The sequence below is a fragment of the Homarus americanus genome, unplaced genomic scaffold (genome assembly GCF_018991925.1).
Source record: "Homarus americanus isolate GMGI-L3 unplaced genomic scaffold, GMGI_Hamer_2.0 scaffold28204, whole genome shotgun sequence".
Taxonomy (NCBI): domain Eukaryota; kingdom Metazoa; phylum Arthropoda; class Malacostraca; order Decapoda; family Nephropidae; genus Homarus; species Homarus americanus.
In genome coordinates, this window is record NW_024752010.1 from 281,268 (window position 1) to 353,356 (window position 72,089).

A 72,089-nucleotide genomic window follows, 5' to 3' on the forward strand; every position below is an offset into this window, starting at 1 on the left:
TTTCCCTGTATCAAAAGGAAAAAAAATTGCCAGTAAGATATTTTCCCCAGATCACCAAGGAATATATCTGGGTAGTGAGATATCCCAAACTGACCCTCAATATTCCTGGAAATTTAAAGAAGGAAAATATCTTACTTACACCCGAGCCTCCTGATGCAGTCATTAAATTAACACAGGTTTACATTAGTCAACCTTGAAATTATTACATTAACCCACCTCGTTTCTGTCAGGGTACAAGTTATTATTATTATTAGTAGTAGTAGTAGTATTGTTATCATTATTATTGTATTATTATTATTATTATTACTATTATTATTATTAGTTATTTTTAATTAAGTACAGTTTTAAAGTAATGACTCCTTACTTTTTTTTTACACAAAATCTTTTAAAAGTAAATGACAGGATTTCTAAGTTACTGTGACTCCTTTATCTTTAGTTAAAGTACCATAAGTTGTGGATCTTCATTGCAACATGAACTCCAACACTCTCTGCAACACAACACCAACATACTCTCCAACACAACACCAACAGTCACTCCAACACAACACCAACATACTCTGCAACACAACACCAACATAGTCACTCCAACACACTCTGCAACACAACACCAACATACTTTCTCCAACATGATATAATATACCTCGTCTGTTGTTCATGCCATTAATATTTCCCGGTGATTTATTAGGACTTTAACTACCATCGTTTTCCCCTCCCCCTTCATCTGAGTTATTGTCCCCGTAACTGAGGCATTGTTGCTTTGGGTTTAATGGCTGTTGCGCTGAGGATGTCCCTGTTATCACTGTCTCTAAGATGAATGATGGCAAGTTGTTTCGGATTAACTTAACCGGACCTATTTTAACCCTAACCTAACCTAACCTAGACTAGTTTAACTTCAAATAACCTAACCTAACCTAACCTAGACTAGTTTAACTTCAAATAACCTAACCTAACCTATTTTAACCTTACCTAACCTATCCTAACCTAATCTCTCTTCATTAACCTTACCCAACCTAAAGTATTTTAACTTTAATTAACCTAACCTAACAGATTAACTGACTGACTGACACAATAACTGACAGAGAAAATCTTAAAACCATTCCACACTGACACAATCTAATAATAATTCTTACTCACATGTTATTATTTTTTTGTGTTTTATTTATATCAACAATTTTAATTTAAAGTAAATTAATTTGTCTATAACTTCTGTCATTTATATTCAAGGCGGAAACAATGTACAGTGTAACTTGTGACACTATACTATCATCCCCACCGGGCACTGTAACTATGTGGTGTCACATTATTACCACCATCACCCATCATCTTATCACCATCACCAACACCCACTAGTACCATCTCCCCATCACCACCATCATCACACCTAGGTATCCTCTCCACACACACACACACACACAGACACACACACACACACACACCTCAAGTTTTAAATTCTTACAGTGGCCCCAAAAGCCTACTATAGAAAATGGAGCCTGAAGTATCCCCAGCTAGCCAGTCAAAGGGAGCTTTTAAGAGGTAGGTTAGATTAAGGGAGTCACTGGGCAGCCATAAAGTGAATTAAACTGAGACGCGGAGTGATTAATGTTAAGTCTGTCACAATGGCCTGGGCTGTTTAGTGGCTCCCAGTCCCTCTTACTAGCCAGGATTTTATGAATGAGTGTCCGAAATGGGTTGAGAGAGAGAGAGAGAGAGAGAGAGAGAGAGAGAGAGAGAGAGAGAAGTCACACCCCTGGCTTATTATTTAAACACCTGGTAATAATTGAAGACCCGAGACACAAATGTTCCTCCAAGAGAACTTTTAACGGTGTAGAAACAATTCACTCGGGGGCCCTAGCTAGCGGTACTCCTTCCTCTGACGGTGATGTTATTTAGTCTCAACCAGCCAAGTTTAGTAGTAGTAGTAGTAGTAGTAGTAGTAGTAGTAGTAGTAGATAAATAATAAATAGTAGTAGACTTTACAAATGACTAAGCTGGTCCTGTCAGCTAAAAAAAAAGCTTAATTCCTTCACACCCACAACACAAACACTCTTCCTTCTCTACACCAGCTACCGTAAAATACACAAAATGAGGCATAACTCTGACAGCTAAAACACACCCACACCCTACGACCCACCCACACACCCACACCTTACAACCCACCCACACACCCACACCCTACGACCCACCCTAACCCACCCTCACCCACCCACTAGCTGACCTTTACAACCCCACTGTGCCCGAGATCTTCTTTGTGACGTTGTGTGTCGTGTCAGGTGCGGTTGGGATGACACTATGCAACATATAACACACAAGTGACACCAAGTAATACGTAACACAGAAAGTACACAACAAAAGTGAGAAACGGACAAGAAAACAAGGAAGGCATAATGAGAAATAAGGGATAATAAACAGAGTAGAAGTATACGACGATAATAACAACAAGTTATTTACCTTCTATCCAGGTTATGTTCCCAGCAGGTAGGTAGAGCTCACACAACACCTGTAATGAAAGAACAAGAATCACATGAGATCGATAAACTAAACCTGAATTATGATAAAGAGAGAGAGAGAGAGAGATTGACACAGAATAAGGGAGAAACACAGACAGACAGACAGCAGAGACGGAATAGAGAGGAATAACATTAAAGTAGAATAAATTATAATAAACATGATGAAAATAGCAAAATTCCCCCCCCCCAAAAAATAGCAACAAATAAATTAAATAGGAGGTAAAAATAGCCACACAACCTCCACCCTCTACCTGTTATTAATCACACACCTGTGTCCACACCTGTCATTACTCACACCTGCTTGCACACCTTCCTTACACTAAATACCTAACACCACACACACACACACAGCCTCCATACCTTCCTGACAAAACACACCTGTTACCTCATATTTCTGTCATGTCACATACAGGAGGAGGGGGAGACTCATGACGCCACCCCAACCAGCTGTTAAAACCACCACCAGCACTTTATATCACCCGTCTATTACGTCTCACTGTCTTATTACTGTTAAAAACCCCGACTTCTATTACCTGTACACTTAATCTGTCCTCGGTCAATCAATGTCTTACGATAAAAAAAAAACACAGTCACTAAATAAAAGAAACACTCGCGGTAACTCAACAGCGTCTTGCAACACCCTCGACCTCTGCCAGGACACTGAAGCACCGCCGGCTGTTATGATCAAAGTTCCAGTGGTTGAGTTGTTTACGCAGTCACAAACAGCAATTTGCTCTCGATAAATTTACCTATTTTTTTTTAAATGAATACGATTTGAAAACTTTTTTTTTATGAAAATTGGTATATCTTAAATATATTAGTTAGTTAGTAATGAAATAATTGGAGAAAGGCAACGATATATAATGATTATAAATGATTTAGCATTTTACCGTAAACTAGCGAACGACCATTCACACGTAGTGGTTGATACACGAACGATCGCACAAATTTGGTAGAGCGGCGGATGGTTGTCACAGTGTGGCCCGCGTCGTCTGCTAGTTTACACGTTGGTTATGACAAGCGGATTCCGCCCAAAAGCGCAATATACAAATGAGTGGTGTTATCAGCGTGACAAGTAAAGGATACACATCTCGATTTCGTATTTCATCGATTCCCCAAAGATAAAGACAAGTAAGTACTGTAAATATATTGAAAAGAAATAGACTAAGAGTAAGATTGTATTAGTCCTGTTTATTATCGATGTTAAAAGTTAAACAATTTCCATGGAAGATTCTAGTAACTAAATAATTCTGGATAAATTTCTTCAGATGTAGTAGATGGTAGAGGATACTAGAAGAAAAGGGCATATTTTTGAAGGGGAAAACATTTGATGAGTGATGGGGTGTTGTGCCGGCTGACACCAGTGTATCACTCCGCCACCGGACGCCGGACGCCGGGACATAGTTCCGGCCAAGACGCCAACGCTATGTGGGAATGTCTGTCCGCTCCTGTCACCTTCGCTAATAAAGAGACCATGGACGCGGCCTTTAATTATCTCCGGATTGGCACCCTAACAAAGAGCTAAATAGAAGCCGCTGTGTATGCATTATTATTATTATTTAGCACCCCGTTGAGAAAGTGCGCTCAATAGATGGCGCTCTTACGCACTGAGAAATTATTACACCTAGTTGCGTTTTTGCCTGAGCTTTCCTGTTTTTCTTAAAGTCTTTGATGGGAGGCGACATTCCCTGAGACCTCAACGCGCTGGCTATCTTTTATTCTTCTCGCCAAAACAAGACACAACAAAACTAACGTCATCACTGGTTTATAGCATAGTGTGCTTAATGTAATTTAGCTTCGTAACTGCAATCCAGATAACGACCAATTTTAACACCACGTAGTCTTACCACGGACTTAGTGTTCTAATAATAGACGATAATTCTCACGTGTGTAAATGGCATTAACTTTGAGGTGTCAAGGTGTCGCAGGTAATGACAGCCTTATTGCTATGATTTATGAATTCCGAGTTGTTTTATAATTTTGAGGTTGTAAAATGTATGAAAGAGTACAGCAAGGGTGTTTAAGGTGTAAGTATTGAACGTCATTATGGCCACAAGTTGATCCCTTCACACACACACACCACAAGATATTCTCGAATGCAACATATATTAATACGGAATACCGAGTCACTTCAGAATCAGGCACACCAACCATTCTGAGATGACACGAGCCGTAGTGTTTATTTCGACTTCTGTTGTGACCAGCTGACTATTTGTGGTGAGTGTACATGAAGAAAAGTTCAGGATAATATAAGTGTGGATATTATTCATTAAATATCGAGGCTGTAGTGTGAGGTGAGGTGTGGGAGGTGTGGCGAGAAGATGTGGCTACGTGGAGTGAGGGAGGGGCAGTGTGGCTAGGTGATGGAAGCCTCATATGGTGGCCCTTTGTCATTGGCCTTTCACCGCGGACTGGGTTATGGATGAACGCCTTTGTCAACGTCAAGCAGCAGCTGAGGTAATTACTGTGATTCTACTGGTGAATTTCTTTAGAGCGACGCGAAGGTGATTCAACTAGAGATGACAATGACCTTAGTTGATGTATATTCTGGTGGTGGGGAGCGTCACACACACGTCCGCTACGATCATTGCGTAATTAGCGACGATCGTTCAAGGTGTTCGTGGTGGCCAGATTACACTCAATTTTTTTATGGAAGTAATTTTTCGTCGACATCAATTTGTTTAATCTGTGGCTTTAATGAACGGGGACGACTGCTTCAAACTCTTGTTATAAACCATGAGACGAAATCTGCGCTAACACAGTAAATGATTCACAAGATATGGCTCGAATGACCTCGTTCTGTTGTATACAAGTAGCCTCGTACAAACGCGTATCCTGCCTCTGGGGAGTCTACACCGCGTCTAGCAAGCAACGCCATTAACAAGACACCTCCCATCCATAATTCACACTTGTGCACTCCAAGCGTAGGTCAGAGGTCACGCTTCAAAGTTTACACACACGCTACTTAAAGCTCACCCAAGACCATGACACATTCGCATAAAATTTACATGTTACGCTATATTATACCCAAGATTTGTACATAATTTTCTGGACGCTTATGATACATTTACAATATATTTACTAGATTTACAACGTGTTCATGATATTTATAACACGTGTAACTTAATTCCGACACATTTACAACATATTTACAGTGTTTACAGGATATTTATTACACTTGTAACACTGTATATACAACGAGTCGTGTAATATTTTCACAGTACAAAAAATTTAGGAAACACAGTCATCATGGAGTGGAAAGCATTTATTAAATTTTCACATATTTACATCACATTTACAGCTTCACAACACACTTTTAGTTCATTTACAACACAACCTTTACAACGTATAACTGCGTATAATTTAGCCAATTCCCGAATCGCTCTGGGCATTATGGGAATTCCTTTAATGTGCACCATTTTAGGAATTCCCATAATGGCCAGAGGGATTCCATAATTGTCCAGCTTCCGATATCGCGCGGAATATGCCAAGTGTCATCACATAACTATCCTTTTATCTACACATGAGGAAGGTTATTTGGTGAGACGAAACAGACAAATACATCAGGTTATTAGTTAAACAGACCCCCTCCATCCTGATTAGCATAAACCTAAGTCATAATTTGAATGTTCGCTTTCCTCTACGTTATTTACATATCAGTCATGTTGTCTTACCGTGTCAATATTAATCTAGATGAATAAAGGAAAATAGAGAGCAGTCGGAAGTTTGAGGAAAATTAGAAAGTAACAAAGACCGAAAGATAATTATGATTTAGTGTTATTAAAAACAGTTTGATAAAAAGTAAATATATACAAAATAATAGCAGTTTTGATTATTTCTTTTGTGAATTACTAGAAAAAATATGTAGTATAACTTTGGTGTATAGTGAGTGAATAAAAATGAATTGAAATTATGGTTCAAGGTTTTAGTATGATAATTATTTCTAGTAATTGGAGATATAAGAATGCACATAATGGCTACTTTATACCACCAAAATAACCTAACTGAACCTAACCCAAATAACCTAACCTAACCAAATCTACCCAAACCTAACCTAACTTAAACAAACATTAGCATTAAAATCATACTAAAACTACCTTAACAAACTCACCTCTACGCCAGGTAAACTTAAATTACAGGTAAATCTTTAATAATACAGTATACTATTTGGCAGTTTTAAATATAGCTAAATTACATTATATATTTTATCTGTATATCAAATGCTACTATGCAAATTTAATTACATGAAATAAAAGTGATGGGTGTTTTGATGCAGTACTGAAATTTTCCTGAATGGGCAAAGTTAGACTGAGACAAAATTAAAACAAAACAGAACTGCTTGGTCGTAGAGGAAATAGTTAGGTCAAAGATTATTTATACTGTAGTCTATATTGAAACAATTTTAGAGTTTTATTATGTTTATCATAGTTTAAATCTGCTCCGTATATTTTAATCTATATTGTATATTTTAATTGTGTTTGTTGTTGGGTGTTATTGGATATAAAAATATATTGTGTACTTTACTGTGATTTTTTTATGTATCTGCACATTTATAAAAAAAAAATGAAGTGTACATTAAAATCAATGGACAAAGATTTACAATATATGACCTGAGTTATTCACTATACAGTATACAGAACAGTGGTATGAATTGTTCACAAGTTTAGCGGTTGTCACTGTATTGTTCAACAAAAACAAAACAGCCTAATGACCGTGAAATATTCTGTGTTAGTTTTGTTGTTTCGTTATGTCTGTTGTCGTGAATTTCAATTTGTGGGATTTTAACTCTGTATTACATATACCATTATTACAGGGCTGCCGAAACCAAAATCTTCAAACAGTGGACAAGTTGTACTCACAGTATTCCGGTATTCAGATTCTTCACTGTATAAAGGTATGTGTAATATTGTTTCCTGTATATGGTATAGAAATTTAAATATGATATTATTTAACACAAGTATGTATATAAAGTTGAATTTGTTAACAATATTGGCGTTTAAACGAATAGTAAACCTTAACAGAGGCGTATTGAAAGAGGTGTCTAAACAAATTGGAATTTCTTAACTAGATGTGTATAAAGACACTTGAATTCTTAAACAAGAGGGCCATTTAGGTGCTCTCAGAGCTGTAAAAGAGCGGCAGTATTCTCGGCCGCAACAAAAAGGCCTCATCAATCGCGGGTGAACCAGAGGACCGTGCTCTAGGAGTGAGCACCGGAGATTAAAGTTTGGACAGGTGAAAAATTGGCCCCACTCCCTGTGTCAAAACACTGATACCTCCCGCTTGACCACCGCTGAAAAGTGAGAGTCAGAAAGAGGGGGAGAGTGAATGGGAGGGAGAGGGAGGGAATGAGAAAATATTAAAAGAAAAAGGGCAGAATGTGAATTGAAAGAAAGAATGAAATGAATGAAAGGAAAAAGAGATGGTACAGAGGGATTGAGAGTGAGTAAATGAGAAAGGAAAAAAAGGGAGAGAGAAAGAATATAGAAGAAAGAGTGAGAGGAAGGAGGGAAACTGAGGAGTGAGAAAAGGATAGAGAGGAAATGGAATGAGAGATGGATGGAGGGAAGTAGAGAGAAGAGTAAAGGGAGTGAATGAATGCTGGAGATGTAAAAGGGAGAGAGAGAGAGATTGAAGGAGGGAAGAAGAGTATAAATAGTAGGAAATGAAGGAAGGGAGGATGAAGGAAGTAAGTGAGAAAGAAAAAAAAGGAGAATGAAAGGAAAGATAAAGTGTGAGAGGAACAAAGAGACAGAGAATATGATAAAGGATAAAAAAAAAGATTTACTGAGGTAATAGGAGGGGTACAAAGTCTAACCCAACCCAACCTAACCTAACCTAACTTAACCTAACCCAACCTAACTTAACCTAACCCAACCTAACTTAACCTAACCCAACCTAACTTAACCTAACCCAATCTTATCTAAAACCCCTACACAGTGAGGTTGTATACTTTCAGAAAATATCACCGAAAACTGAAGTCAAATAAAGACTCGCAGTTTTTCATCGTAATTTTTGCAGTAATTATGTTAATTAGCTGAATCAGTTAATGAGTTTCTCTTGAATTTGTCTGATTCGGACCAAATTTAATTAGTTCGTTGGTGATCATGACAAGATCCCGTATTTCCTCCCCTCCTCCCCTCCCCAAAAAAAAGTAAATAAAAAATCGGTTCTTTAAGGGTCGACATCCTGAGTTATCAGTTATATACCAAGGGATCAACACACAGACACAACTCGGGTTATCGTCTGTATGTTTAGTCAGTGTTTTATTGAACGTTTGGGATATATTATGTGAAATATGTAAACATTCTGTCCAGTTATATGTATAGTAATGTGTATTTGCCATGTAAAGTGAAGTTGCTATGTAATTTGGCGCCTACGACAACACACTACAAGTTGCTATGTAATTTGGCGACTACAACATACACTACACAAAGGCCATGCAATACTGACACGAAAGGACAGAACTTGTTCCTATATTTACCAACACTAAGACATCCTACGCAGGTCGGTTCATGGGAAGGATATCTCAGGTAGTTATAGGACCCCTACCCCCCTCCGGAACCCCAACCCACAATAAAAGACAAAAATATAGACACAAAACTATAGTGTGTCGACGAACAATCATATCCACTTTAGTTGTCAGAGATTAACTCAGGCCTCACTTAATCTGTTGCAACAAGAGGATGTCAGCGGCCGGCGAGACTGTGTTTGTTTTGGTGTGGATATTTTTTGTGTGTTTTAAAGTGGGTTTCGTTTTACCGTTCATACACACACACACACACACACACACACACACACACACACACACACACACACACACCAACAATTTGTCGTCTGGTGAAAGTTTGTTGAGTAAGCGGGGTGACCGAGTCTTGTTGCCGACGGCGGGTTGGCTTGGCTCCCGACAGGCGGCTGGGTCTGGCTCCCGACTGGTTTGCGTGGCTCCCGAGGACTGAAGTAGCTGTTGATGAGATGGAAATGTAGCCTGAACATCACACAGATATTAAAGTCATTGGGATAAACACGTGTTCTACTTCGTTATTAAAGAATGTATACAGTTTAGATTACAAATTAAACTGTCCGCGTGAGCTAATAGGCCCCAGTTTAATCTAGTCTTATATAACCATTAGGACTGAGAGGGCCTTTAGGCTTAGGACTGATTATGATTAGGGCTAATTTGAATGTTCCGTTGGCTAATGGTTTGGTGAGGTTAGGTTAAGTTACTTTGGGTTAGGTTAGGTTAGGTTAGGTTAGGTTAGGTTAGGTTAGGTTAGGTTAGGTTAGTTTAGGTTAGGTTAGGTTAGGTTAAGTTACTTTGGGTTAGGTTAGGTTAGGTTAGGTTACTTTGGGTTAGGTTAGGTTAGGTTAGGTTAGGTTAGGTTAGGTTACTTTGGGTTAGGTTAAGTTAGTTTAGGTTGAGCTAGATTAAGTTATGTTAAGGGTAATTTAAGGTAGGTTAGGCTAGGTTAAATTAGGCTTTCCCATACCTTTCCCCATAAACTATTCCTTACTCCTCTTTTCCCCACACCACCCACCATTTGTTCTCCCACACCACCACTAACTCCCCTTCCCCCACACCACAACCAGCTCTCCTTCCCCACAACACTACCCTACTTCCCCCACACTCTTCCTCCTCACACACAAAATACCTCTCCTACTCTGAAAGCATTTATTTTTTTTTAACCAGGGCAATAACCTGAGCACTTAGCCCACCTAAATCATAACTAGGAAGTGCCTGCGAACTTACCTCCCTCTCCCCTCTCCCTCTCCCCTCTCCCTTTCCCTCTCTCCCTCCCTCTCCCCTCTCCCTCTTCCCGTTGCTTACCCCTCTCCCCCCTCCCCGCCGCCTCCTTCTCCCCGCTAGCCAGTAAGTTGTGCGCCATAATCAAAGTTGGGCTATTAATGGTGCAGGTTGGTCGAGCAGGAATATATACATTATTGACGTGGGTGTATGACTGTGGGTCGAGCAGGAGGAATACGAGGATACTGTCGACGTGTGTGTGACTGTGGGTCGAGCAGGAGGTATACGAGGATACTGTCGACGTGGGTGTGACTGTGGGTCGAGCAGGAGGTATACGAGGATACTGTCAACGGGTTCAGGACTGTGGGTCGAGCAGAGGTATACGGAGGAGGCTCACCACGTGGGTAAGAAGGACTGTGGGAAGGTCGAGCAGGAGGTATACGAGAGGATACTGTCGACGTGGGTGTGTGACTGTGGGTCGAGCAGGAGGTATACGAGGATACTGTCGACGTGGGTGTGTGACTGTGGGTCGAGCAGGAGGTATACGAGGATACTGTCGACGTGGGTGTGTGACTGTGGGTCGAGCAGGAGGTATACGAGGATACTGTCGACGTGGGTGTGTGACTGTGGGTCGAGCAGGAGGTATACGAGGATACTGTCGACGTGGGTGTACTTTAAAGTGATTTATTTTTTGTTGTGTTGACTCCAGAGAACATGTATGATTATTTATGTTCATTTATGAATTTGCTGTACACTCTGAAGGTTTCTGTACATCTGTAGGTTCTAGAGTACATATTTTGACTAATTCTGTACACTTGTAGGCACTTGTTACCGATTCTGTACACCTGTAGTTCCTAAGATACACTTGTAAACACCTGTGACCTATGACCTATGTAGTCTACGTGACCTGTTTATGTTTTCACTAATATAACAAGACAAAGACTCATCTTAATACGTAACTGTAAAGGTCACATCATGCTCTGTCTCACAAGAATAAACACAATGTAAAAAATACGTTTTGCTCCAGGAATTATTAAAAAGGTCAACTAAAATGAACTGCTGAAATAGATACCCTAGTGTGTGTGTGTGTGTGTGTGTGTGTGTGTGTGTGTGTGTGTGTGTGTGTGTGGTATCAGGGCTGAACAAAAATTATTTACAAAATCTAAAAAAAAAAAAAAAAATATGAAATTAGCTCTGGAAATTCTGGCCATAACTGTATCTTCATGCATATTCAGGGGCATAATTTGCACTAATGGGGAACAATATAATTGAAGGTATTATTTCACGTCGGATACTTTGTCGAGGTGTTGTTATTTTATGACTCTGCCAGATGAGTTCTCACATGAAAACAAAAACTACCCAAAACTGTGGATATTTAGCTGGAAAGTAGAATTAGTAGTGGTGTTTGTGTGTGTGTGTAATATTAAAGTACCATAAAATTTTGAAATACCAACGCTATTATTAAAGTACCGAGAGTAGTAATACCGAGTAGCTACCGAATTACCGTATATGGACGTACCGAACATTCAACCACAAAATATCAAAATACCTAATATTTAACCACCAAAAGACCTCAAAATACCGAGTGTTTAACCACCAAAAGGCCTCAAAATACCGAGTGTCGGATAACCGTGTATCGAAATCCCTAATCCTCAAAGGAAACTGAGAGGACTTAGCTAGACGCGGGAACTGAATACGGAATTAGCCAACACCTCCTCACATTCACACCTTTGATACTAACACCTTGAGGAAGAGCGGCTCAGAGGGAAGTGACTGATAGGGGGGTCATAAATAATGTAAACACCGTGCTGAGACTTGCTGGGATAGGCTAGGGGGTGCTGGGATGTGTTAAAGAGGGTGTTATGGTGGGCTGGGATGTGCTAAGAGGGATTAGAATGTGCTGGGATGGATTTGGTTTGAGTGAAGGTAGATTAAGGTAGATTGAAATGGATTGTGTTATGTTAATTGATTTATGTTATGATGAATGAGAGAGAGGGAGTGAGAGAGAGACCCCTCCTCCTCCTCCTCCACCCCCTTCCTCTCCTCCTCCTCTTCCCCTTCCTCCTCCTCCTCCTCCTCCTCCTCAGTGGGTTAATACACCTGGGTTAGCAGTAATAGAGAGAATGAAGACTAATTTGACAAGCAGGTACCTGAGGGAATAAGGTATTGCTACAGAGTTAGACAGGTGTGTCCTCTGATCAAAGAGACTTAGTCCAGGTACACTTGATTTGTCTTCAACCAAAAAACTTTTTCTTTTTTTTTTTTACTTATTTTTTAAGTCTGGAGTAAATTTTGTCTTTTTGGGGGGTAAGTCAAGTTTGATGAGGTTAGGTTAGGTTAGGTTAGGTCTAGCTGGAGCTAATTGGGAGATGTTCGGTCGTTTGGTCATTTTAGAGTTAATTTGGACAGGCTATTACAGCTGAAGTTTGTTCAGGTCGGAGTTCTTTCTCTCTCTCGCTCTCTCTCTCTCTCTCTCTCATTTCATTTCAACAGCCACCACCTGAAAACTCACCCATCAGTCAGGTCACACGGGGTCATCACGTCATATACACCCTTCCCTATACTCAGCTTCCATCGTTTAATAGCATGCGGTATAACCCTCAACTTGTCACGCCAGTGTTGTGAATATACCGGTAATTTCCATGTTGTTTTTAAGTGGGACATACGGTATCTATATTATATACCGGGATATTCAGGAGACCGCAAAAAATATATATATAGAGTTGTGGTAGTTTATAAAATGCTAAACGAACCTTAGGCATAAACGGTGGTGATATTTTTCTCCTCTTGAAAAATAGGTCAATAGGACAACCTGTTATGTTCAGTAGATAGTTTATTGATTGTCTGTCTGTCTATCGTGTTTCTTTCTATATCTCTCTCATTATTATCAGTAGTAGTAGTAATAGTAGTAGTAGTAACAGTAGTTGTATAGTAGTAGTAGCAAGATTTCATTAGTATACTATTATTAAATTTTATTACTACCACTCTTAATGTAATGATTGGCTTTATTAGTATTGGCACATTACACACCACACTATCGTCAAACACCATTAACATACAGGTATATAAAAAAAAAGGCAATACATATACCATAAATACAGGTTTACATTATGGATAAGACCATAACTACGTGCTCACAACAACACAAGCCGGAAATAATAACCCAGCACCCTCTAACGAAACACTCTGACTTAAGATCCATTATGTCGACATTCACAAGCTGTTTTATGGGATCAAACTATCGACTATTTCCAGTGTGTGTGTGTGTGTGTGTGTGTGTGTGTGTGTGTGTGTGTGTGTGTGTGTGTGTGTGTGTGTGTGTGTGTAAGGTTGATCACACGTAGATATATCACATTTTTCGTAGACATAACCACAATAATTCCATTAATACAACACCTGTACACACCCAACTAATAATTACCTGTTCGTATTACCTGTTCATTTTACCTGTTCGTATTACCTGTTTGTATTACCTATGCGTTCAAAATACGTAAAAAGGAAAAAAAAAAATACAAGTTTAGTCCCTCTCACACATCGACATTGAGTGCCATATTACCCGTGGGAAACACAGAGCTATGAAGGACCATTACTAAAGCTTCGTCTTAGTACAATCCAGCTCCCAGTAGAGCAGTCCACCCCACCCACCCTGGCGCCGCTTCTCTACAGCCCCAGCGGGAACTATCAACACATGCTAACGCGCTCCCTCAAAAAGCACAGGCGTTGATGCTAAAGACATAAATCATAAAAGGAGGGAGGGGGTGAAAGACAGTCCCAGAAGTATAGCTGATGGGTGTGAGGGGTGGGAGAAATGGGGAGAGGAGAGAGAAATAGGCTGCTTCCTTCCTCCTTCTCCTTCTCGCTATCGTGGTGCCTCTCCTCCCTAGGTGAAGAGAGGGTAGGTATAGAAGGTAACGGTGAAGAGATAACGTGTGTGTGTGTGTGTGTGATACGTGTCCCTCCCTCCCTGGCGTGTCATCTCTCACTCAACAGTCAGTAAAATGGATGTTACACGTGTCTTGACTTCCCCCTCCCCTCCTCTCCCCGTGAACTTGACACTATATGATCAGAGTGACGACTTGACATGTGCTAGATATGAACCCTGGAATGACGTCAGGGGCAGGAGAGAGGAGTCACTCACTTAAGAATATATATATATCATCATTCCCAAGTCCATATATTAATGTTTAAATAATAGAATGTGAAAAATACGTAAGAATGACATTTTTGTTCAGTATTTTTAATAAGAATGGATTGTTGAAATGTTATGGAGGGTGAGGTGGTATATGCCTGAGTGTTTGGATGGGTTTCACCTAATAACATAACCTAACCTAACCAAACCAAACCTACATACAGTATATTGACGTATGTCCTGTACAGTCTGTTGGTTGTCCTCGGGGTTCAATGTTCACTTACTGGCCGTCAAATATTCATCAGTGTACCAACAAGAAGGAAGACTCCCTACAAGTGAACACCTGGTACCACATCTAATAGGTACCTGTAGTTCTAATAGGTCATAATCTAATCGATACATCGGGAGTGAGGCCTTTTATGACCCACCTTCTCAGGCCAAGAGGAGAGGTATGCATAATTCACCCAAATCACCGACATACCGTAAAGTAAACAGACTATATTGAGTAAAGGAAGAGAGGCAATGTAGACCTCACCCTAACGAGAGGGACTACCCGAAGGCGCTCACACCGGCAAGAACCTGGTGGAGGGATAGGCTACGCGTGTGTGGTGGTCGTATCTCACAGTGTTGGAGGGCACCTTGCAACACCCAGGCGGGGCTGCGCGGTTAATGCACCTGTGAATCATTTATTCGTGTGGAGGGCGTGGCAGGAGGTTAAGAGCAGGAAACGCTGTAATACCATATCATTAACTGTGAGCTATTACTCCATCACAGATATACTCGATAGTTGCTCCTTTACTCGATGGTGGAGGAGGACAGCTGATACTACGTCACGTCTGTTCAGTTTGGACGAGTCGATGAACAACACCTGACAGACTCAAACTTGAGCTCTAAAAAAAAGAACAAGAGTAAAATGCAAAACGAGATCCTATTGACACGAAATCCGAAGTAATCAGATTCTCGCTTCTCGGAGTAAAAATCATCTTGATACACTTTTGACTGAGTGATACGTTTGTGTTCACGACAGAGAGGACGATGTTTATTTTCTGTAATACTCTGATATATTCACAGTAACGTGACCCACAGGTAAGGTTACAGGTAAACACCACATTACTGTATATAGATGTTAGGTTATCATACCTTCTTTACCTGCCCATGATAAATCCCATCTCTTTACCTGCCCATGATAAATCCCATCCTCTTTACCTGCCCATGATAAATCCCATCCTCTTTACCTGCCCATAAATCCCATCTCTTTACCTGCCCATGATAAATCCCATCCTCTTTACCTGCCCATGATAAATCCCATCCTCTTTACCTGCCCATGATAAATCCCATCCTCTTTACCTGCCCATGATAAATCCCACCCTCTTTACCTGCCCATGATAAATCCACTTCTAAGGTGACACTATAAATATGCACCTCTTTCTGCCTCAGTCTTGTACTTACGGGGGGTGAATACAGTAGCTATGTGAGGGACTTAATCTACAGTAATAACATCATCTACAATATATTCTAATTTTGGTTCTGGATTGCAAAGTTAGTATAATATTTCAGGAGGTCGGTGCTAGAGTGTTAAGCTGGCGAAAAATGGCTGAATTTGCCCCGAGAATTGATATCGCTGTCTACCAGGCTCGAAAACTGTCATTAATTTCACACGTGCTGAAAATATATTGTAGGAATAAATATATAAACGCGCGTGTGTGTCCAATATGTAATGTTATTATTGTGTGTGTGTGTGTGTGTGTGTGGAGCATAGACAATACATGGAGCATAATATATAATACGTCGTAAAATAAACCTCCTGGTACAGACAAGATCAACACACATACGAAGAAATACAAAAATAAATGAAAATAAACTAAAAAAAATTCACCAAAGAAAACGGAATGTAGTCGGAGTAACACTTTTTACACACGATTTCAGAATACCAATAATTAGCTATTTCAAACGTAATCATAATATCAGGTATGAAAAGCACTATTTCTGTTTTCTTCTCCTTAGTATGTCCTCCACTCCAGGTAGGAAGAGGGAGAGAAAAAGAGTGAGAGGTAACATTCGAGATGGAAAAAATAAATAATAAATAAAGTCAGAAGGGAAAAACAGGTGAGAAGAGGAAAGTCAATTTAAACACAGGTAAGTAAAAAAGGAACCAGCTTCTCAAACACTGCTGCGTGGTTGAGTGAGCTATCTCTCCTTTCTCTCTTTCTCTATCTCACCCTCCCTTTCTCACTCCCTCACCCTCTCAACCTTCCTCCCTTCCTTCCCATCTCACTACATTTCCTCCCTCTTTCCCTTGCTCCCTACCTCCCCACACTCTTCTTTGCTCCCTATACCTCCCCCATCTCAATCATTATCTCCCCTATCTCTCCCACACTTCCTTCTTCTGTTCCTCTCTATCTTTCACCAATTTCTCTCCTTCCTCCTTCTTACCCTCTTCCCTCACCTCCCTCTCATAGTAAGCCAACTCAAGATAATTACCACAAAACATCACGCGCGCCATTAACTAAGTATTCAAGGGAAAACTTCATGTTGTGATATAAACAAACTCGTAATTAAAATATTTTCTTCCCCAGTTTACCGTGCCATTAAGTGCTGCCCTTGGAGCCTTTAGTCACCACATCAACACCCCGCCCCCCGCCTTCTCTTTCACCCTCTCTCACCCTCCCCCTCCCTCTCACCCTCCTCCCTCTCACCCCTTCCGCTCAAACAGGTCATGGTATTAATTTTTTTCATTTTTGCTAACATCAACAAAGGGCCATAATAGTTTTAGGAAATATTTTGAGTTTTACGTCTACCATCTTTATATATTTTTGGGGCCTGTATAGATACGACTCTGCTAAAACATAACTTTTTTTAACAACTTTTTTGACAGATGTAGTTGGGTTCAGAATTTTTTTTTATTTTGTTGATATTGCAGGTGCCAAGGTCACGGGTAGGGGGGGGGGGGAAGTGAGAGGTTTTGCTTTCGCTCGTAAAAGTGGACGTTTTTTTTATTACTTTATTGCATATATACAGCAAAGGTGTTTTTTTTTTTACAAGGGTGAATTTTTAATTAAAATCATAGAAAATCCTACAAAGTCATTGAAATAAAAATAGTCATGGAAATATCGTGGACAATTCTGAAAACTTACCAATCATGGAAACGTAGAAAAAAATAATGGTAATTTTCCAACTCATAATGAAGAAGTGGATGTGGGTAGGTTAGGTTTGGGAGCGTATCACATGAAGTATGAGGAACACAGATCAATTCTACACCTAAAATGACTTTGTTTTACATGGTGAGAAGTCATTACCAGTCAAGAATCAATAAGCTGGCAAATTATGAAGAATATAAGGTGTGGTGACCTCTGTGTGCTTACCTATAATTTACCTGTGACCCAAAGACTGACAGGTACTTCCATTGTCCACGATTAATTAAGGTAACGAGAGACAATCATGTTTATTATTACTGTCATTATTATTACTTAAAGCAATTTTAATATGTGTATTTTTCTCAATACTAATGGATCCTACTCATCTCATGGACCCCACACACACACCTCATGGACCCCACACCTCATGGACCCCCACACACACACCTCCTTGGACCCCACACACACCTCATGGACCCCCACACACACCTCATGGACCCCCACACACACACACCTCATGGACCCCCACACACCTCATGGACCCCACACACCTCATGGACCCAACACACACCTCTCATGGACCCCACACACACCTCATGGACCCCACACACACACCTCATGGACCCCACACACACACACCTCATGGACCCCAACACACACCTCATGGACCCCACACACACACCTCATGGACCCCACACACACACCTCATGGACCCCAACAAACACCCCTCATGGACCCCACACACACCTCATGGACCCCACACACACACCTCATGGACCCCACACACACACACCTCATGGACCCCACACACACACACCTCATAGGACCCCACACACACCTCATGGGCCCCCACACACACCTCTGTGGACCCCCACACCTCATGAACCCCAACACACACCTCATGGACCCAACACACACCTCAGGGGAAACACGAGCGAAAACATAATTTGACTCTAAAAGGCAGCTGGCCCCTCTTGGCGTGGCTTAGGACAATCCCACTCTCAGAATATATGCCATTGCTCTGGGAAGCTGGGATTTGGGGGGGGTATATTTGTCCATGTGAGAAAATTCAATCACGGGAAGAAGTTGAGGGAAACGCAAAACCTTGTTGGGATTTTCTGTTTGTTTATGTAATGCTTTGTGTGTGTGTAGAGAGAAGAATGGTGAGGAGGCTGGTGAGGAGGGGCTGGGGGGGAGGGGCTTTGGGTTTTCTGTGGTATTTTATTCTGTTTGGCTGTATTTTGGTGTTCATTCTTGTGTATTTTGTTGTATTCTGGTTGTATTTTGGTGTTCATTCTTGTGTATTTTGTTGTATTCTGGTGTATTTTATTGTATTCTGGTGCATTTTGCTATATTATAATGTCTTATGCAATTTTGTTTTTGTTTGATATATATTTTGAAGAATTTATAGCATTACGGAGAATTCTTAGCTTTTTATAGTATTCTTATGCATTCTCAAGCATTTTATAAAATTTTGCAGCATTTTATAACATTATACATTAGATATTTCACAGAGTTTTGATATATTGTGTCGTATTTTATAGCATTTACTAGTTCCATGCTACCTACCTACCTACCTACCTACCTACCTACCTACCTACCTACCTACCTACCTACCTACCTACCTACCTACCTACCTACCTACCTACCTCCCTCCCTCCTACCTATCCCTCAAACCCTTGTGTAAAGTCATTAGCCATAACCCACGTGAAAGTTTGTCCATATAATTATTGTAAACGGTGAGGAAACATTATCACCTCATTATATGTGGGGTGAAGTCACAGTTCTGGGATAATGACAACACGACAGTTAACCCCTGAGTTGTGGTATTGGTTTACAGGGTGAGCAGTGGTGGTGGTTTGTGTGTGTGTGTGTGTGTGTGTGTGTGTGTGTGTGTGTGTCTTTCTCTCTGTATTCTCGTTCACTAACTTTCTCTCTCCCTTTCTCTTAGATTGTCTCTCTTTGGTCCTTTATCTCTCTCTCTCTCTCTCTCTCTCTCTCTCTCTCTCTCTCTCTCTCTCTCTCTCTCTCTCTCTCTCTCTCTCAGCTATAAATCTTAGATGATACAATCCAGATATGATTTACACGCTGCACTTTCACTAAGAGAGGAGTGCAATATGATGTTAGTATAAGAGAGACAATACAGTGTGTTTATTTCTTTACAAGATTGTGGTGAGTGCAATGTATCATCAAGCAAGGTTACGATATATCATGTAAGGGTGCGATATATCAAGCAGGGGTGCGATATATCAGTGCATAAAAGTGCAATATACCAGTATGTAAGGGTGTAATATACCAGTTTGCAAGGGTTCAATATACCAGTACCCAAGATTGCAATTTACCAGCCTGCAAGAGTGCAATATGCCGCTATGTAAATACCCTGAAAACTTTTTATATCCGTGAAAATGAACTACTGGCAGAGCACATCGCTGTGAGCTCCAGGCCACAACACCCCATCTCAGTGTGGGGGAAAAAATGGGGAGTTTGGGGAAAAATAAGTTGGTTTTCACCGTCCGCCGGCCAATTTATCCCCCAGCCGGGAACATTCATGATAACTAAGAGAGGAAGTAACGTGGATATACATACTGTACAAGAGTTCAAACCCCAAAAAATTCTAAGTTGAAGGGATCTGAAATACCTTCCCAAATATAAAAGTTAGATTTTGTAAACATTTACCTGACCAATTTTCACTAGAAATATATTGTTATATAAGGAACCTTCTTTTAGGGTTAGTTTTTTATGTAGTTTGGCAAGCGATGTAGTGTGTGTGGTGGTGTGTGGTGGTGTGTGGTGGTGTGTGGTGGTGTGTGGTGGTGTGTGGTGGTGTGTGGTGGTGTGTGGTGGATCTAATATGACTTTTTTATAGAGGTGAGTGATGTATGTGTGGCCAGGAGCTGTGTTAGATGTGAGGTGTGTTTTATGTTTTTAGCCTTTGACTATGAGGACGCGTATGTATGTACAGTATTTAGTTCAGACTTAAGAGGGGTCTCTCTCTCTCTCTCTCTCTCTCTCTCTCTCTCTCTCTCTCTCTCTCTCTCTCTCTCTCTCTCTCTCTCTCTCTCTCTCTCTGGGTCTAAATGCTCAGAGCTATATACAGTATATATATATATATATTCTTAAACCAAAGCCACTTGCCTCACATATCTAGTCAGAAAACGATAAGCTTAAATCTATTTTAATGGAAGGACTCAAGTAAATATCGCTAGCTTATGGTAAATTATACTTTTGGTAATTATACACCGTTAAATGTGTGTGTGTGTGTGTGTGTGTGTGTGTGTGTGTGTGTGTGTGTGTGTGTGTGTGTGTGTGTGTGTGTGTGTGTGTGTGTGTGTGTGTGTGTGTGTGTGTGTGTGTGTGTGTGTGTGTGTTTGTGTGTTTGTGTGTGTGTGTGTGTTTGTGTGTTTGTGTGTGTGTGTCTGTGTGTGTGTGTGTCTGTGTGTGTGTGTCTGTGTGTGTGTGTGTCTGTGTGTGTGTGTGTGTGTGTGTGTCTGTGTCTGTGTCTGTGTGTGTGTGTGTGTGTGTGTGTGTTTGTGTGTTTGTGTGTGTGTGTGCCTAAAGGTCAGATGTTACCTAATTAAACTATAAATAATCAAGTCCTATCAGCTTTAGTATTATTATATCGACACTCGTTATAAAACTGTAGTGAATAGTTGAGTGATTAAGTATACATATGTACTGTATTATCCACACGTCTCTCCCACTTGTGTGTGTGTGTGGGTGTGTGTGGGGGAGGGTCTGTGTGTGTGTGTGTGTGTGGGTGGGTGTGGGGGAGGGTCTGTGTGTGTGTGTGTGTGTGGGTGTGTAGCACATGGGGTCCCTATCCAGTTTTCCAGAATCGACTCTCTCTCTCTCTCTCTCTCTCTCTCTCTCTCTCTCTCTCTCTCTCTCTCTCGTGTACTCTGATACAACGTTATCAACTTGCAAAATGAAAACCAAAAACTGCAACAGAAAAAAAATATATATATACAGAGGTTGGGAGATTACACTAAATTATTCTTCCCGTCCTCGTGTAAGTGTTGCAGCTGGCTACCAAATTGCAAAATGAAATCCAGAATTACAGTAGAGTGAGAGAGAGAAAAAAAATACAAATATTCCCTTCGGACACGTGTTTTGGAGCTGTTATCTGTATTACAAAAATTAAATATGAAATTACAGCGAGGAGGAAAATGTTGGAAATGATAAAAAAAAAAACCGAGACTAAAGGAAGTTAGTAAAATCAGAGTTAGAAAATAATAGCCTGATGATAAAATAGAAAATGTGGCAAAAGGCTCAGGGGAGACTAGTCCATTATCTCCTCCGCACCCTATCATGCAATTTTACATACTGCCTTCGCTCTTGCATTTTCAACCTTCCCCTCTCGTCCAATCACGGTGTTTCTCTCTCTCTCTCTCTCTCTCTCTCTCTCTCTCTCTCTCTCTCTCTCTCTCTCTCTCTCTCTCTCTCAATGTCTCTCTATCTATCTGTCTCTCACTTTTTTCTCTCTCTCTTTCTCTCCCCTTCCCTTCACCTCATCAATATATCATCTATGTCTCTTTTAAACAGCTTTCTCCCTCTGCCTCTTATCTCCTCTTATCCCACTTCCTCTCATCTCCCCTCATTTCCCCTTATTCCCCTTCTCCTCTCCCCAAAACCCAGGGTATAAACACGATTTTCCCTGCTCTCTCTCTCCCTCTCTCTCTCTCTCTCTCTCTCTCTCTCTCTCTCTCTCTCTCTCTCTCTCTCTCTCTCTCTCTCTCTCTCTCTCTCTCTCTCTCCCTCTAGCACAGTCACCTATCTCTTTATCTCCCCTCTGTCCCACCATCAGAGTAATCTCTTATCGCTCCTCCAACACTACCGCTATATTCCTCCCCCCTATCTTTACCCCTCACCCCACAATATCTCTCTCCCATCACCCCTCTCACCCCTCTCACCCCTCTCACCCCCTCTCACCCCTCTCCCACCCCATAATGTCCCTCTCTTATTTCCCCTCATTTTACCTCCATCCCATCTCCTCCCCTGTCACCCATTACCTTCTACACTTGACCCCTCACCCCTACCGACACACACACACACACACACACACACACACACACACACACACACACACACACACACACACACACACACACACACACACACACACACACACACACACACACACACACACACCACCACATTCCCATTCCCCTACTTTCTCTCTTTCCTTACCTATCCTATCCTTCTTTTCTCCATTTCCTCCATCTTTCTTCTTCCCCCTTCCTCCTTTTCCCCCACATTCTCGTCATATCTCTCCTTCTCCTACCTCTTCTCCTAACTTCTCCCCTCCCCCTCCCCTCTCCTACAAATTTTTTCTCCTGTCTCTTCCTTCTTCATCGCTTCCCCCACCTACTGTACATCTCTTCCTCTACTCCTCCTCCTCCTCCTCCTCCCTACCTCCAGCTAGATTAGGTCACCTCCAAGGTAAGGTCATCCACCAGCCAGGGGATTTTCTCCGATAATGAGAAATGTGTGTGTCAGGCTTCCTGGGTACTCTCTCTCTCTCTCTCTCTCTCTCTCTCTCTCTCTCTCTCTCTCTCTCTCTCTCTCTCTCTCTCTCTCTCTCTCTCTCTCTCTCTCTCTCTCTCTCTCTCTCTCTCTCTCTCTCTCCCTGCTACGCTAATTCTCTATATTTATCACCTTAACTCTCTATTCTACTTATCCCTTGTTTCTTCTTCTCCTCCTTATGTCTTTGTTTATTAATTATCTTCTCTTCTCCGTTTATTACCGAGTCTTAATCATCAATACTTTATTACTTATCCATTCGCTTTGTTATTCATTCATTCATTCATTTATTTATTCTCATTTACTTATGTTGTACTTATTTATATACTGACTAACTAACGAGCTAACTAACTAACTAACTGACTAACTAACTAACTAACTAACTAACTAACTAACTGACTAACTAACTAACTGACTGACTGACTGACTGACTGACTGACTGTCTGACTGACTAACTAACTAACTAACTAACTAACTGACTGACTGACTGACTGACTGACTGACTGACTGACTGACTAACTAACTAGCGGCCCAATGACGGCTGGCTGACTGACTGACTAACTAACTAACTAACTAACTGACTAACTAACTAACTAACTAACTAACTGACTGACTGACTGACTGACTGACTGACTGGCTATTCTTTAACTAACTTCTTCTTGTGACTGACTAACTGACTGACTGACTGACTGACTGACTGACTGTTGACTTTCTACTTCTTGTTTTCATTACCCTTCCCTCTCCCCTTTCTTTCTCCTCATTACCATACTCTCCCTTAAATTCATTATCTCTCTCTCTCTCTCTCCCTCTTTCTTTCTTTGTATCCTCTCATTCTTGTCCTCCCTCTCTCCCTCCCTCCTTCTTACCCTTCCTTCCCTCACTCCCTCTCTCCCTCCCCTTCTTACCCTTCCTTCCCTCCCTCCTTCTGTCCTTCCATCCCTCCTTCTCTCTTTCCTTCTCTTCCTCTCCATCCTGTCATCATTACCCCTTTCATTTTTTCTCTTCCATAAATCCATTATTCTTGCGTTCCCTCTATCATCTTTCTCTGTTTCTGACATTCTCCCTCTCTCTCTCTCTCTCACCACCTCCTCTTCCTTTATTCCTTCCTTCAACTTCTCGGTAGTTTATGGTTTCCGATAATTATTATTGTGTTTCGCTTTCACTAATTTTCTTCTTCCTTATCTCTTTGTTTCTCTGTTATTGTTGTTGGTTTTATTATTATTATTATTATTATTATTATTATTATTATTATTATTATTATTATTATTATTATTATTATTATTATTATTATTATTATTATTATTATTATTATTATTATTATTATTATTATTATTCGTGTCATCAATATGTCTATAGGTGAACCGTGTAAACTGATCTCTATAGCACACACACACACACACACACACACACACAGTTCTCGTATATACATATAACTCAAGGTGTGTACGGTACATATAGTGTCGTTGTATTGAGGACTTGTGTGACAGCAGCAGACAGTGCGAGTGATGAATTGCTCTCCCGACATAGATGGTCTGCCCGTATGGTCCTCCCAAAGTGTTCTGGGCCATTCGTGTATTATGAGATGGGAGGATGGAGGATGGGGATGTGTGTTAATGGGTTGAGGGGGAGGGAAGAGGTAATGGGGTAGAGGGAAGAGACGGGGTAAATAATGGGGTGAGGGAGGTAGTGCAGGGTTGAGAGGGAAGGGAAGGGGGATTCATATGAGTAGAGGCGTCAAGCAGTCGTCACCTGCCGGAGTGTGTAGATGTTTATCGTAGTTGTAGACGAGTTCACCTCTGGGAGTGTGTGATCAACTTTAGATACTGACCTCTCCCTCATCCCAACTCACACCCTGATACTCTTCCCGCCCCCCCCCAAATAAAAACTGACCCCCATCCACCCTCTGACCCCAATTCACCCCCTGACACCCCCTCTCCCTGACTCCCAACCCACCCCCTCACTCCCACTTACTTGACTCCCTCCCACCCCACCCCATGACCCCCACCTACCCCTGACCCCAAACCACCCCTGACCCCAAACCACCCCTGACCCCAAACCACCCCTGACCCCAAACCACCCCTGACTCACCTACACCCTGACTCCCCCTATATAAACTATCTTTGCGATGTCAGATTATTATAAAATTTTGGATTGTAGATCCAGATTTTGATATATTAACAATTGGATTGTTGAAATTTGCCCTTTAAAGAGGTTATATTTCCCCTATTTCACTTGACTCACCAGATTATGCAACACGACAGGGTGAAATTGATGACCAGACCCACTAAAAGCTGGCTAGTAAATTCAATGGTGACGTTGATTTCGGAGTTAATGAAGCTGGTGCATAGCAAGAACTTCATTATCGTGGCAGCAAGAGAATGGTACCAAGTTACACGTGTCTTGACCCCCTTTTAAGGTTAGGTTAGGCTAGGTTAGGTTAGGTTAGGTTAGGTCATACTGTTACCTGACAACTGTATGTATGTGTGTGTGTCCTGGTAGGTTAGAGCACCACTACCATCACAATAGGCAACAGGAAGAGAGTGTCTACCAGGGTCCGACAAGTGTCCCAGGAAGAGAACATTTAAAACAGTTAGTGTCGCTCGGCCAAAATTATTTAATTCTTGGACGCTTGGAGGGGTAATTCTGGGGGGACTTTTTGTTTTGGTTATATTGCTTGTTGGTGATGGAGGTGATTAGGTTACCCTGGTCCATTACATTCCCTGCCACGTACTATAATGTGTGGTGTTATTAATCTACACTTTAATACTAACCTAACCTGACCTAACCTGACCTAACCTAACCTGACCTGACCTAACCTAACCTAACCTAACCTGACCTAACCTAACCTAACCTAACCTAACCTAACCTGACCTGACCTAACCTAACCTAACCTGACCTGACCTGACCTAACCTAACCTAACCTGACCTGACCTAACCAAACCTAACCTGTATTAAACTGGATATGATTTATTTCTCTCATATTAAATTTAACACAATAGATAAAATTCTTTTTCCACTAGAAGCTTTTTACCCAACAAACTCTTCATCTAATATTAACGAAATAATCCAGGTGAGAGGTTGGTAAAATGACCAGCTTATGACCAGACCCTCTTACCTGTGTGTGTGTGTGTGCTAGTCGTATTGTCCCTGAGGTGTTAAGAGATTCATAAGAAACATTTGTAAAGACTCCCTTGGTAAAAATCGTCTCTGAAAGTTAGTCTAGAATAGCAGGCATTGGGCTGACTAACGCACCCAAAAATATTTACATATGCTAATAAGGTAATGGAAATGTTTGAAGACTGACTTTTATAGAGAGGTAAAATACATATTATTATATATACTTAGCAATATATTAAATATACTCAATATAGTTACCGTAATAATTATTATTTTTTCATTATGGTGAAAAGAGAAATTATATTCCTTATAAATTATAGTGTATTTGTAATTAGAGTAAAACTACTAATAATAATGTTTGATATTATTTATACTCCACATTATGACACTGGACATTATCATATACAGTAGCAGCAACACTCAACACAATTTCAATAGAATAATTTTGTACTGCTATATGAGTCGCCATTACTGATAACCATGACACGACCTGACACACACACACACACACACACACACACACACACACACACACAGGAATCATGTGACATTTTAGAATATTAATAATGATGAAAACATTTATATGATTTTAAAAGCTGTTATTAAGTATGGAACATTTTATATACAGTACAAGATTAAGAGCAATTATTAATGATAGGACAATTATATGACCTAAAATGTTAAATTACTATTATTAAGAATGGAATATTTATATGAATTTTAGAGCCATTATTAACGAGCTGCCCAGAAATAAATTGTGTTCTTACATGACTTAGTACAGACACACTTAGACTAATGAATGATTATTTCAACGTGATTTCTTTCTTTAGACAGACAGACAGACACAGACAGACAAGAAAACACACATAGACATATAAACACCATAGCCAAGAGGTAAAAGCAAAATAAATAAAATGATACTACTAATAAAAAAATAATAACATTTAATTTTATCATATGTAGTTAGTTTTCTCTCGTTTCCCCCAAATAAATATATTCATTCAGTGATACATTGTGTTGTTAGGATATGTAAATTAGGTTCAGTTAATTGCCGTGTTGGTGTTGAGCTTCTGGGGGTGTTATTGGGGTGTTTCTGGGGGTGTTATTGGAGTGTTTCTGGGGGTGTTATTGGGGGTGTTTCTAGGGTGTTTCTGGGGGTGTTATTGGGGAGTTTCTGGGGGTGTTATTGGGATGTGTCTTGAGCCAATCAGATACGAGAATTTCTTATCGTAGGAGCCAATGAGAATCTAGATCCCCAGAAGCATTCGTCTTGTTCCAGCGCTCAGTAGACATCTTGCGCCGCCTTCCCAGCCAGACGGAGGTGATGTGTTCCATGATTTAGTGTATCATTCCTATATTCTATTACCTGGGACGAGACCCCGCATGATGAATAGCAAAATCCACGCGTACGAGGGCCTGGGGTGTCAATATTGTGTGTGTGTGCTGGTGGTGGCGTTGGTGCCCTCCTCCTCCTCCTCCCCGTCTCACGTCTCCCCCCCCTCCCCCGTCTTGCCCCCCTCCTCCCCATCCTTACTGCCCCCCTCCCCGTCAAACTGCCCCTCCTCCTCGTCTTGCTGCTCCCCTCCCCGTCTTACTGCCCCCCCACCCTCCCAGCCACCTCCCTCACCCCGTCCCCCCCCATCTCATACCCACACAGTTGGCTACGTTTACAAACTTAGAAATGTGTAAGAAGTGGATATAAAGGTGTGTGGCTCGTGCTTGCTTGCTACATGTATGCATGTTTGTGTTTTGTGTGCTAGGATATTTGAGTTTTTCTCTCTCACGATGCAGGTGTGAGCAGGAAGGTGGACTCTCTCTCTCTCTCTCTCTCCTCTCTCTCTCTGCCATATATATACTCTCTCTCTCTCTCTCTCTCTGTGAGAAGGTGGCATCGTGAGCCAATTATTCAGGCGTGTGTTCATTACCAATGTAAACCTCTTGCCAACAACAACCTTTTATCGGTATTAAAGCGGCAGCGTCCTCCTCTTTACCCCGGCGACACTACCACCACTACCACCAGTTCCACCACTACCACCAGTTCCACCACTACCACCACTACCACAGTTCACCACTACGCCACCCTACCACCAGTTCCGCACTACCAGTTTACCACTACCCACCACTACCACCGGATTCCACCACTACCACCACTACCACCGATTATACTACCTGCTCCACCGCTACCACCAGTACCACCAGTTCTACCACCAGTTCTACCACTAACATCACTTCCACTACTACCACCACTACCACTACTACCACCACTACCACCACCACAGCCACCATCATTACTATTACCGTCTGCACTTGAGGCGCCAACCACCACCACCACCTTGTTATGCATTCAAGTCCATATACTTTATCAAGAACTAAACCACAAAAACCACCACTACTACCACAACCACCACGACCACTATACTACCACTACCACAGCTACCACCACTACCACCACCACCAGTATAACCCAGACTAAAGTGAGTCATTATTCAAGCAGACCGTCTCGTGATTACGTCTTTCAGAAAATTTTTACCTTCTGTGTGTGTGTGTGTGTATGTGTGTGTGTGTGTGTGTGTGTGTGTGTGTGTGTGTGTGTGTGTGTGTGTGTGTGTGTGTGTGTGTTCCTGTTCCTGTTCATTTCCGTTGTTTCCAAGCATCCATTAATTTTAACGATAGTGTGTGTGTGTGTGTGTGGCCAATATTCTTGTGTATGTGTGTGTGTGTATATATGTATGTGTGTGTATGTGTGTGTGTGTCTGTGTGTGTATGTGTGTGTGTGTGTGTGTGTGTGTGTGTGTGTGTGTCCACCGCCATTATGACAGTACCCAAGTTGTGTTTTATTTGTTTGTTTCTCTGTCTTGTGTAGTGCGGTGAATTGATGTTTCACAGCGGACTCGATATAACGGAATTTCTTCTTTATATCGTCCGTTAAATGGAGGTTTTACTGTATATAGCGTCTTCCTCATTACTGGACTAACCTAACCTAACCTAACCTAACCTAACTACGCATATCTTTCTCACTTTCCTGTTTACCACTTTATTGTCTCTCTCTCTTGTCACCTACTTCATTCCCTCTTTTATTTCTCCCTTCCACGAACCTCAATTATTCTCCCTGTTGCTATTCCCTTGTTTATTCCTCTTGTCAGCTGTGATCTTTGCTTATTTTTCTTGCGGTTATCACTTGTTAATTAGCTATGCGTCTCTCATTCCTTCTTCTTGTTCTCCTCCTCCTCCTCCTCTTCCTTCTTCTTCTTCTTCTTCTTCTTCTTGTGCCATTTTCTCATTTATTCCTGTGTTCTTTTTTATTCAATTTATCAAACACATCTTGCATTATTCTCATTCTTTGATTTGCTTTATGTAATCTTGTTCACTTCTTCTCCCTTCATATCTATTCCTCCTTATCATCTCAGTCTTTTTAGTTCTTCCTCTATTTGGTCTTTTTTTTTATTCTATTTTTCTTATTCTATTCTGTTTTCTTATCTTATTTGTCTCTTTCATCCACTCCCTCCTACGGTTCGGCTCTCTCTCTCTCTCTCTCTCTCTCTCTCTCTCTCTCTCTCTCTCTCTCTCTCTCTCTCTCTCTCTCTCTCTCTCTCTCTCTCTCTCTGGTCATCCTCACTCAAAACACCAGGCCATCCTCCTTCCCACCTCCTCTCCTCTCCTCTTCTCTCCTCTCCTCTCCCTCTCCCTCGCCTCCCATCTACCCCCACATCTTCCCTCTACCCCCCCACTCCCCCTCTACCCCCCACATGTGTTACTACTCAAGATGGGAAAGGCTACAATGAAACAAAAATAATAACAAATAAAAAGTTTTGGGGAGGCGTTGATCCAGCGTGTTGTGGGGGTGCTCTAACTCGTAGTGGTGATGGTGGTGATGGTGGTGGTGATGGTGGTGGTGATAGTGGTGGTGATAGTGGTGGTGATAGTGGTGGTGATAGTGGTGGTGATAGTGGTGGTGATAGTGGGGGGAATGGTGGGAGCAGACGCCATGCATATTATGATAATACCGATAAGTTTATATCCGCGTCTCATGCTTGTCATCAGTAACTTGTGCATGGGGGATGGAGGAGCCAGGCTCTCTTCCTCCTGTGATCGTGAGAGCTGCCTGGAGGAGGGAAGAGGAAGGGGGGAGAGAAGGGGAGGAAGAGTGAGGAGGAAGAGGAAGGGAGGGAGGAGGAGGAAGAGAAGAAGAGGAAATAAGGGTGTCTTCTTTGTTTACTTGGCTGTTGTGGAGTGGAGCATCACCTTCTACAGCACCAAGAGCTGCCTGGTGGGGCGTGTGGAGCATCACCTTCTACAGCACCAAGAGCTGCCTGGTGGGGCGTGTGGAGCATCACCTTCTACAGCACCAAGAGCTGCCTGGTGGGGCGTGTGGAGCATCACCTTCTACAGCACCAAGAGCTGCCTGGTGGGGCGGTGCACCCTTCTACAGCACAGAGCTGCCTGGTGGGGCGTGTGAGCATCACCTTCTACAGCACCAGAGCTGCCTGGTGGAGCGTGTGGAGCATCACCTTCTACAGCACCAGAGCGCTGCCTGGTGGGGCGTGTGGAGTATCACCTTCTACAGCACCAAGAGCTGCCTGGTGGGGGCGTGTTTGAGGTTAGCTGTCTTGTCTGTGTACGTGTCTGCTTTCTTGCGTGCTTGTCGTCTGTCTGCATGCATTTCTGTCAGTCAGCTGGCCTCTTTGCACGCTTCCCTGCTTGCTGTCTTTCTCTTGCTTGCTTGCTTGCTTGCTTGCTTGCTTGCTTGATTGCTTGCTTGCCTACCTGCCTACCTGCCTGCCAGCCTACCTACTCGTGGAATGAATAATGCAGTAAGAGAGAAGAAACTGTGAAGGTAATTGCTTGACGTGTGTGTGTGTGTGTGTGTGTGTCATGTGTGTGTGGGTGTGTGTGTGTGTGTGGGGTGTGGGTGTGTGTGTGTGGGTGGTGTGTGTGTGTGTGTGTGTGTGTGTTATTGCTGTAATAAACCAGCACAATCATTATTTACAATTATTATTTAGCTCCAAGGCCAGAAAACAAAACAGGAATCTCTTACAGTATTACTATTGCTCAACTAAACTATTTTATTAATTATCGTAAAACAAACTGTAGCGGCGACGAGTACAAAATACACTACATAATATCAGCCATGAACTTGAAATAATACATGATACTGTAAGGTAGAGAAATAATGGATTGTAATATTAAATTCACTCCATGTATGAAAAAAAAAATTAATGATGAAAGCGATGATATGAAAAAAGGGGTTGAACGTATCAGGTACATGGAGGCTGACGTGAAATAATATCAGACTAAAACACAAATTGGTAACTCTAACTGGTGATACGTCGTTAAGGGCTGGATTTGTGTACTGTTTGGGTAGGATATTCGTTCATACATACATACATACACATTCAACTACCATGAGTAACAGCCCCAGGATCAGACTTGTGTCGTTAACTATTTTAATGGACCACGGCTGAATGGTTAATCTCTCTCTCTCTCTCTCTCTCTCTCTCTCTCTCTCTCTCTCTCTCTCTCTCTCTCTCTCTCTCTCTCTCTCTCTCTCTCTCCAAACTCTATTTCATTAACATATTTCCTTCACCTTTCTCCTCTCTACAGCCTGGCATTCCACCACAACCCGTAACCCCCCCTTCCCCTTCCCCTCCTCCTTTACAGCTACTACAAACCACACACTTCCAACAACCCCCCCTCCTCCTCTCCCCTACCTCTCCCCTTTATCTCCCCCCCAAAATTTATAAGCTATTCTTCACAACTTTGGATCTCTCAGGCATTTTTTTTTCTTTCCTGAATGTTTTTTGTTATATGTGAATTTGCTTTTTTTTTTGGAGAGAGAGAGGGGGCAGAGGTCTTTTCTAGAGGTGTTAAAAGTTTCTCGTCAATGTGTTCCTTACTAACAGGCAGAGGGGGCGGGGGAGGGGCAGGGGCAGGGGAGGGTGTTTTGTGTGGACTGATGATCTTGATAAAAGTTGAGGAAGATTGATGTGTCGCAAACACCAAACGTCAACCTATTACGTTAGGTTGGGTTAGGTTAGGTTGGGTTAGGTTAGGTTGGGTTGAGTTGGGTTGGGTTAGGTTAGGTTGGGTTTGGTTAGGTTGAGTTAGGTTAGGTTAGGTTAGGTTAGGTTAGGATAGGTTAGGTTAGGTTAGGTTAGGTTTGGTTGGGTTAGTTTAGGTTAGGTTAGGTTAGGTTAGGTTAGGTTAGGTTAGGTTGGGTTGGGTTGGGTTGGGTTGTGTTGGGTTAGGTTAGGTTGGGTTAGGTTAGGTTCGGTTACGTTAGGTTGGGATTGGGTTACGTTAGGTTAGGTTAGGGTTAGGTTAGGTTGCGTTAGGTTAGGTTAGGTTTGGTTGGGGGAGTTTTGTTCCCTTGTTGTGATGATAATGTGTGTGAGTAGATTAAGTTTGGGAAAAGATGAAGAACTGGTGATTTGATGAGGGAGTAGGGAGGTGAAGTAAAGAGGAGGAGGGGAAGAGATGAATAAATGAGGAAGAGGAGGAGGAGGAGGATCTATTGCGTGTATGATTTAAGAAATGTATTAGTTAGGTATTGTATTAGTTGTATTAGGTATTTTATTAGTTGTATTTATCAGTTTATTCTCCACTTGCTGTTATATATTAGGAACAGGTAAATATTTTCTAGATATTTACAATTTACCTCATCTGTTTGAGATACCGTAGATAGTAGACGTATGAAAATCTAGAGGAGAATGAAGAATGAAAAAAAATGAAAGAAGTGGATGTGTTTTCAGCGTATTGACCTTCCCTGGCACATAACACAGGCGTCTCTCATAAACTTCTTATCAGCTGTTGATCTAAATTACCTTCCCGTGGCTGGATAATTTCTTATTAATAAAATGCTGAAGTCATTTTCCCACATGCATTATAATAATATTCATGGCACAGATGAGAGTTGTTAGTAGTGAGGATCTTTAAGATATTATTAAGCTAAATTTTCCCATTATAGTGGAACTTCTATTTAACGGGCTGTATGGTTAGGAAAATTCGTTATATCGAGGGTCTATTAGATGTGACACCTCCATCTAACGGATTATATGAAGAGAGAAGTCCGCTATATGGAGGTTTTACTTGTATACATAGCTGGGGGATGAGGGACACTGCCTTGAGATGTAAACAAAGAGACTCAGTGCAATTTGGATATCATAATGGCAACCAACTTTGTGTCCCTGTGTGTAGGTAAGCTAATTAGATCCGTTCTCAGGTGATCAGTGGAGAGTACAGGTATTTTGTGGTGGTGGTGGTGGTGGTGGAAGAGATTCTGACCACAGTACCAACGTGGGTCAAGTACTCCAGTGGGTCAAGTCTGTAGCCCAAACGTTAGGGATCGAAACGTCTTTGTATGAAACGTTTACTGTTGAAAGATTAATATCGAAACGTTCTTGAGTGGAAATTAAAATCTTTAGAGTCTAGATCGAAAAGTTTTTGACTTGATGTTGGCTGGCGTGAAGTCTTCCCTCCCTCCCTCCCTGCCAGCCTGCCAGCCTGCCAGTACAGTTCCTCCCACAACACACACCACCTCACCTGCCATCCTCTCCTCTGGTCTGACTTTCGTTATTTCCGGTGTTGTTGTCGCTTCCACTGCAACACGTGTCGTCGTTTTTCTTGTCATGTGTGTCGTTTTCACTCTCTTTATTGTCTCGATTCAACTGTTATTACCCTTTCCTCTTCCCTAAAAGCAGTGTCGAGGGTATATTGCAGTCGGTGTGGGTATTGATCAGCCAGTGTTCACAGCTGACCTTAATCGGCCCTAAGTTAACGTAATCCAACCGAAAGAAGTTAAGTCCTATTCAGATGGGCACTAATCTCACTATGTACCTGATGTAATGGGCACCGTACTGTACTAAGTCACCAATCCTAATGGGCATACGTTAGGTGGGGGAGTCTATTAGAACTGGGGCCCATTTGAGACACAACCCATTACAACACACACACACACACACACACACACACACACACACACACACACATACACACACACACACACACACACACACACACACACACACACACACACACACACACACACACACACACACACACACAGCCTGTACGTGACAACACAGCCATTTTATCGCTCGTTTACACTCGCTCTCATCCACCACTCTCTCTCACCTGAAGGGACACAGCACCGTTAACAGTGACCCAGTGACCCACAGATCGTATTTTGGGGACTAGAGTGAAGGTGAAGGTGTAGAGTGTTTCAGGGGGTACTTGTTGACCTCTTCACCTGCTACTGACCCATACCTGTATATTTTACCTGGATTGTTTTTTGTTTTGTTTTAAGATTTGGATCACCTGAAGATTAGCCCCCCCCACACACAGTTTATATTACCTCATGATTAACCTAACCTAACCATATCTTGTAACACACACACACACACACACACACACACACACACACTATCTTACTTCCCCATCACCGTACGTCAGCTTTTCAGTGAAATAGTTTTAGACACAGACATTTTCCCTCCCTCACCCTCATCCCCAACCCCTTCCATCCCCTCCCCCCCCCCTCCACTCCCTCCCCCCCCCCCACCTCCCCCCAGGAAAGAGACGTGACAAATAATGCACGAGAACTTTGAGAATCCCACTTAACTCCCTGGGGTCTTGAGACACGTTAAGACCTCGCTGCCAACCCTCTCTCTGATCCCCCAGCCAAACACCTACACTTGTGCTGCGTCTCAGTAGGCAACACCCAAGTTTTAAGCCGTTCTTAAGGCGCTCTTGTAACATTTAAGTTTATTTTTAAGTGAAATCGCCATCTCGTGTAAGGGGGGGAAGAGAAATGGGAGTATATTAATGGTAAATGATGAATAATGAGATTGGATGTAATGTTGGTGATGATAATGATGATATATCGTAAATTATAGATATTGTAGTAATTTATGATAATTAATGAATAGTTATATGACCCATTACGACTTATTGAAATCTTTATGGTTAGATTAGGTTAAGTTATAGTTACGCTCGTTTGGGCTAAGTTACGGTTCCTTTACAGTTGGTTAGATTATACACGTTGCGTTTGGGTGGGTAGGTTACACCATTTTACGTTAGGTTCGGTCATGTTACGTTAGGTTAGGTTAGGTCAAGTTGGGGTCTATTAGGACTGGGCCCCATTTGACCAGTCACCTTGAAGTTCAGGTCTTGTCAGCCAGGCCTGGACCATCGATCACTGGCCGCAGCCGCCAAGGTGACCCACCATGTAGAATCAAACCTTGGCGCTGAGTGTATCATGGTAGTGCTACTCTTACAAACCTCCTCTCACCTTGACCTTCTAGAAACGTGATTAGTCAATTGTGGCCTTTTCTCAATATAACCTAACCTAACCTTACCTAGCCTAACCTAACCTAACCTAACCTAACCTAACCAAGCCCATGAAGAAATTATGTTCCCACAGACCACAACTTAAGCAGACATGACTATTAGACAACTCAACGACGCCATTGTCCTTAAACACAATTAAATATGCAACTTTATTCATAAATTCCATCGTATTAAAAGGTGAAATGTCTGTTTGAACGTGGTGAGGCGGTCGGGGATCACCATAGCGTCTGGCCACACTAACTGTATTGTATTTTTACTGGTGAATAAAAGTTTAGAGCCGTCATCTAGAATTCTACTAAACAATATAAATAAGCTGGGTATAAAGCTTAGAACCTCCATCTAGAACTCTACTTATCAAACAATATAAATAAGCTGGACGTTAAAGCTTAGTGTTAAAATCTCCATCTAAAATTCTACTAAACAAATTAAATAAGCTGGATATAAAAGCTTAAAGCCTCCGTCGGTAATTCTACAAAGTACATCATGTAAGTAGTTCATTGTGAAAGGTGTGTTTATTAAATAACTGTGTTGGGATAATTACGTCTCTGGTGAAAGTAATAGTGGTGTATACATTTGTACTTTCTCTGAGTAAAAAGTGAAAATATCTCTGTGTCATCCCTGAGAGAAAGTATATAAGGGTGAAGTTTAGGTAATTTAGGGTTTAATTACCGTATATAACAGGTGAAAGTGATTGGGTTATTAGGGCGTATTTGAGGTAAAGTGAAAGTATCTATCTGTTTCTCTTCCTTTCTCTCTCTTCTCTTTTCTCTTTCTTTTTCTCTCTCTTCTATCTTTCTTTCTGTCGTCTCTCTCTTTCTCTCATAAAAGAAATCAAGAGGTAATGGTTAAAATAAAAGAACAAAGGAAAGCGAAAGTGACAGGAATGCCCCTTTAAATACAGTAAAACAACAACAACAAAAACAACAACATTAAAAAACAACAAAACAAAAACATCAACAACAACAACAACAAAACAACATACGTAATTAATCTGAGACGAAAAAATTAACAGCAACAGATTTCTTATTAGGGCTAAAAATCTGACTCTTGTGGATTTCAAGTCAGATTTATTTTATTTTATTTTTTAAGTATCTTATTCAACTACTGCGACCATATTTAGGGGATTTTTATGATATATTTTTCGCCTTAATCTGTGGCGAAGGTTACCATTGTATTGTCACCTTTAATTTGTATTGGTAAAAAAATTTATAGTCTCTTGGGAAATCATGGGAAAATATTTTAGTTTTTTCCCCCAACCTGTTTTTATTTTCTGCAGGGAATGGAACTCTTGGTGGTGTTTTTATTTCTTGTTTTTTTTATTATCATCATCATTATCTCTTTCTCTCTCTCTCTCTCTCTCTCTCTCTCTCTCTCTCTCTCTCTCTCTCTCTCTCTCTCTCTCTCTCTCTCTCTCTCTCTCTCTCTCTTCCTCTCACCTTCCTTCCTTCCCTTAATCAACTTATAGCCCACTTCCTTCATTCCTTCCTTCCTTCCTACCTTCCTTCCCTTAATCAACTTATCGTCCATTTACCTAACCTCCTCCTTCATTATTGTCTTCATTGTCCATCTCTTCGTTGATCTGTTCCTAATGTTCCCTCTTACGTTCTCCCATTCCCGCCATCATCACTCTCCTTCGCCTCGTTCATCTTCATCAAATATTCATCTACCCACTGTTGATTATTTTTTTCTTCTTCCACATTTTCTTTCCTCTCCTTTTTTCTCTATCCTAATTCGTTGTCTAATTTGGGTTTCTTTTTTTTTAGTATTTTGTTTTTGTTTTGTGTTTCGTTTTTCTTATTTATTTGTGTTTTCTTGTGTGTTTTTGAGTTCTCTCTCTCTCTCTCTCTCTCTCTCTCTCTCTCTCTCTCTCTCTCTCTCTCTCTCTCTCTCTCCTCTCGCTTTCTTGTTCTTTCGCTTTTCTCTTTCTCTTTGCGTCTTCTTTCCTTCATCTTTACATCCTCTTTGCTTTATTTTTGCGTCCGCTTTGCTTCATCTTTGCTTCACGCCAGCTGCATCCTTCCGTGTTTCACTTCTCTCTTACTCTGCAAATCAGGTTACTGTGAATCTTTCCAGGTATTCTGTTTTATGTTATATTCAGTGGCGTGGAGTTCCTCGCCTTTCAAGCAAGTTGGTTCCGTATTTTCAGTATTTGGACTTGCCTGTTCAGTATGTTGGCGAGTTTGTGTTTTCCTATATTGGTGTGTTTGTCTCTCCTGTGTTGGGGCGCTTGCTTGTGTTCCATGTAGCCTGCATTTCCTATATTCAGTGCGTCTCTCATGTTGCCTGCATAATTTCTCATCTGCCATGTTGTCTGCATAGTGTGCCGTGCTTGCTTTAACCCTCTATCTCATGTTGCCTGCATGTAACTACTTCCTTGAACAGCGTCCCCAAGACAACAAGGAAAATTTCTTCCAGGGAGATAAAATAAGGAGGGTCAGGTGTTGTTGTTGTGAAGGTGGTGGTGGTGATGGTGTTGTGATGGTCTTGTTGTGAAGGTGGTGGTGGTGGTGATGGTGTTGTGGTGTTGTTGTGAAGGTGGTGGTGGTGGTGATGGTGTTGTGGTGGTAGTGTGTTCGTGGTAGTGTTGTGATGGTCTTGTTGTTGTGTTGGTGGAAGTGGTGATAATTTTGTGGTAGTAGTTGGGGGGTGTGACGGTGGCAGTGAGAGTGTCGGGAGGTGGTGTCGGTAGTGGTAAGTGTGGCTGGTAGGGTGGGTGGGTGGGTTGGGTGGGTGGGTGGGTGGGTTGGAGTGGGTGGTAAGGAGTGGGCGGCTGCTGGTGTAATTTCGCTAATGTGTCTTCCTACGAGCTGAGGTTGTGTCGGGGTGCGGCCTTTAACACCTCAGCTTCGGGTCCTTCATGAAAGACCTTTATCCCGAGTGTGAATTTCTTCCTGACATCCGCTGGGACTCTGGCTTCCTCCTTCGACCTTTTTTAATTATATGTTGATGTTGGGGGTGTTGGGGGAGGTGGGGGTAGTGGGGGGGTGTTAGGTGTGGTGGGAGTAGTAGAAGTGTTAGGTGTGTGTTGGGGGTGGTGGGGGGTGTTAGGTGTGTGGTGGGGGTGGTGTGGGGGTGTTGGGTGTGTGGTGGGAGTGGTGTGGGGTGTTGGGTGGTGGGGTAGTGTGGGGGTGTTGGGTGTGTGGTGGGGTAGTGTGGGGGGTGTTGGGTGTGTGGTGGGGAGTAGTGTGGGGGGGTGTGGGTGTGTGGTGGGGGTAGTGGGAATTGGGGTGTGTGTGTGTGTGTGTGTGTTGGTGCAGAGGAAGCAAGAGGACATCTTCAAGCTCCCCCCCCGAGGTGTAGCTAAAACAAAGAGGTGTTTGTTTAAAGACGGTATACTTATAGGTTAGTCTTGCTTCTGGTAACCAATATTTCTCACATCATCTACTTGTTGTTAAGTGTTGGTGTCTACTGGTGGATGCCCGGACAAAAACTCACCGGATCTGAAGTTAGGTTTAGTTAGTATTAGCGTTAGGTTAAGTAGCCAACCTAATGAAATCTAATACTGACCTAGCCTAACCCAACGCTAAGTTAACCTATGCTAACCCAACCTAACCTAACGTGGCAAACTAGTCTAATCAACGCCTTAACCTACCTAACCTAACCTAACTAACCTAACCTACCCTAACCTAACCTTATAGTAGTGGAGGTCGTGTACTGTATCATGGTAGGAGGGACGTGGAGTAAAGTGTACTTAAGGTGCGTTTGGGTCATGCCAGGTCACGTCTTTTCACCATGATTGAACCTCTCTCAGGCCGGCCAGGGGAGGGGGAGGTGAGGGGCATGGAGAGGTAGGTAAGGAAGGGGGAGGGGGAGGCAAGGAAAGGTGGTGAGGGAGATAGTGAAGCGTAGAGAAAGAGGAGAGAGGTTGATGTGGGAAGGAGGATGGAATGGAACCTTATAGTAGTGGAGGTCGTGTACTGTATCATGGTAGGAGGGACGTGGAGTAAAGTGTACTTAAGGTGCGTTTGGGTCATGCCAGGTCACGTCTTTTCACCATGATTGAACCTCTCTCAGGCCGGCCAGGGGAGGGGGAGGTGAGGGGCATGGAGAGGTAGGTAAGGAAGGGGGAGGGGGAGGCAAGGAAAGGTGGTGAGGGAGATAGTGAAGCGTAGAGAAAGAGGAGAGAGGTTGATGTGGGAAGGAGGATGGAATGGAGGAGAAGATGAGGAAGGGATTGAGTAAAAGGGAAATAAGAAGTAGGAGGTAAGGAAGGGGTAGCAAGGAAGAGGGGAGGTAAGGAAGGGGAAATAAAGAGGAGGAAAGTAAAGAGGGAGATATAAGGAAGGGGAGGTAATGAATAGGGGAGGTAAAGAGGGGAATAAGGAATAGGGGAAACAAATGAAAGTGAGAAAGGGGAAAATAAAGAAGGGAGAGAGAAAAGAAGAGACAAGAAGCGGTGAGGATAGCAAAGAAGAAGACGAAGACGATAAGGAAGAGAGAGAAGGGGGAAGATAGAGTGAAGGGTGTGGGGAGGAGGAGGAGGAGGAGGGGGCCAAGTAGCACTCGGGGAAAGTTTACAGTACGTGTGTCCCTCGTGGCGCCAGATTAACAACTCACGCTGACAGGAATAACTTTCTTTTGTGCCTCGCCAGATTGTTCCTCTCGTTGAGCGTCCGCGGATATATACCCGTTTTTTTTTTTATTCTTTTTTTTTTTTGCTTTTTTTTTTCAACATAAGACCGCCTGTGTTTTTTTTTTGTTCCTTTGTTTTGAGATACATTGAGATACAGGAGTTTTATACCAGTGGATTGTAACCGCTGTATTTGTGTAGTGGTATTGTAATTTGTATTGTAATATTAAATGTTAAGTATTTGTATATATAGTTATGTAATGATATATTGTATTTTCAGTTCATATTTATTGTATTTTTTAGGGGGAGGAGGAGGGGGGGTGAGATGGTGTTTGTATGTTAGCATTTTATGTTGAATTGTATAGCATCTTGTGTGAATGTTGTATTGTTAAATTTATGCCTTGTGTTTATGTTTTCCTTTCTGCTTTTTAACTTAGTGATGTTGTTAATGTTTGTTGTGTTATTAGTGGAGTTTTGTTATAGATATATATATATTTTGTCTGTGTTATGTTGTTATAGTTATTTGTTTGAGTGTATTTGTGATAATTGGGCATTTAATGAGGTGCCTTTAAGAGCGAGGTTCCGGCAGTCAATACACTTAGCTATGTTAGACACATACACACACACACACATACACAGACACACACACACACACATATACACAGTGCGGTATCCTTTGATTCGCAGAGAAACATTTTCCAGTGCATTCCGGTCGTCTTTGGCTGCTTCTTTTGACCTCCCCCCCCTCTCAACCCACCCTCTCACCTACTCACCAACCCACCCTCTCATACCCACCCACCCACCCACCTCACCCACCCAAACCTTTCTGAAATTCATGTGGGTGAAAGAGCACAATGAGGCACAGAGAGAGATCAAGAGGCGGGGTTATGTAAATTGAGTCACCTTCCAAAAAACTCTTAAAAATGGTATTGTTTTCGCCTCTGTTGAAATCGTCAAGAGTTTCTGTGTGTGTGTGTGTGTGTGTGTGTGTGTGTGTGTGTGTGTGTGTGTGTGTGTGTGTGTGTGTGTGTGTGTGTGTGTTATTGTGTGTGTGTGTGTGTGTGTGTGTGTGTGTGTGTGTGTATTATTATTATTTATTATTGTATTATTATTATTATTATTATTATTATTATTATTATTATTATTATTATTATTATTATTATTATTATTATTATTATTATTATTATTAATTATTATTATTAGTATTATTAATTATTATTAATATTATTATTATTATTAATTATTATTATTATTATTATTATTATTATTATTATTATTATTATTATTATTATTATTATTATTATTAATTATTATTATTATTATTATTATTATTATTATTATTATTATTGATTATTATTATTATTATTATTATTATTATTATTATTATTATTATTATTATTATTATTATTATTATTATTATTATTATTATTATTATTATTATTATTATTATTATTATTATTATTATTATTATTATTATTATTATTATTACTACATCACCAGAGGGGGTAAATAATTACTTTGGTTTGGATGAATTAATCTAGAATTTTCACCTAATTTAGTTTACAAAATTATATACTGTATGTAATTTCTTTTGGCAGTGTTGATTAGTGTTGTGTGCTTGTATGTACGTTTGTGTGTGTGTGTTTGTGTGTACGATATTCTATGTGTGTATATTTGTGTTTATGTACGTTTGTGTGTGTTTTTCAATGTGTGTGTGTGAGAGAGAGAGAGAGAGTCCAAAACAGAGGGAGAAAGAAAGAATGTAAAGAAAGGAGATGGAACGAAAACGAGGAGAAGGAAAAAAGAAAGACAAAAGGAAACGAATGAGAACAAAAGAGAGATAAAAGAGAGAGAAAAAAGAGGGAGAGGCAGAAAAAGAAAGAGTAAGACTAAAGAGAGAGAAAGAGACAGAGTGAGAACAAAACCTCCACCCAATACCTACCTTTTTGATGGTGGTAGTGGTGGTAGGTGGTGATGGTGGTTGTAGTGGTAGTGGTGGTAGTGGTGGTAGTGGTGGTGGTGGTGGTGAGGCAGTGGTGTGGTGGTGAGGTGAGGTGAGGTGGTGAGGGTAATTGGTGGTGGTGGTGGTGGTGGTAGTGTGGTGGTGGTGGTGGTAGTGGTGGTGGTGGTGGTGGTAGTGGTGGTAGTGGTGGTAGTGGTGGGTGATAGTAGTAGGTGGTTGTTGTCCCTGTCGTCAGGGTGTTGGTGGCAATGACGAATGGTAGTTGTGTTGGGTGGTTGTAGTTAATGGTGGGTGGTAGTTGTGGTAGGTGGTAATTATGGGTAGTCGTGTTAGTCGTCATTGTCAGGATACTGGTTGTAATGGTAGATAATATAATGCTGATAGTAGTAGTAGTAGTGATAGTAGTAGTAGTAGTGATAATGTTTGTCGTAAAATAGCACAGCTCACTCTCTCACCAGATTGCATCCTTCTGAGAATTTTTGGGATGTGTGGGCGTCTTTGTGGATGGGAGTGTGATGGTGTGTGCAGTATAAGTGCTAACCCTCGCCGCTACACTTAGGCCAAACAATACTGAGATGCCAATATTGATTACAGGCGATAATTGCGTTTTGCATACTACAAGCGGATTCACCAAGCTATCTATTGTACTGAACGATACCTGTTGTGTACCATCACCTGAGAGAGAGAGAGAGAGAGAGAGAGACAATGAGGGAGACAAGGAGAGAGAGAGATGAAGGGAGAGAGAAGGAGACGGTGAGAAAGAGAAAGAGAATGGGGTGACAGTGAGAGAGAGACAACGAGGGAAAAGGGGAAAGAAAGAGAGAGATGAAGTAAGGGATACACAAGTGAGAAATAGAATGAGGGAGACAATGGGAAAGAGACAGAGATAAACAGAGAGATAATTGTCAGGTAGGGTTATATCACCTTCTGGTACCTTTAATTACAGTCATTACTCTTCTCTAATTGTTTGTATTACATCATATACCCTTATGTTTATTTGTCATCGTCTTTATCTTTAACGTCTCGGCTCATATAAAGATTGCATTCCTAGCCCCTGTGTTGAAGGAATTTGGGTTAGGTTTGGTTAGGTTAGGCTAGGTTAGGGTAGGTTAGGTTAGGTTAGGTTAGGTTAGGTAAGGTTAGGTACTAGAAGCAAAATAATATATCTTGCTATTCCCTCCAAATTAATATATATATATATATACTCAACTTGTATCAAACTCCATCATATACTGGTAATAATTTATATCATAAAGTTCTTTTAAATTCAGGTTGAGTAAATAAAACTATGCAATTACTTAACTTGTATTAAACTCAAAATCAATTGCTTCTTAGATATTTACTCAAATTCTCGGGAAAGACTTGATACAGTTATATTTCTTAATATTAGTGGAGTCGCCTAATTAATTTCTTTCTCTTAACGCTCTCGATCTAAATTACTCATGTGTGTGTGTGTGTGTGTGTGTGTGTGTGTGTGTGTGTGTGTGTATTTGCATGTGTTTGCATGCATGTGAGAAAAATAATAAAATAAAAAATCTAAACTTTCCTCATTTAGAATTTCCTCCAAAATACAAAATTCTTAACAAAAACTACACAAAAAAAATAATAAAACTTCCACCAATATTCCTCAGGAGGTAGAACTATCCTACGTCACATCAGGAAAACACACACACACACACACACACACACATACACACACACACACACACACACACACACACACGCCGTTGCACGCTTCCGAGGGGCTGTTCCACCTTTCAGTCACTCACCTGTGGCGTCCCCTGGGCACCAAGATGGGACCACTCTGCTTCCTTATGCTCATCAATGATGCCCTAAGAGAAGCCCCTGCTCGCTGGAAATATGTCGACGACTCTACCATTGGGATCAGCGTCAACAATTCCGCTCCCAACTATACCGCCCTCCAGGATTTATTGAACAGTCTCCAAAACTGGGCCACCAACAACCATGTCACCATCAACCATACCAAGACAATGGTTATGCACATCAACCTCTCCTCCGACATTGTCCCACCTCCTTCCATTACCCTAGGTCCGAACACACTCCAGGCTGTAGATTCCACGAAGCTCCTCGGCGTCACCATAGACAACAAACTAAATTGGAAACCACACGTCAGTGAAGTTGTCAAATCCTCCAGTTTCCGTCTCCACCTCCTCCGCCGACTCAAGTCCCTCGGAGTTCCTGCACCCGAGCTCCTGTGTGCTTCATACGATTCATACCCTAAGCTCAACGTATGCCTCCCCCACCTGGTCTTCTCCTCCCTAAATGCCACACAACGTAAACACCTAGAAAAGTGCAAAAGAGGGCATGCAAGATTATTCTTCCCTTCCTACTCCACACATATCAAGTTAGAAGCGCTCAACACACTGACCCTTTCTGACTTTCACTGACCACTCACGACCTCATCTGCAAATTTGTAAAGAAGCTTTCTACACCATCCTCCGACACCGGCCCCTATTACCACCTGAGATCCTGTCCGGAGAACAACTGTCATTCGACACCACAACCGCATCCAGCCCATACGCGCACGAACTGATCGCTATAAGAACAGCCCAGTCCCAACCATTGTAAAAATTATCAATAACATGTAATAAATCAGTGTATTCACTCCCAGTAAACACTGCTCCCTACACTGTCACTATGTTGAAATGAACTGTATTTTGAGCTGATCCCCATCTAAGTTACTATATGTCTTATTTGTGTCACTTATGTCACTTGTATACTATTTGTAATTCGTAACCCATTCCCCAAATATAATTGTATATTTTCAGCTTCTGGCTGCCAAGCTCACACACACACACACACACACACACACACACACACACACACACACACACACATTCAACATCACTTATGACAACAATCCAACATTCACAGCAGCGTCTTGTTTAAGAAAGTCTAATTAAAAACAAAAAGGCTAATTAACAACACTAATAGATGTTATTTGTATTTAATGAAGTCTATTAAAATATTCAGTGACGGGAATAATTTCACTGTTAAAATACATCGGGTTTGTTGAATTCTGGACAGCCATCAGCTAAAACTGTCATGTAAAACTGCTATGTATATTTACCCGTAATTAACAATGCATAGAAATAACACGGACAAATATACGCCATTATAAGCTAAAAGATTTTTTTTAACACACATTTTTCATTTCACTTTGTTATAAAAAAAGATTCAGCACTTTAAACACTATGAGTTGACGTCATCAGCTCGCTGTGTTCTGGTATGTTCCATGTGGGTACTTTTAGTGTGTGTGTGTGTGTGTGTGTGTGTGTGTGTGTGTGTGTGTGTGTGTTAGTAAATAGGAATAAATCAACAATTAATCATAATGAATATTTTGTCCATGAACTAGAATAAAAAACTAAAAAAAAAAAAAAAAAAAAATATATATATATATATATATATATATATAACATATATATATATATATATATATAAATAACCTTCTATCAACAGCTGAGGCGTCTGGATACTTAACAAAAACAACAACAACAACAAGAGCATCAGCATCATATCATCAACAACAACAACCATATCAGACATACAGACAAATACAGACATAAAAAAGGTGAATTACAATACAGCATAGAGCTTTAAGAGACAGCATAAGAGAGAAACAGCAGATACATCACTGACACAGAGGAACGAGAGACTGGGAGACTTGTATCTCCTCTTGTCTGTATGTAGTCAGTAAATCCCTATCTTCTTTTATTCCCCCAGACAGCTCCTCAGCCTGTGTTCACCGCCAGCCATTATTGGAGGTACTGCACCCACCCACCCATCCACACTCCACCACTTTCTTAGCGAGTCTACGGACTTGGCGCACCCTCATTCAACTAATTATTGTATTGTGTTTTTTCTCTATTTTCTTTAATTTTTTTTTGTTTTTATTATTTTTGCTTTTTTTTCCAGATGTTACTGTTTTTTTTATCTTTATATGAAATGGGTTTTAGTCCTAATGGTTGGGTTAGGATGGAATCTCTTAGTATTGGGGTCCATTTAGGATTTAAGCCTAGTTCTAATGGGTTCTAATCCTAATGGTTGGGTTAGGATGGGATCTCTTAGTATTGGGGTCCATTTAATTTTAACTGCTGACTTATATTTCATTCTGTTTTTTGTTTATTTTTTGGTCGTATTTTTGTTATTCTATCCTGGGTTAGAGGCGAAGGTCAGTGACTCCGCATTGCTATTTCTTGCTATTTTTTGTCTAGCCTGAGTTTAACCCTAATATTTATGCTAGAAACAAATTAACTTGGGTAAGAAAAAGGTGTTATTTGATTAGTTATTTTACTTTTTTAGATGTAAATTAATAATGTAAAGTAAAACATCTCTAATCCGTATTGGTTTAGCCATAGATGTGTACGGATAACTGAAATATCCGGATTTAAGCAAAAAATTATGAAAATCATGCTTTATTTACAGGAATATCATAGAATACATGTTAGTAGATTTATTAAAGATGGCACATAAAAAAGTTATAAAACATACAACATTAACTAAGACGAGAGAGATCAGAAATAGCACCCAGGGAATTAATTATACCCCTCTGTATATAAATTGAAGAACTTAAAAATGGGATAAAGGAGAAAATGTGAAAATATTCATCTGCATATAATTTGAAAAATCCTCAAAATAGTGCACACGAGAGAGAGAGAGAGGAGGGGGGGGGAGACTCCATCCATTTATGCACAAGACTAAAGAGAAAAAAAATCATATTAATACTTCATCACTATACTAACCAGATTCATTAATGCATAAAGTGATGGATTGTTGACTGTTTAAGGAGGCTCAGTCCTTAATGGGCCCCTAATCCTAATCAACTCTACTAAGCCCCAGTCTTGATGGATGCCAGTGGATAATATTTTAATTTGGTTAAGTTAGATTGGGGTTTATTCGGACTAGGCCCCAAATGACTAGCATCTAATAGAATACTTACATAATTCCTCGTGTTATTAATACCCATCTTTACCTGTCTGTTGAAAGAGCTGAAAGACAAGCTGACTTAATTGTTTGTTTTTTTCCAGGTAAATATAGTATCTGACGTCACACCACTGCGGGTCAAGATAGACAAGTCACCAGGCGGGCAGACTCACGTGGGAGGACTGGAAGCATTATGTTGTGTGGTGATCTTCGCTACTGCCTCCCTTGACTATGTGTCAGTTAGCGTCGTCACAAGGTAGGAAGCCAACAGCAGTATTTATGAAGATTCTAGCCACTAGGTTACACACATATGACACAGAAACACACACACACACACACAGAAACACACACACACACACACACACACACACACACACACACACACACACACACACACACACACACACACACACACACACACACACACACATACACATATCAGGCCTGTATAACGCAACTTTACTTAAGTCTCATATGATTGCATCGTCTGTACCCTGTATAAGCTTTGTTCTCTCTGTCTCTCTCTACCTTCCCTCGACAACATCTTGCTATCTGTATGTCTCTCTCTCTCTCTTCCTCTCTTGTCTTCCACTGTTTCTGTTTAAATCCTTTCTTTAAACAGTGATGGCCTGGGGAGAAGTCACACACTTCTCCCTGAATGACAAGATGGACTCACCAAATGCACCATGAATATTTAAGATGAAAGTGTAAGAATTTTTTATGTTGCAACAAGTGAGTGATCACCTTACTCTTAAATGACTATGTGGAGTCTGCAGGTCTGTAGGTGGATGCGTAGACAGGTGTACTGGCATCAATAGAATCAGTGGTGATGAAATTCGATTTAAAGGGAACTTGCACAGCGTTGGGGTGATGTAATAAAGAAGGACGTGTATGCTGCTGGCTTTGTGAGGAGGGAGGAGGAGGGAAGGTGAGGTCGATTTGATTTGAACATCGACTATGGAAATATCGTTAGAAAAGAGAAAATAGCGAGACGGATCGTTTGACATGAAGGGGAGGCACTGAGGAAGCGATGGACGAGGTTGTGAAAATGTCGAATATCCAGACTTCAGACTTGAGAGTATATTTTATCTGACTGTAAAGAGATAGAACTATAATGCAATACTCAACACATAAGAGCAGTGTTATACCAGAGTGCAGAGATGATAGTTTATGCAGAAATTATGCAGAGGTACAGATAAGGCTCAAAATAGAAGCATAATTTTCTAGAGACTTATAAAAAATGCGATAATTCCAGGTAAGGTGACCAGGTAAAACACGACTAAAAGATGACTGACATTGGTAACTGCTACAGTGGAAGAGTTACTGAATTAAGGTGGAGGATGATAATGAGCCTGCTTGTGAGAGACTGTGAGTGTGTGTGTGTGTGTGTGTGTGTCTTGGTGCCACAGAATTAACAAGGTTATTTGTGTTCCAGTGTGTTTATGGAAGCAAGATCTGTATTCAAGTCAGTTGTTGTTGTTGTTGTTTTAGAGGTTTACCGGGAGAGTTGACCGAGTATGGGCATTAGAGCAGCAAGATCAACTTTAGTGTGGGTTGGCGTCGTTATCATAGGTGTATGTGTTTGTTTGTGTTTTAGTGTGGTTTTATGTGTGTATGTATGTATGTATGTATGTATGTATGTATGTATGTATGTATGTATGTATGTATGTATGTATGTATGTATGTATGTATGTATGTTTGTATATACTGTATGTACCTTATGTATGTGTATGTATTGTATGGTACCATCTTTAAACCACTGAGATGACCACGTTGACCCTTTGAGGAGAACACCCCTTCTCCTCTCCCACACGACTAGCTGGCTGCTCTTCCTCCGCCCTAAGATATGAACCTGGCAAATTCGTAAAATTACAATTGAGGATTTATCGGCACATAACTTCAGAAAGCATATTGCCGGGGAACAACGCTTTTGGATTTTTTAAAAGAGAATTATTGTTCGAAATAGCAAGTTTATTTACCGTGTTTGTTTTGCTCACTCAGGAATGATTTAGTGATTTGTTTTATTCGTTCTGGCTCAGTTAATTTTATTTTATTTACCGATATTTTTTCCTGACATAGAATATATATATAGTGTATACAAAATAAATTTCGTGTAATATATATATACGTTTTGATGAATACTAGCGAAGTATATTTTTTCTATTGAATACTATATAGCTATTTTTAATATATAATGTCCACACATACTGTTTGTGTATGTATTTAATGTACATACCAGCTTCGGGAATGTATTTTATAAACACTGTGCTCTCTAACAATGTATATATATAGTCTATTAAAACTAGCTCAATTATTTAGTCTATTAACATCTCTTTGTTTACTCCGGCAACTGACCTACACAGCAGCGGTTATTTTTGGCACTAATTCCGTTTTTATCTTCTATCTATTTTTGTATTTTTCTCTCATTTTTCTTTTTCAGTATTTATCTATTTATTTATTTTTTTGTTTATTTTTGTAAGGGGACGACGATTTAAACACTGAGGATGATAATTGAATCTTTAACTAATCTTAGGATTTTGTGTGTGTGTGTGTGTGTGTGTGTGTGTGTGTGTGTGTGTGTGTGTGTGTGTGTGTGTGTGTGTGATAACAATATAAGCGAAAATAATGTAACAAAAAATACAACTTGCCCTTGAAGTTAAAACAGTACACACGAAATAGTAAAACAAAAACGAAAAGAAAAATTATGAGAACGAAAAGAGAAAACTGGTAACAGTAAACATAAAAGAAATAGAAGAATAACAAATATGAACACCAAGAGAGAAAAGAAAAATAACTAATATTGGAATGACAACGAAAAAGGAAACACTTATAACAGAAGATAAAAAAGAGAAGTACAGTACATATATAAATAAATAATAGTAATAATAATAATAACGGGAGAAGAACACAATGCAGGAACTGAGTATTGTCATGCAGGCAGGCAGATGAGAATTGGGGTGTGTGGTGTGAGGTGACGTTTTTGCTCACGGTTCTGCGTCTCGTGTGAAGAAAGCGGATTTTTGGAATAGTGAGGAGGTGTATGAAGCTGAGGGAGGCGGAGAGAACACCCCCGTGGTGCTCCTCCTGCTGGGGACGTGAACGCTGGAATTAAAGTGTGAGAGAGGAAGAGTGGTTGGTGGAAGATGGAATTGCATTCGCTTAGTATGAATGAGTACATGTTCTCTCTCTCCTTGGTATTGTTGAGTACAGTATTAGAGAGATAGTGTATGTATGTATGTAACTGAGAGAGAGAGAGAGAGAGAGAGAGAGAGAGAGAGCAGCAGCAGCAGACTGGTTGTAGATGGTGGAATTGCATTCAGGAAATTGAAGACTCGTTCCATGATTGTGTGTGCTCGCGGCCAGCCAGGGAATACACTACACTTCATCCACTCTGAACTATGAATGAGTAATTGTGAATAAAGATCTTGCCCACGATACGTGACTCATTCCTCGAGATTAAATGTGTGAGAGACGAGACAGATAAGAATGATTTAGGTGTAGTGAAGAGTGGAAGGTGAAGAGTGGAAGGTGAAGAGTGGAAGGTGAAGATTATTGTACTCTGACTATTTACTGTACACCAATGAGTACAGTATTATGAGTACTTGGCTTCTCAGAGTACAGTTGGTCTTAGTTGAGTTAAAGCTGACTCTTGTGACGTGTCCTTGACCTCTTCTTCTGTTACTTCCTTCTTCTCCCTCTCTGACCTCTTCCTCTTCTTCTCCTCCCTCTCTGACCTCTTCCTCTTCTTCCTCTCTCTCTGTGACCCCCTTCTTTCTCTTCTTCTTTGTTCTCGTCACGATTTATTGCCTTTTGTTCATAATGAAATAGTACTCGACTTAAACAAAACTTTGGTGATATATGACAACGGTCGGTCAAAGAAATTCTGCGGTTCACAGGGTCTTGAGGATTTTAATTTGGCTAAAGTTGGTGGACTTGGGAAGCTGCTGGTGGCTGGGTGAGGGTGGTGTCCTGTCTATGTCTGTCTGTTTCTGTCTGTTTGTCTGTCTCAGTGTCATGGAACCATACTGTAAGACTCGTAGTGTTCTGTAATCCGCTGTACCGCTATATTAAGTAACTTTTTTTATTATTTTGTAAGATATATGCACCGAGTCTTGAATATTATTTTTGTTTGTTGTTGATGTTTTTGTTGTAGATTTTTTTGTTATTGTTGTTGTTGCTGATGTATTAATGTGCAGTGTTTAGGTTCTTCAATGGCCAGGGTTAATTGAGAACAACTTTTGAAAATTTAAAAGAAGAAAACAATTCATCATTAGGGTGTTGTCGCCTTATTTATCTTTGCTATTTGTCCCTCATTGTATAGTATGATGATATTATGGGCTAATTATTGATTTTTGTTATCATTATGTATTCAATTTATCCGGTGGGTATTTATTTTTATTTTCGTTTATTTAATTTCCACAATGTGGGTTTTGTTGTCGACTTTGAGGCATATTTTTCTGAATACGTTGAAGGAAATTGTTTCTCATCCAAGTGCAAGATTCCCCTGCCTGTTTATGGTGTAAATGAGGCTCTCTTAGCCTTTCTGCCAGACTTATGTTCTGAAATTAAATCTCTGGAACCGTAAGACAATCTTCGTTGTCGACTTTGATGCATTTTATTTGAAAAGGAAGAGTCAATGTGATTTCCTCATCTTGACTTTTCCGACTTGAAAATTATCTTTTATGTGTCGGTGAAGCATAAGTTTTCTGAGATATTAATTTACTATAATTAATTCTAAAACCTGAAAACACGATGGCTGGAGATTTTTCTCTATTAAATATAAGATCAAAACTTAAAAAAAATCCTTAAACAAAGATACAATTCTCTTAACTGTTCTACTATAATAATCTACTTTAATTTAATCCCCGAAATCTTCTTAAAGCAAAAACAACAACAATGACAAAACTAGCAACTTCCTGTACCAGACCTCACACTTAAGTGACCTTGTCTGGTCCAGGTGGCCCCATACGTCAGTTGAAGCACCCCGGAGGGACCCGATAACGTGGCTACAAATTGGACATTCCCTGTCCCTTTCTTTCTACCCTTAGCTAATGAGGTACTTTCCTCACTGACCCCCCTCCTGCCCTCCCTTTTTGTAGAGTATGAAGTACTTTCCTGACCTTCCCAGCTTCTTAAACCCTCCCTCCCTCCCTCCCTCCCCACTTCTCTCCCCCCCTGTTGAGTGTGAGGGATGGTGCTCATTGCTAGATATGGCGCCTGGATTTTCACTAATACCACCGTCTTCCTGGATGTAAGCTGGACAAATATGAGACGAAAATCTTGCCCTGAGATGCTTGAAAGTTAAACTGAGAGGAAAGTGTGTGATAAAGGGGTTAGAATGAGTACTAGAAGGGGTAGAATGAGTACTAGGAGGGGTAGAATGAGTACTAGAAGGGGTAGAATGAGTACTAGGAGGTGTAGAATGAGTACTAGAAGGGGTAGAATGAGTACTAGGAGGAGTAGAACGAGTCCTACGGGATAGAATGAGTACCATCTACTTTAACCCAAATTTACATAATTTAATATATAATCATAACATGAATTCTTGGCTCTTTTTTTTTATTTATATATTTTTTATTACTTTTTATAATCTAATTCTTCCTTACACATTCTCTCTCTCTCTCTCTCTCTCTCTCTCTCTCTCTCTCTCTCTCTCTCTCTCTCTCTCTCTCTCTCTCTCCGTCAGAGATAAACACAGCAGTCCACAAGTGTTCTGTCTCCCACACACACATACCACCTTGAGCGCCGTTCCCTAAGTTTATTGCCGGGTATATCAATTTGCTTTGAATATTGCTGCAATTGAGTTAGTGTTGCAGTGCATCACATAGAGTCCTTGGCTGGACCCGTGCAACAGTTGCTGCTGTTCCCACGACGATGGTGACGACAAGTACAAAGAGGACTGACTACCACGACTACCACAATCTATAACTATTACTACCACTGACGACTGATTCTAAGAGGGCCGACTACCACGACCACCACCATCACACTGCAACAACACCACCGCCTCCATTGTACCACCACCCCAGTATCATCCTCCCTATTACACCACAACACTACCACCGCCTTCACCATACCACCACCACACCACATACCAATACCACCACCACATCACCATCCGCTACCTCATGCTAGACGGAGTATTAGAGCAAGACGCGTAGCAGCTGGCAGCAAGTCGAGGAGGCTGGTGGCGCGCGCTGCAAGTGAATTAGGTCGTGAAGGTTGTAGCTTTACATTTCAGAGTCTATTTGTATTTTAGCCCGTGAGTGTGTAGTGTCTGTATCTTACACTGCAAATTGTATGATTATCTCGATGGTGGGGTGGGGAAGGGGTGTTGGAGGGGGTATTCAGGATTCTCGTAACACTGGAAGCTGTATTTTAGCTTATAAGGTTTGGTAATTTTTGTGGAAGGAAGTTATTTGAATGTATAGTTTTTAATTCCTAGAGTTTCTTACCAGGAGCCCTTACAGTGTGTGTATATATGGTTTACAGTAAAGAGATGGTAGGAGCAGCCAGCAGAGTGTGTGTGAATCTGCAGGCTAACATGGGGTAATTAAGTTAAAGAAGGTTTAATTTTGGTTTAAGCTGCCTGTAACTTTGAATTAGAATGAGATTTTTTTTTCCTTTTTTTAGTTCACGGGATGACAGGAAGTAAGGGCGATGGTTGGTTCTGTTTTAGAGGGCTGACCTATATACCGTAGTGGGAACCTGCATGCTAGAGTGAAAGAAATTACCTTTTATTTTTTTCTCTTCTTTATATCAAGTCTGCTACTTACTGTAAAATGGGGCAGGAATCTAACCTAACCTATCCTTACATAACTTAACCTAATCTATCCTATCTTATCCTAACCTAACCTAAAACCTAAGCTATATTTCTACTTTATTCAAATATATTCAAGAACCGACTTTCCTTTAGTAACAAAAATAACAACTGTAGTTATTTTGTTTCAGAAAATTTTAGCAGTGTGTGTGTAAAAGCATTTTACTGCGGGACTAAGTGGGTGTGTGTGTTTAATTCCAGGACTTTCTGAATAATTTTTTTAGGACAACAGTTTAAGTCTCTATGTTTACTGCGACGTGAATTTAATATTTTTTGAGAATTTTTTTTTTTACTCTTAGGACTGGGGGTGGGGCGGAGGGGGGTGGGGCGGGGGGGTAGGGGGGGCATGGAGGGGAGGGGATATTTGTGTAAGTAATAAGAAACTCATATTTTTTTAAAGGTATATATATATGTTGAGAATTTCAGCGTGATGATTCTTATGTACGATGCACAGTTTCCTGGTTACATATAGTTATCACAGTGAGTAACATATCTTAATCCTTTATATATGATGACTTAACCTCTTGATTACGATGACTTAACCCCTTGATTACGATGATTTAACCCTATGATTACAATTACTTAACCGCTTGATTACGATGATCATTTCCTTGTTGTTTAATGACACTGATATCAGAGGGTTTAAGTCACATGCTCGGAGATGATAAATGCCCTTAGCAATGGAGCATTTAATAGAGTGAGGCAGGAGCATTGAATCGCGCTAAAGCAGGATATGTATTTTTGTATACCTGAACGTGTTAAAGAACTCTTAGGTCTCCTGATTGAGCGTGGAATGTGTAGGGCGCGGCACAATGGTGATTTCATGTCGAATTCTGTAAGGTATTGTGAAATTTCTTCGTGTGTGTGTGTGTGTGTGTGTGTGTGTGTGTGTGTGTGTTAGACGATTACTGGGGACACTTTCATACCCGTCGTCAATTTGTTTGTTTGTTTATTTAGTTGTTTTTTTCCTTGTTACATTGTATTTTGTTTTCTTGTAGTATTATCGTTTTTATAGCGCTATTTGTTTTGACGATATTTTATTTATATATTTTTTTTCAATAATGTATTTGGGTTTTGTTGCAATATCTATTTTTTTCCCTGTTGTAATATCAGTTTTTTCTATCATAATACACAGCACGTCCACACACGACTACCACGATAACGTAATCCTACAAGAAATCTTAACTCCAACATAAATTCAACGCCACGTACTCTCTTTTCGGCGATGGCGTGGACGGATAAAGCCAACCTAACCAGCGCCACCCTACCATACATTGCGAGCCTTTAAGATTATATCCTTCCGCGTTGAATCTGCCGCAGGAAGGATCGCAACAAGTATCCGGGATTAACCTATAAAACTCGGCTACACCTTTATGTATCTCCTACATAAAATATTCCGCCTAGGGCACATTGTAAAAAGTTTTAGCCACTGTAAATCTGCGGGTGGGGGGGACGCCAAGTTGTGGGGTGGGAGGAACCATCAGTTGTGGTGGTGTAGAGGAGTGGTGTTGTAGTTGTGTGTGTGTGTGTGTGTGTGTGTGTGTGTGTGTGTGTGTGTGTCATTTTCCAGGTAGTCATGAATAGTCCTCTATATTTTCCATAACATTTCCCATTAAATTCATAATCTAAAACAATATCGTCGCTTCCACCAATATATAGATATATTTTTTTTTTAGCAAATTATTTAAACGTTATTAACACATTGTAAAAGATTTAATCCTATTATTTACAGTATCATGGACTTATCGATAACAGCATAGTCGTTGTTGTTATTCCCCATAGGATAAATACCCGTGTGTGTGTGTGTGTGTGTGTGTGTGTGTGTGTGTGTGTGTGTGTGTGTTAAATGTAAGCCCACTGAATTTACCCTACGCTTCAGGTGTGGTAATGATGTGTGTGCAGAATGAAGAGTTATAGACTATGATGATGTTATTACTGCACTTCAACAACTAACTAAGATCTTTAAAGGCATTATAAGGTTAGTAATTACACTAATGCATCGACAATGAAATATTATGAGAGATTGAACTTTTTGATAATTTTTTTTTTTTTTTTGATGGGGGGGAGAAGGGGGGGAGCCTGTTAGAGCTAAGGCTTATTAGGGCTGGAGCATACTAAGCCTATTCCTCTATCTAAGTTTAGTATTAAAAAGAATAATACATCCAGTCAGTAAGAATATTTTTAATAATATTTTTAGGTGTTTTTGAGACGAAAATCTATCCCTTCACCCCTCTCTTCCTCCGATCCCTCCCACCACTTCCTCCCATCCCTCCCACCCCTCTCTCCCACTCTTCTCTCTCATCCATCCCACTCTTCTCTCTCATCCATCCCACCACTCTCTCTCCCTCCCATCAGTTACCGAATCTCAAGGGAACTGATTAATTAGTATATAGGTTGATATATTCATACAGTACAGTATAGCTCTTTATCAATTATGGTTAACTAGTCTCCCTAGAGGGCCAGTGAGTGCCATGGTCAGTTCTCAGACATAGGTACAGCCGGACGAATAAACATACGTGCAGCCGGACGAACTTGTGCACATGCAGCTGGATAAATAAAGATAATTGTGCCGGAGAAATAAACATACTTGTGGCCGGACAAATATATATGTTTGCGACCGGACAAATAATAATACTTATAGCCATTCGAACAAAAAAAAAATATATGTAGCCAGACGAACAAACGTATACACATCTGGACGGCCGAAATAACAGAGAATTGGGTGGGTGGGTGGGTGGGTCGGGGGTATGGGTCAAAACATATTCTTCCCAGATGTGTTTCAAGACGCTCGCTCCCCTAAACTCTCGATAATAAAAAAAAAAATAGCCGGTTGAGATAAGACGTAATCTTGTTTTACACGGTCGTGGATATCACCGCCTCAGGGCCCTCGTAGTGTAGGGGAGGGAGGGTTTAGGGACCTTACTGGTTTGTGGAGGGGAGGTCTGGGGCCCTCTTTGTGTGTATGGGGGAGGTCTGGAAGGTGTATTGGAAGGGTGGGTGGATAAGTAGAAGGATGAGGGGTGTGGGTGGCAAGGTAGATGGATGGGTGGATGTGTTGAATGAATGGATATAGAGAGAGGGATGATGGGTGGATGAATGGGCTGGGAGGAGGATGAGTAGGTCGATAGAGGCATAATGAAAGGAAAAGTCGATAGGTAGGAAGTAGGAGGGAGGAAGAAAGGAAAATAAAGGAGGATGATAAATAGGGTGTGAAAGATAAATGAGGATTGAATGCGGGAGAGAAGGAAGGTATAAAGGGGAAATAAATGAACTTAGGGATGAAGAAAGGAGGTGAAAGGAAAGAAGAATGGTTGTAGGAGACAAGGAAAGAATGCAATAAAGTTTGGTGGACGAGAGAGAGAGAGAGAGAGAGAGAGAGAGAGAGAGAGAGAGAGAGAGAGAGAGAGAGAGAGAGGACCATAACACAATGTTGGTAAGCTCAGTTTTTGTGTGTCGGGGGAGAGACAAAACCTGACTATCACTCTGGTGTTAATATGTTACCAGCCTGTCTGTGTCTGTCTGTGTGTGTCTGTCTGTGTGTGTGTGTCTGTGTGTGTGTGTGTGTGTGTGTGTGTGTGTGTGTGTGTCAGGAGGTTTATTTTCAGCCTCCACTCGGGTAACAAGACACGACCCCAGAAGCACAGAATCGTCGACCTGAACTGAACTAAACTTAAAGGAAAAATCTGATTGAATCTCATTTTTCTTGGGTACTATTTCTGTCTGAAGGATTATTAATTTTATTGATACACTGAGAAAAAAGTTTGGTGAACGTAACCTTATATTTTCTTGGAATATTTTCGCCTTTTTGATTTCTTTTGGTACTAAATAAAAAAAAAATTAAAAAAACTTTAGCTTGTAGTTGAAAGATATGTTTCATGGGAGCCTTATATATTTATCCTTTTTTTCAATCTATTTTCTTTTTAACTCGTGGCCCTCAGAAAATTATAGGTTTAAAGTCTTATTGATTTTCCTCCATTAAAGGATTTTGTTTTTTATGTAAATTATGTGTTATTACTTTATATATATTATGGGATATGTGTTATGATGACAGATAAACAAACAACAAAAGGTCAGACAACAACATACCCCACACTATACACCCCTCTCCTCTTCCTTCCCAGACTGACAAATACATACAAATTTCAGTACCAGAGTCGAACCTTGGATCTCCTCTCCCCCTTCAATTATAGACACAACCACTCAACCAACAATCACAATACAAATTTTATAACCATCGTCAAGAAACAACCTCCCCCCCCCCTCCCTCCTCCCTCCACCCCCCTCCCAAAAGTCAGAACCTCGTGGTGATTTTTTTTCCTTTACCAACAAATACAAAAGTTTGCTCGGGTTTGTGTTTTTTTTTGTTCTCCTCCCTGGAAACTGCTACCAACAGGGTGTTTTTTTTGTGTGGTAGTGAGATGATAGCCGAAAAATGTGGGAGCCGATCCAGTTTTGCAGAGTCAAATTTTTTTTTTGGGGGGGGCGGGTTGATTCAGTTATCAGAATATAAACATTAATGGGGGGAAAGGAAGGGAAGACAGAAGAAGAGACTGACTTTCGTGTGTGTGTGTGTGTGTGTGTGTGTGTGTGTGTGTGTGTGTGTGTGTGTGTGTATGTGTGTGTGTGTGTGTGTGTGTATGTGTGTGTGTGTGTGTCTATAAGTATCACTCAATCATAGTAGAATTACTGTATGGTTAGGAATAACATCAACGGTGCTAGCAATGATGAGAATGACGATACTAACAGTGAAAGTAATAATAACGATAAAGGAGATAATAAAAACAATGGCAAGGCAAATAACGGAGGAGAGAGAAGTGACCAAAGAGAAGGACTCACTTCGCGTTATGAGCTAAACTGTACCCATCCTGCATGTATTACTGTACCTATCCTGCATGTATTACTGTACCCATCCTGCATGTATTACTGTACCCATCCTGCATGTATTACTGTACCCATCCTGCATGTATTACTGTACCCATCCTGCATGTATTACTGTACCCATCCTGCATGTATTACTGTACCTATCCTGCATGTATTACTGTACCCATCCTGCATGTATTACTGTACCCATCCTGCATGTATTACTGTACCATCCTGCATGTATTACTCCCAATGTAAGTGGCATGGTGGAGAATATTACCTGGTTGACCCATCCTGCATGTATTACTGTACCCATCCTGCATGTATTACTGTACCTATCCTGCATTTAACATCCACTACCAGACCACTTTTTCCCCCAAACACCTGTAAGTGAATTCGGTCAGGAGAATATTACCTGGTTGAGTGATGTTTTAAGTGTCCTCAGAGGTTCGTGGTGTAACAAGTTGTAGGATGCTAAGGTTCGTGTCTTTCCTGGAGAGCTCTCAGTCTTGTCCTTTGAACTGAAAATATAAAAAAAATTATGCTGAAGATGACTCTGAAGAGTTGGAAGAAGGAGGGTTTAACAATAGAGGGAGGTCTTATAGAAAGGCTCGGGTATAATTTGTTTAAGTGTTCTGTTTCATGTGTTTTGTTGGTGTTATGTAACTCTCTCTCTCTCTCTCTCTCTCTCTCTCTCTCTCTCTCTCTCTCTCTCTCTCTCTCTCTCTCTCTCTCTCTCTCTCTCTCTCTCTCTCCTCTACTTTCTCTTCCTCTCTCTCTCACGTGCAGTGTTCCCTCTGTGTTCAGTATGATGGCATTTTTCTCCCTTTAACCATTTATCAACATCCTTTTTTCTTTATTTTTTGTCTATGATACTTTATGGATCACGTCATCACCCAATGCTCCACTCTCAAACAGCGGAGACTTAACGCCCTTCACTTGTCCCCAGCACAGTTCTTTATCCTTCATCTTTATTTCATGCAAAATCAAGGCATCCAGATTTCTTTCGTTCCTCTTAACTTCAGTCGCTCGTATTACCCTGATTGCACCCATGCATATTCAAACACCCAAGTCTTATATGTTCTGTCTTCTTCTTTTTGTAACTTAAATACAGTAAGTGGGTTACCAGCCTCGTGTGCGCCTCAGGACTAGGGAGGAGAGCTCGTCAAGCCTCGACCATCCGATTTACCAAAAATAAAAGTCTCTTTCCAACAAAACTAACAATAAAGACGGAAAATCTCAAAATCTTTACTGTTTTCATTTTTCAACACCACCACTACCATCACTGCAATCACCATCTCCTCCACTACGTCTACCACCAATGCCTTCACCACCCTCACCAATGTCTCCACCACTACTACCATCATCTCTACCACCATCACCACCTGTATAAACAATGTAACCACCACTACCACCACCACCACCACCTCTATTCTACCTGGCTTCGACATCGTGTTGCCTGTCACCTGGTGGGCTGCCGACAACCTTCCTTACGTTTTATTTTGTACGTACTGTGGCAATATTCACGAGGGTGTGGGGACGACGACAGGTGTGTGGCAGGCAGGTAGCAGAGTTCACAGACATCATCAACTGTTTTCTCTGTTCGTGTACCTCCAAGCATTGTGATGTGAGTGTATCTGTGTGAGTTTTTTGTGTGTGGAGGTTATTTTTGGGTGTAGTCTGTAGGTGTGTGTGTGTGTGTGTGTATTTGCGAAAGTATTTATAAATCTCAGCGTGTGTGTGTGTGTATGCCCAGTCACTCTACAAATAAGCAAGTAAATGTGAGGTTAAGAAGAATTACTATCTACCTAAGACACACACAGACACACACCACCAGAACAACCATCACCACCACACTACCGCACCACCACACTACCGCACCCCCACACTACCGCACCACCACACTACCGCACCACCACACTACCGCACCACCACACTACCTCACCCCCACCACGTATTATAATCACCCTCGTATAATGTTGGCCATAACACAAGAGTCCACTCCCCTTCCCACACCAATTTCAGACATTATGCGAATAGTTTAAGGACAATATTAATCCCAGAGTTTCATTTTGCCGTGTTTGGTCACATAGTTTACCGCTTGTAAAACTAATAACGTTTAATCAACAGCCACCAACAGCGTGTGCCATCCGGGACTTGGGTCAACAGAGGCGTGGAGGTGAGGGACTGGATGTGTACGGCACTAGTAGATTATAAACAAACTCCGGGATAAGATTGTGTCCGCTGAGGTGAGTTTTAACTTGCGCTTTTTTTTGATGTTTTTTCTTTGATATTGAGTAATTTAGTTTAGTTTATTTTAGTTTAGTTTTTAATACAGGTTTTTAAAGTATATATTGCTCACATGTACAGGTGCTAATATACACACACACACACACACACACACACACACACACACACACTGTTTGTTTACATTGTATTAAAAGTCGTAATAATAATCTTCTTTAACACTTCCTGCACTTATAACAACTTTTATAAACAGTTATACGTAATAACATATATCACAAACACCACCACCATGACAGGATTAGTTATTAGAGTATTTGGTATAATTTGTGGAATAATTAAAACAAAATTCTCTATCACAAGTGAGTTTGATCTCACAGAAGCCAAGGACATCAAAGGTACAGCCAAGTGGAGTCAAGTGGTGGGCTGTGCGGGGTTCGAGGCTGACAGAGACACGGCCCACATAAAAACTCAACACTGAGAACGTGTTTAGTGGAGAGAGTCTGCTAACCCCTTGTATACGGGGTCCCCTCTGAGCTGAATAAGAATAATCTGACAGTCAAATAAAATATTAAAAGTAACATCCCCGTAGTGAAGCAGTTAAAGGTAATTAGTTTCAGGAAGGTTTAGGAAAAAGTTCGTATCTCACCCAGAAAGTTACATATGTCAGTTATTAGGATCAGTGTCTAATGAGAATATGTCCTTATCATTACCAAAGGGATTGAATCATTTTTAGTTTAGCTTATACATGGGAGTGACTTTCTCATTAGCATTATACTGTATGAAGAATGATCCTGATTAAAGTGCAACAAGGATTCTGAATCTCTTAAAAAACAAGTGAAGATCAAATTTAAGTATTTTTGTCTCTGGATGAAAATAAGGTTAATGTTGGAGATGGTCATTGGTGTTGGAGATAAATGTTTGATGTTGTCGCTGTCACCCTCCCTCACTGATATCCCTGAGGCAATTAGAGGGGAGGGAGGAGATGATTTAAGGGAGAGATCAGGAAGTGGGGAGGTGGGGTAAGGAAGGAGAGTGGGATGGGGTAGGGAGGTGAGGACGGGGGAGGAGGATGATAAGGGGGGGGGGGGCGAGCCACCTCTCTCCTCCCCCGGGGCGAAAATCTTTTATGAGGAAAGTCTGAAAGTCTGATAATTGAGTGAGTCAAGGTTGGTGTTCATAAGGGTGGCTGACGTAGATAAGAAGATAAAATAAATATAAAATGAAGAAAAGTTATACATAAATAGTCCTGAAAAATAATAAACACTAATAATACCATGATAATCACAATAACAACAGTAATAATAATAATAATAAAGAATAATGCAATAATGACAATAATAATAATAACATAAGGATAATAATGTAGTAATAGTAATTATAATAATTCCTGTGCAGAATCATCGATCATTCGTATCAACAGACAGACATGTTAGAAATTTGTCAACTTAAGTGAACGACTCGAAGTAAATAACACAAAAACCGTTCATCAGCCGTTTGGTAGTGAGGACCTTGTAGCGAGAGGTGGCTGGAGGCACAGATGAAGAAAATTTCTCTCAGCCAGTAAGTCAGTTAATCAGTCAGTCAGATGTTTTTACACAGTGCCTAAAGTAAGTTACAGTTGGGGGTTTTTTGAATTGGGTGATGGACCGTAATTGTGTTGAATACTTCTGAAGACTTTTCGAATTCAATTAAAATTATAACACTTGTAATTCTATGAAGGCATATGTAATATTTTTCTTTTATTAACCAAATATACAAATGATTTCTTTCTTAAAATTCCTCTGTACATGAGCTTCCGAGTGTTTCAGGTACTGTACTTTATTTATTTCTGTCAGCACAGTAATTCATATTTGTGTAGTAGTAGTTGAATGAGGGTGCGCCAAGTCCGTAGACTTACTAGCGATGTTTCATTTCGTTAACAAGAGCCATCGTAAAGGAAGGGCTGAAAGTTACCAGTAGTTAAAGTGCAGTGATACATTATAACATCAACATTATATTACAGATACTGTGAGTGAAGTGATCATCGCCAGGAAAATATCTGTTTATTGTATAATCTTGGACAATTATATGGAAGTAGAACACCTTGAGGACGAGATATCTAAGAACACTGGACATTTAAGCTATTGGAATCCTGTACAAGGTTAGTCGCCCGAATTGTTAGTTTATTTAAGGATATGTAGAGATTTTCTTGTTTTTTCTTATTTTTTTTTCCTCCGGGTCTTTGAAATTTCCTAAAATAATTGATTTTCTTTATCATTGGAAACATTGTTGTTCCTGCTCTGTCTGGATGGTGTCATGACGTCTATTATTAGTAATATATGTTGACATGAAAATCTAATGAATTCCTGTTCTTAATTACTGTATTAACATGAAGTTTGAAATTACAAAATATTAATTACTCGTACACTGAATTAAGGAGGATAATTTGTGACGTAGTTTACCATCGAGTCTAAAAGACGATCCCTTACATACTTACTGTACTGCACTGTACACAAACGCCGGGGAAAGAAGATACTGTACTGTAATATGTAATTGTCATACATATATACTGCACTATTCATACGAAAACGAAATACTGTATATAGGTATTATACTTTGCAAAATGATTATAATTCCAGTTATTACCAGCAATTTACAGAAAAAAAGGAAAATTAATGTCAAAGTCATTAAACACAACAGGAGGAACAAACAGCAGAGAGTAAAGATTCATGAACACATACACAAACATACACAAACACAAAACATACAAGCACTTCAGAAAAAAATACCTCTAATTATAGCTAATACAGGTGTTTTACCCCTAAAATTTCTTAAGTAATTAGATAATATCACGTATTACAAACACCAACTAGTTATACCTCACATGGGTGTAGTTTAGAGAGGAGGAGGAGGAAGAGATTCTATTGGGGTATGCAAATAATTTTCAGGCATTTAATTTTTCTTTTCATGCGGCTGTTTGGAAAATTTGTCGAGGAATATTATTATTTTTTCATGAAATGTTAAAGTTATTCATGGTGTGTGTGTGTGTGTGTGTGTGTGTGTGTGTGTGTGTGTGTGTTCCTTAAGGGATATGTGGACAAGAAGTAGAACCTGTCCACTGATTGGTAGCAAGCAGTAGAACCTGTCCACTGATTGGTAGCAAGCAGTAGAATCTGTCCACTGATTGGTAGCAAGCAATAGGACCTGAGCAGGCGTGGAGGGTCATGGAGCGAGATACCGGGTGATGGAGGCGCTAAGGGCGGGGGGAATTGGAGGGTCCTCACTACCAATTGTTTGTTCCCCTCAGCCAACAATGGTGATTCACAAGCCACCGTCTGTACTGTGTGTGTGTGTGTGTGTGTTTCAGTAGAATGAGGTCCTGTCCGTCCGTCCGTCCGCGAGCAAGTTATCAGACAAAGTAGAGCATTGAATGTTTATAAGCTTTACGTCCTCGCTCACCATCTCCCGTCACTCACCACCTCCCACCACTCACCACCTCCAGTCACTCACCACCTCCAGTCACTCACCACCTCCCGTCACTCACCACCTCCCGTCACTCACCACCTCCCGTCACTCACCACCTCCCGTCACTCACCGCCTCCCGTCACTCTGCACCTCCTGGGAATTAATTATTTAAGCGGTACTCATAAACCCAAAATAAAATAAAATATAGACAATCTAGAAATTGGACCACAGTTCGACGATGTCCTGCGTTCTAAGTTGACCACAAAGGTTAAATATCTTTTATAAACTCAACGCAAAAGGTTAACGAGAAACATGGATTTGTTTTAACAGTGAGATTGTAGGTCACAGTGGGATGGCCAGATTAAGTATTCAATATATTTCGCCAGAAGACAGATTCACGTTGGTATAAAAGCAGTGTAGGTTAACAAATAATAGTTGAATTGTTAGTCGAATATGGCTCAAGTACACACAGACAGACGGAGAATGATAACACAATATAACTCGACCTTATTCGTGGCGCGGTATAAAATATTTTCTCTTCGGTAACATTGAGTAGAATCTGCTGTCTCTTAAATGATTTCAAATTGTTTCCTGTTAAAAAAAAAATCAAATCGTTACGCTGCTGACGAGGTTCATCAACACCCTAAAAAAATGATCTTTAAAAAGTCGCCTTGAAATCTCTCCCCACTTGTGACATTCTTCTCTCCCTCTCTCCCTCCATCCCTCGCTCACTTCCCCTCACTCTCTCCCCCTCTCCCCCTCCCTCACTCACTATCTCTCTCTCTCTCTCTCGTGACATATCATCCAGGTCCAGAAAAAAAAACCCTTTCCATCTTGTGGTTTATTTTCCTTGCCTGTGACATCCTTCCTTCCCTCACCTTGTTGAATTTCTCCTCGACTATAACATCTTTACCCCTGTCACATCCCTCCCTCACCTCTGTAACATCTCTACCCCCACCACTCGTGATATCCTTCCCCCACCCGTAATATCCCTCCCCCACCCTCAAAACTCCTCCCCTTAGTACTATAGTAACTTTCTTCCCCGACCTTTTACATCCCCACCCCGCCCATTCCCCACGACGTTTCTCCCCTGCCTGTAACATCTTTCCCCGCCCACCGTAATCCCCGTCCATGGATTATAATGCCAGGTTTTTCGTCGCCGTTATCGAGTAAATCACAAGGGCGAGCAGCTATTAGGCTCGCTGGCAGGGGAAGATTGAGAGATGGCGGGGGAAAATTGGTCGGCAGGGAAGGTGTATTAAGGGGATGGCGGGGATATTTATTGCACGGTAAGATTGAAGGTTAAGAGCAGGTGGTGGGGGAGGAGGGGAGGGTAGGGACAAAGGGAGAAGAAAGGGTGAAGGGAGAGAGAGAGAGCTAGGGAGATGGAGGAAGAGGAAAGAAAAGAAAAGAGGAATGAAATAGGAGAGATAGTGAGGAGGGAAAGGGAGGACAGGAACAAAGGGGGAGGAAAGGGGGAAGGGAGATACAGAGAGAATTAGGAAGAAGGAGGAGGAGATGCAGGGGAAGAAGAATGGAATAGGGTGAGAGAGTAAAGGGAAGTGAGGAAGGAAGAAGTGAGGGTGAGAGGAAGTGAGGGGAGTAAGAAAGAGAAGAAGAGGAAGAGAAATTCGGTAAGAGGGACAGGAGGATAGGAAGGAGAGGTGGGGAGGGGATGGGAAAGGTCTGAGAAGGAAGGTGACGTGAAGATAATGGGAGGATATTGAGTGAACCAGTACTGAAGGAGGTGGTGGTGAGGGTGGGGGTGGTGGTGGTGAGGTGAGGGTGGTGAGGTGGGGGTGGTGGTGGTAGGTGGTGGTGGTGGTGGTGGTGGTGTGGTGGTGATGGTGGTGGTGGTGATGATGGTGGTGGTGAAGGTGATGATGGTGGTGGTGAAGGTGATGATGGTGGTGGTGAAGGTGATGATGGTGGTGGTGGGAAAAAAAGAAACCTAACTTAACCATATACGCCACAGATGCTTAACCTAACCTAACCGAACCTAACCTAACCTAACCCAGATTGGTGCTGCATGGTAAAATCTCCGCCTCTTGTATTTGTGGAATGTTTATCGGGGAACGAACAACATGCCTTAAATATTTGTTGGAGAGAAACGAATATTCTTCCCAACTGATATTGGGTATAGAGGAGAGAGGGGAAAGAAAGATAGAGATAAAAGTGAGAGAGAGAGAGAGAGAGAGAGAGAGAAGGGGGAAAAAGAAATTGAAAGAGAGACGAAAGACAGAAAGAGAGCAAGTGAGAGAGAAAAAGACAGACAGGAATAGAACTAGGGCCTATTAGGCATGGGCCTATGAGGAGAAGAGCCAATCAGATTTAGTACATGTTGGGACCAATTAAAACTGCTGCTGTTACCCATATCATCACACCACCTCCCACGCTTTAACATCATCTACAGGTGTGCCTCGGGATTTATTACACCTCAGTATTCCTGTTCACTCTGCATTCCACGTGTTCAAAATCACCAACACTGCGCTATTTCCCACTTTCGTGTTTATTATCAATTGCTTTAGTGATAGTACAGTTATACTCCCCTCAGAGAAGATCGTCCTGGCTGTGAAATTCTGTCCTGGGAATCGTCTCCGTCCTTACAATACCCGCTAATCCACACAGTTTCCCTCTAATATTCGCCAGAGTGATCGCCTCTCTGGGCCATAACATTTATTTTTGAAGGGTTGCCTGAGTACAATGGCACGTTCCCTCCACTACCTCCCAGCACCACTCACCTCCCCTTCTCACACCTCTTCCCTCAACACCCACTCCTGTTATAATTTCCTCCCTTCAACCAGTTCCACTTTCCCCTCATATCTCTGAAGTCTTTTGGGAGTGAAAATGGTCAATGTTTCCTTTAAAATGTTATCGGGTTGAGTGGGCCTCAGTAATAAAAGACACCAACTTAAATTAACCTAACCTACCCATTAGGATCGGGGCCCTTTAAATGAAGACCCCCCATCAGGATTGGATCTTATTCCTTATGGCTTCTCAATGGGACTCAATTGACCCATCATACTGTGAGATTAATAACAAGCATCTAGTTCATAACCCGAGTTTCCTGACCTGACTTGTGGATGGTTTTCTAACGTGAGGGATATTATTTCAAGTGTAGGTTAACGTGCACAGTAAATAATTCAAGTACACATTTTTTTTTTCATTAGATGTTTCTGCTCATTCACTTTTTACGTATTTTTATCAGAATGTCTCACTCGCTTGAATACTCCACGTCCCCTTCTCTCTCATTGTCTCAGATTGAGTTGTCTTGTTCATTCAGCAATTCCTCAAAATATTCTCTCCATCAATATCATACCCTACCTGCTTTCTGAAAGTCTTAACTATCTATCTACATCCATCAAACAACAACCCTCCTTCCCTACCTCACTCATTCTTGATACACATTTGAAATACAGTTTTGTAGTATTGGTCTATTTGGTGTGGGTGTTGTAGCCTTGATTCCTCATCCAGATTCAGTTTATTTAGACTTATTCTCAATTTAACTTTCCCTTCAACATTTCCTCATACTCTCTCTCTCTCTCTGAAACTCTGATATATTTCATTTTATAACTGTATCCCCTTTTCGTTACTGGTATTTAAGCACACTATGTTCCTGCACTCTACTTGTCTCATATATTTACTTCGTTATAGCCACTGTAATGCCTTTAAGCCTCCTACATTACCCTGATCTATATAACAATATTTTGCATTATCTGACTGCTGTTGGTTTTCTTCCAGCTTCACTACACAGCACGGCTCTCCCCTCCTCTTCCTCCCCCAGGTTTAGATTCAAGAATTATTCCCTTTCTATTTTACTTATTTCTTTATGTATTTGTTATATATTCTTTAGTTTAGACGTTATATTTGTTTGTTTTAAGTAATTGTTGTTTCCATTTTTTTTCCAGGTTTTAGGATTATTAATTTTCTTATGTATTTATTTTTATCTGTTTTTTCTCTAGACCCTCTACAATATTCACGTTATTTCTGTTGTGTTCAGTGAGTTGGCCCGTTAATCTCCTCCTCCTCCTCCTCCTCCTCCTCCTCCTCCTCCTCCTCCTTCTTCCAAAACTTATTCCTCTTCTAAATTATCTTTTTATCTACCTCTTCATTCACCAGTTTTCCTGTTTCCCTTAAGTATTTGGTATATTTTTAGTATGATGCGAATATATTGAAGTCTTAGGTTTTTTCAGGTATAATTAATTATAAAAGAACGTGTATAATTATATAATCTATCATCTTGCTTTTTTTTATTATAGCTTTATGTGCATGAATGATACACCCACTAATTTACACCAAACAGAGAGAAAAGGTTATTTATACATATATCCTCTTCTGTCCTTCTCTTCTCCTCTTCTTCTTTCCCTTCATGCCTGCCTACCAGCTCCCCTATCCACTCCGTTCTTCCTATTCACATCACCCAACAATACCATCCCCTCTTTTTTTTAACCCTTTCTTATCGAGTCGAGTATCTGTGGTACTGAGCCCTGAAAGTGTGTCTCTCTCTCACCCCTTTCCCTTGAACCCCTCTCCTGCTGTCATCTGTCGCAGCAAAACCCACTACAAACACGTCTTTATTCACCACCACTTTGATCCCTTCCTCTACACACACACACACTTACACAACACCATAGCCCAGCGTCTGACAGTCACGACACACACCTTACGTTGACTCTCTCTCTCTCTTTTAACACTCTGTGGTATATTATTCCCCTTCCATCTCTCTCGCTCCCTCCTCCTCTTCCTTCTTTCGTTTCTTTAACACCCTTTTCATCGCCCCTTCTCTTCTCTTTATCCTTCACTTTTGATTTGCTCTTATCTATTCTCCTGCCTCTCATATTTGTCGCTTTTCTCTCCATCTCTTTCCTTGTCTTTTAAACTATTTTCTTTATTCTTGTTCTCCCTTCCTCTCCTACTGTGACATCTTCCCCTTCGTCTTTTTTTCTTTCCGGTGTTTTTCATTTCCGTCTCCCCTCACCTCCTCCTCCTTCATCTTGAGATCTCTTCCGTTTTCTCCTTTCTGTATTTTTTTTAAATTCTCCTTTCTCTCCCATTCCTTCCCTCCCTTCCTCTTCCACCTCAAACATTTTCCTCTTATTCTCTCTCTCTCGTCTGTGTATATGTGTGTGTGTATAAATCTTTTCTTAAATCACTTGTTCTCTTATTATAAGTATTGCCATTATATAAAGTTGTCCTATTGTCTTCATTTTCTTATCTATTACACATTCTCTCATTTTCCTTCCATTCGTCTTTTATCATTTTCTTGTCCATACATCTTCTGTCATTTTCTTTCCATTCGTCTTTCACCATATTCCTGTCCATTCATCTTTCATGCTTCAATTCCAAGGACAGGGAGCAGCTCAGTCAACCAAGAGGCTTCACCTAGCTTACATTAAGTGTCCGTCTATTTAGGTTAACTTACGACTGACCAGGTGCAAGGTGGTACTACTGTATGTGTGTTAGGTTGTGTTGTAGGTAAACTGGGCCCCACCTGTCTTAATAGACCCCAACCTGACCCAAACTAAAGAAAAAGGACTCGGTCTTATTTTGCGATTGACTCTGACTCCTAATGGTATAGGTCAGGTTAAGTTAGGTCAGGTCAGGCCAAGTTAGTTTAGGTTAGGTTAGATTAGTAAAATAGAGCGTAATTAAAGACACGAAACGGCTAAACATCAAAAGAAACTAACAATAACGTAAAGGAATAATCAATAGCTAAGAACAAAAGGAAAAATATAAAATAGCAACAAAAATGAAAAATATATATACAAAAAAATATATATATTAGACTGAAACTCTACATGAATTTAAAGTTTACTTGAAAACTGGACAAAAATCAACATCCCCCAACAATTATATATATATATATATATAGAGAGAGAGAGAGAATGAAATGTCAAAATAAATATATGTCGAAATATGTATAAACGTATATAGAGAGAAGGTTGTACTAAAAGATTAAAACAAAAATAGTTAGAGAATCGTACACCAGAAGGTCAGAATTAATTAAACGAGACGAGACCCGCTTGTCAGAATAACTGGTTGGATGTTTTGGTTAGGAATAAAAAACAAAAATATTTACTACCAAATTGGAACAGGTTGGCTATGGACTGGAGATGAGCAGAGGATGAAAGAGGAAAACATTTTTTTTTTTTTTTAGTTGAAAAAATGAAGAAGTGTGAGGAGAAGAGAGAGAGAGAGAGAGAGAGAGAGAGAGAGAGAGAGAGAGAGAGAGAGAGAGAGAGAAATCAACTATTATTATGTGTGTGTGTGTGTGTGTGTGTGTGTGTGTGTTCCTGTAAATATGTATGTATATATGTGTATTTGTACTTGTTAATCCAGAGTCTAGACCCTTCCTCTCTTTCTCTTGCTTTCTACAATACATTCGCCTCTCATCACTCGCCCTATACTCCTCCCTCTTCTTTGAGTTCATTTTTGTACTCCTTGTTCCTCCTCAGACAGCACTGATAGAGGACTGACTACAGGTGTACCATAAACAGAACTTCATATTTGTATTTCAGTTTACAGTGATTACAGATGACATGATAAGTGAGATTGAAGTACAGGGCAGCAGTAAGGGTTGTGTGTCCTTGGTGGGAAAATGAAAGTGAATGGTTGGAAAGTGTGTGAAAACGACGATTATTATTGGTGTAGTGAACATGACAATGAAACAATGGTTAGAAAGTGAGCGAAAATGAGGACTATTGGTGATGAAAATGAAAGTAAATGATTAGAAAATGAGTGAAAATGAACTTATTGATGTGAGCAACGACGTGTCCTTAGTGTAGGGGTTAAGGACAATTCACAGAACAAATTGAACAAGTCGTAGCAATTTCCCTCCTCCTCCTCCCCCCCTTTTTTTTAACCCTTCGTGATTATATTTTGCTATATAATTTTTCCTTCATTTTAAATTCAAATTAAAAATAACAATAATTTAAATACAACAGTACAGTACAGTAGAGGTTAAGTAATTGCGATACTGTTACAATATCATAATGTATTGCCTCAGCCAGTCAATCAACCTGACATATAAACAGGTGTACTATAATTACTTTTGCAATCAGTGTTTTCAAAGGGAGATTAAGAGAAAGAGAATACGTTGATAGAAAGAGAATAAGAGGGAGATAAGAGAGATAGTAGTGGGTGGGGATAAAGAGACAGATAATAGGTGAGAGTTGAGAGTCAGAAATACGAGCTGAAAGAGGAAGGAAATAGGATATCCATTACTGAGACAAGGTGAGAGGAGCGTGAAGATGACGAGAGAGAGAGAGAGAGAGAGAGAGAGAGAGAGAGAGAGAGAGAGAGATAAATGGATGAGAAGGAGAGAGAATGAGAGACTAAAAAAAATATAATGAGAAAGAGAGATAATGTGAGAAAGAGATATAAGTCACTGAATCAGGTTCTCCCAGAGGACCTTCACTCAGGAGGCTTTAACACACAAAGGAAAGTTTTGTGACGAACAACGAGAGAGTCAGGGATGGCGGAAACCTTGACCTCACAACCTCTACCTCACAACCTCTACCTCACAACCTCTACCCCCCACAACCTCTACCTCACAACCTCTACCCCCCACAACCTCTACCTCACAACCTCTACCCCCCACAACCTCTCTACCTCACAACCTCACCTCCCTCCTACCTCCACCTCTACTCCCCACAACCTCTACCCCCCACAACCTCTACCTCACAACCTCTACCTCACAACCTCTACCTCACAACCTCTACCCTCCACAACCTCTACCTCACAACCTC